Genomic DNA, 72,089 nt, shown 5'->3' on the forward strand with positions numbered 1-72,089 from the left:
CCGTGATGGTTATGAATTTGGGGTGAAGAAAAGTTGACCATTTAATATTTATTTTCCTAACTTTAAAATAATGACAATAATTACCGGTATAGTGATTTACACAGTGCCTTTCCATCTACACAACATGATGTTTAAGGAATTGTATAGATGTGTTTTCAAATGCCTTTTGAATCGGTCAAGTGAGTAATTAATGTTTTGTAGGATTGGAGGGAGTTTGTGCTAAAGATATAGGGTAAGTGATTGACAAGAATTGAAGCCGAGCTTTTTCTCGTTTTGGGAGTGACACAAATAAATGTAGGAAGGAGCAGATGTTGAACTGAGAGAGTATGTTGTTCTTATATGGTGAAAGAGTGAAGAGACAGAAGTAAATGCGGATGATAGTTTGAACAAGTATCAATTCATTAGGGCCATCTGCACCATCCCGAGTTTTCAAATTAGCGCGCTATTTCTGATCCGGCAAATTATCCCGATCTGAACAATCTCGAGATTATTTGTAATGGAGATACAATTACCGCGCTAGTTCGTAGGATTAATCTCGAGATTGCAATCCAAAGCGCGCTATTTTACGAATTATCGCGCTAATTTGCAGGTGCAGACGCACTCGGGATTATTTATTCACAGCGTCAAACAAACCCTGGCTTCATGATCAAATGGAATAGTACGCAATAGCTTGAATCACTAACTCCTACTGCCAGTGTATTGTGTGATAACCCGAGCTTAATTTCAATTTTGTGCAGTACAAAATGAAGCTATTTCGCAATCCTATATGAACAAATGGAATATTGCAAATAACCTGAAACAATGTGTAATGACAAGTCCTTACTAGGCCAATTAATTATGGAATTCATTGGCCACATGTGGGAGTTAAATAAGTAGTGTTTTAGGTTACTGACCAACATTGCGCAATATTACATTATTGCATATTATTGAAAACACCTTCAAAGACTAAACATATACTTGTTTGTTTTCATTAGTATAGCTTTATTGCATTTATACAGGTTCAATGTATGTTGTACACAATACATGTACACTCGATACTATCACCATAATGTAATATGAAAACACTACAGTCTTTATGTAAATGTAAAATGATGCGTGGGCACTTAGTCTCTTCCATAATACATATATCCAAAATTGTCACAATCAGGTTATAACTTTAAGTACTTGTAGGTTTAAAATTCAAGTACCGTTTTAGTAATCAATAGTTACCGGTACTCTTGAAAAAAAGTCAGATACACAATGTCATCACTTAGTGTCCCCATCGTTTACACAATTCTACATATAAACCAAGTTGCTGATTCTTTCATGTACATACAATAAACGTGTTGATTTGCAACATACCAAATAAAGAAAATCTGTGAAATTATTGTCATGAATTTAAAAGAAAGGGCATTAATCTGATGATGTAGCATTCAATAAATACAAAATTTCTATAATATGTATGCATTTGTAGGATAAATCATTTATATACACAAGTACAGTATACATATTCTTGAACTTTGAACAACATTCATTGCATGTTTCCTTAAAAATGTTTGTGCACAAGAGCAACAATCAAATCTCGATTCATGATTGAGTATGCTCTTGACAACTCTGGACTGTAAATAATACTTGTTGGTCTGCTTTAGTCTACTCTGGAAAAAAGGGGGAGGGGAAGAATTTTCTAAAGCTCTTCTCCACCTTGGGTTTCTACTATACAATCTATTTCAGGTGTTATTACAGCAGTATTAGTCTAAAATGGTCTATACTGTCATCTGTTCTTACTTGATGGACATGAACGGACTGCTGCTGAAGATGAGAGCACCTGAAATATGAGCAGTGTAATCATACCATGTAATATCTGATTTTCACATAAAACGTTGATTAACAAGCCTTCAGGTTATAACATGGGCATCTAGATTTTTGAAGAAAAAAGGGCAAGTCAAGATAAAATTCTGAGTTCTATATCTTCCACAAAAAATAAAACCTGCAAACCATATAAATGAAATGCATATATATATATATGTATACGAAATTACTTTCCAATGATATCAATATTATAAATGATTTGATTGGTCTGTAAAATATTCAAATCAAGTTCATACACTTTTCAAGTATTGGCAAAATTAGATTTCAAATTAATCTACACAAGGAAACTGAAACAGTTTTAACATAAGCAAATTAAGATTTAAAAAGATCAATATAGTTTTCAAACACCTATATTGACTCAGAGTTTCAATCTTCTAAAATACGTCCTAAGGATATCACAATAATAACACTTTTTAGTGGTTCAAACTATAACTAAACTTTAATGTCATACATATTCAAGTTTAAAACAGAATCAAAATTTAAAACTCAGCAAAAGTTTTCATAATGTGTAAGTATGATGATTGACAATAAATCTGATTACCACTGTGTCTTCAAACATGGACCTACAGGTCCATGCTTCAAATGAGTATTATATACTTAAAAGACTAAAAAATGGTACAATACTGGAGTTTGTCATGCAGTGATGTAGAAAGATGATTTGTGCTAACTTGGAATTTGTGCTGACATAATTTGATTTGTCTGCAGTTACTGGCACCTTGCAACATAAAAATTTTGTTTGCCTGAGAAGCAACCTTTTTAAAGGATGCCTTATGACTTTGTACACATTATTGCTGCTGAGTTTTGTTGCTCGATGTTTGAATGATTCTTTCGTGTAAACATTTGAACCAATAACTAAATACAACGCCCTGACCAATGGAGAGAATATCCACATTCTGATAATGCACTTTACCCCATTTTTATACAGAAGGGGTTATTCTCGTTTGAGCCACATACATATTAAAAGCATTTAATGCTGGTTGAAGTACACTCATATAAAAAATCAATTTGACTATGAGCATCACTGAAAAATCACATTAAATATAAGAAAGTTCTTCTTGTAAGAATATATTAATCCTCCTCCCGACCTTTCAATTGCTGATTATTGACATGATTGGGTACATATACTGTCTACAGAAAATGAATAAATACATGAGACTCTAATATCATAGTTCCATAATTTCAATCTAAATCAAGAAGGATGATCATTGTTTTTATTTCAGAAATACAGACACTTCAGAAGATTAGAAGATTTTTATATTACATAAATTTTACATTTTGACATGATTTTAAGTCTTTGGTCTTACCAGTATATCCTGATTTTTTAATGCCAAAAATACATGATGGAAATAAATAATAATATATTATTATTGATATAATAGCACCTTATAACTTCAATGGCAATGAAAAAGGTGAGGTACATGTTCCTTTCCCCAATTAAGAATGCATGAATCAACGAGGAGTTCGCATTTCTTTCTGTTTAAAAACATAACAAAAAGTTAACTTAAGTTAACTATAAAACAGTTGAACCTAAAAAAAATAACCTAATCCTAAAACAAAACAGAAATCTATATGCATATATACATGTACATGATGTAACAAAGTCACCAATAAAATGAGTTTTGGGCTTAACATAATTGAATCATAATGTAAGTGAATAACAAGTAAAAACATTTGGACTTTAGAGTCACACATAAATTTCTAGTTTTATGTCTTCATATGACACATTAGGCAGATCATACAGGACATGCAATAATTGGAAGGGGGTTGCCACACCTAACAATGTGTGACAGGTCTTGTAGTCAATGAGATCATACAATAATTTCTATAATACACTCGTCAATCACATCTTGTGCAACTCAAATCATTTATGAAACAGACCTATGGAATAATAATTATTATGGAAATAATGATGGATCTAGAAACAAAGATGTAATGCATCTTAATTTTCCACAGCTAATAGAAAGGTTAAGTCGCTAAAAAAAAACCATACAGACATAAAAGTTATTTTCCTGAGGGAATCAAAAAAATAAGTACAAATGGAAAAATCTTGCTCCATAGTCAAAATCTATCTAGGGTCTGACAAAGAAAGGTGTGTATGTCCCTGGCTCTGCTTCTGGAAACTGAAAAGAAAAGAACAAGGTGAAATATTAATGAAGGGACAAAAGGAGAGAGGGTCTCTGTATTTAGAATTGCCTGGATAAAAAGGGGGAGGCCTCAAAAACTATATTAAGTGTTTTGCTTTTTTGTTTTCATAATGATTTTCAAAAATATGTCACAGAATTTGAAAAATTACTTTTTTTCATAAATGCTTATTTGTAAGGGTAGCTTATCAATTTCTAGTATAGTCAATATGAGCTTTTCCAGACTAAGATTGCTCAATCTAGAAATAAGTTATACTCAGAGAGTTGAGCTTCAACATAGCACCTTTTTAAACAATTCATAGCCAGACAAGCGAAAATTCAATGAAAATTTATGTTACGATACAAACCTGATTCCCAAGGAAAAAATGCTACACTTTTTCTTTCAATTCAAGATCTGGCACTGAAAATATTTGTAAGAATTCAATGAAGAATTGTTTTCACTAAATACCACCCTCACCAATTTTGTAAACTGGTCAACACAGGCTAATCTAATCCGTTCTGCTACTGCTGGACTGTTAAGGGTGAAGTTTCCAAGGCCTTCATCAGATCTTGCTGCCAAGATGGCGTCCTTGATGGCAAAAAAGACGGACGAACCAAGGAATAGAGGAGGCTCACCGACGGCCTGATTGAGAGAAAAGAGACATTTTAAAGAATTATTATTTCATCATCATCATTGACATCGACATCATCATCAACACCATCCTCATCATTATCGTCATCATTGTCATAATGATCATCGTCATCATCATTTATCCTCATCCTCCTCATCATCATCAAAATGGAAAAAAGGAGAGTGGATATACACACTGAAAAAAATTTCAATGGAGACCCTAAATTATTATTATTATTATTTATTCGGCAAATAATATTCAAAAATACATTTCAATGTAAACAATATAAAATAAGAAATATCAACCAGTGAAACGCCAGGGACAGAAAAAGTTAACTTAAGGACGTTCCACAGTTAAAGTGAAATCCATGTCATTTTCACCAAACTTTGCACATAGATACTTTAGAACCTTAATATTCGAAATATGCAAAATATAACATAGGTCCATGTGCTTGATTTTCTGCTATAGAGCTTTAAAGTTCACCCAAATTGATGTTCTTAAGAATTGCGCATTCAAAAGAATTTGGCATTTTTAGACCACCCAAGATTACTACAATGAGTTTAAATCAACAAAGTACAAGTGCTGGACAGGGAGCCGCGGTACTTCGAGAGAGGTGTGAAAGAGGCCATCTACATCCGGGCGTTCAGACCTTCTCTCAACAGAGACGGGGGGCGATACAAGCTTCCGAATGTCTACGACCCGATCATCGATCATTACGTCACTAAGGTCAAATCGGGTCACATCGCTGACGAAGGTTGCAGTTAGCAGCCGAAAATTTCGAGGTAACTCTTCGTTATTTTCTGTTTTTTGTGTTGTGAACCAAAGTTCAACAAAATCGTTATCTTTTACCAACACAGATGAACTTTCATAATCGAGTTTAAACCTCTATTACTCAGTCAAAATACATGAAAAAGTCATCAAATTTCGCAAGAGAGTTAATGATTGTATCATTAGAATGGAGAATCTATTCATAGTGCTATTTGTTTGCAATTTTAAGTTTAACAGCACTGTCAGTTCTTAAAAATGGCGTAAAATATAACAAAATCTAAATCTAAAATATGTAACATTTCAGTAACAAACTACAAACGTACAATAAATGCTGCACTTTATTCAAAATCCATGTCATTTTCACCAAAATTTGCAGAGTTGTAGAGGAAGGTGTACCTAAGAGGATCAAACATTAAAAAATAGGGGTTCATGTGCTTGTTTTTAAACTATCAGCATTTTTATTAGAGCAAATGTGCTTTTTAAAACACCAAAAATGTGCCGAGTGCTTAGTATCTATGTGAAGAAAAAATCAAAACCACTCTACCATTTATTCAAACTCGGGGTAATTTTCGTGATTCTTGGCAGCACTGCAGAGTAAAGTATTTTGAAATTGTAGAGAATATATTTTTGAACGGTCCATGGAATAATTCATTTTTTTAGCTTCATGAAATAACGCATCGGATCTGCAGTTAAAGTGCAGAAGATGAGAAAAATCAGCTCATACCCGCAGCTAATTAATCACCTGTTCATCCATTGTGACGTCAGCGCGCAGAGTGTAAACTATGCGCAGATCATAATGCGCACAAACATAACTGTGGAACGTCCTTAATTACTGTGGCATGAAGCCTCCTGTCCCAATTCCAATGGTTGATTTACAATATATATTAATAACTAAACAATAATAAAATACTCATAATTATAAAGGGGTGTAGCATGTGATTAATAAAATATATAAATAAATTTAGTTACTTGTAATTGAAAATGATTGGAAATTACGGGGAAAGAGAATTAAGAAAGCTGAATGAAGGTGACAAAAAGAAAGGAAAGGAGAGAGTGGGAGAGAGAGAGAGAGAGAGGGGGGTGGGAAAGGAAAAGAAAAAGTGACACAGGCAAAGGAATTGTGAACGCACCCAAAATGGTACAATAATACTAAAAATAAAACTTAACTTCTAAGGAATTTCTAAGGGATTAAACACTACTTAACAACTCGCTTAAATCGGGCGCTGGCGGAGGTAACGCCCAAGCGCTACAAGCCATTACTACAGGAAAACTTTCTTATCAACATAAAAGATGTTCTGTTCAGAACCAAAGGTAAGTAGTGGTGTAGGGGGCTACCATGTTTGCAGAGTATACACTTTCTCTTACCTCCCACTTACAACATACAGCAAAGAAGTTTCATCGTTTGTTACATATGGTTATGTTGTACATGTAAAGGCAAGAGAGTGAAGATTGTGCAAACATTGTGTGAAAAATGCTGAGAGTGGTCGCAGATTTAAAGAAAAAAAAAAAGCTGAAAATAAGCCCAAATTGCACAAGCTCCTTCACTTTTGTACACAGGAAATTCACAAAAAAACTGAAATTAGATTTAATGCTGAACTCTTACATCCCTGTATTCAAGATTCTGAGGACTGAAGTTATCACATAAAGATATTTTCTCAAAAGCGGATTGTCAAACTTACCTTTGAAGAGCAGATGGTGTTGTGATTTGCAGCATTCTTCAGGAGTGACACATTGAACTCTGGAGGAACATCACCAAACCCTGGTATCTTATAGAAACCTGGTCCCCTGGTAAGCAGGTGACCCTTAGGACTCCATCGATGGTCTTCAAGGGTGAACAAACCATACCCCTGGGTGAAGGCGCCTTCAATCTAAGGTAATGAAGAGAAAGAAAAACATATTGGATGATTTCAAATGCAGTCTTGACGTTGGAGTTATTGTTAATGTAAGTATTGGTACTGAGAGTCTGGGGTTGTCAAAGTTGACCTCAACACCTAATGTGGCTTTCAAATAGTGATACCAATTACATTAGTTAATATTCATTGGAAACGATTGACATCAATCCAAGTACCAGCTTCCTTTCATGTTTAGCAATGAACCAGAAGAGAGACATTGTGTTATTCAAATTGCATATTGATATTTTGTGTTGAGAGCCTAAATCAGGTTGCAGAGAATTTTCCTGGTATTTCATCACAATTTTCCGCACATTTTTTCAGAGACTGCTACACCATTTAAAAAAAAATCAGATTTGTACATTGAAGAGCTTTTCTCTTCCGATAAAAAATGCTTATCAAATTTGGCACAAAAATTATTCCCTTGTTTGTAAAACACTTTATGACAAATCACATTAGATACTAAACACCAAGATAATTCCATCCCGGCATCAGACTCGCTTAAAGTTCTGTGATGAAGCATATTGAGTGAGCTCACATTGATGGTGTTGGTATTGAGTGTGAATCAGGTTACCGGTTACAAACCTAGCTCCAAGACCAAACATGGCTTTACAAAACGGTTTACAATAATTAACCATATCATCCCTAAACCGGACACATGAGATAATCCCAAGGAGGGAGTTGATGATCAATATTATGGATGTTACATTTATTTCTCAAATGTGGAAAAAATGGATTTTCCTACAGGAATTTGTAAATTTACAGAGTAAATTCAGAAACATCAATCACTGCATACCTGACCGATATCAATGGCGGGATTGATGCTGTTTCCGACATCCATGACGATGTCAGTCCTGAGTGTGGTATGATCTCCAGTCAGGCAGTCGATCTCCACCTCGGACACACCCACGCCCCAAGAGAAGTAATGAAATAACTTGCCCTCGTTCTTCTCCCAGTCGTACGTAAGATCGGGAGTCCTTATAAGGAGAAATCAGAGAATGGTTTGTAACAAGACACAGAAAGACAAAGGGCAATTTACAGTATGTGATCTTTACTTTTTAACAATTCATATGAAGACAGACATATTCAGCAAGAGAACAGAGACATACCGGTATATATAAAAATCTTCAAAGTTTTAAATGACTGCAAGTGATTCATCTGGTAAATAAATACTATTAATAGAAAAGCACCAAATGAGATTGACAATATCAAAATATTTATTTCAAAAAAATCGCAAGAAATTAACATAATCTACATAAAAAAAATTAACAAAAAATTGTAGTATATTTTCACTATTTATGACTAGATGATTAAAAAGATAAGTGTATTCTTACTTGTAGAAACCTGTAGTTGAGAGACTCACTCTGTCCCTGTATGCCGCATCAACCTGTAGCAACAAAAAGAACCACTGCATTATTTCATGAAAATTAATTTGACAAAAACAAAATACACAATAGACAAGGGAGACTCCCTACTGGATAATGCTTATTGTGTCCAATACAAAAACACAAACTGTTTCTGTTGTATTAATGTTTTCAATATTAACAGCTTTTTCATTCAACATAGATAATTATTTCGATGCAAAGTCCAAAAATGTGCAATTATGCAGCTAAGCAAGAATTTTAGATACAACAGTTTACTTTCTGTAAAAACTGTAATCACCCATAACTAAATTATTGCCTTTTTCTATAACACGGTTTAATACTTTTGAAAACAATTTAAAAAAAGAAGATGGCTTATATCCATTTGCAATGAAGGATGCATGAAGGAACTATATTCTGATATTTCTTTAAATTCTGTTTCACTCGAAAGAAGCCTGACCCCTGCCCCCCAAAAAAAAATTATAATAAATAAATAGATAGATAGATTGAATGAATAAATAAATAAATATAGAAACATAAAAGAATATATTAACACAACTTACCCAATCATCCCAATTTCCTTTAGGACTAGCATGCATGTAAGGCTCTAACCTCTGCTTGAGTGTCTGACAAGCAGCCTAAGGTATAAACAATGAGAGAAAAAAAAAGAATATGTGAGCTTATTCTGTCACCAAAAAGGGTATGATTAGCAAATGTAAGGCAGAAAATATTGTGTTGCTATGTATATACACAACTGGAAACTAAAGAGCTCAGAGTAGTAATAGAGTGATAGAAACAGACTATAAACACCGTCAAACTATGACAGTTTCAAACAAAAAAGGAGGAAATTTGATTCCTAATCACATTCAATAGGCTTTCCCGAAGACCTTTTTAATTTGTGAAGAAACATTCAAATTGTGAATTTAGAAGAGAACTTGAACAATTATATTTTTGCTCTTGGATTTTACATTTGTTCATGAAGTTGAGGATTATTGAAATACAGCATCAAAATCAAGACTTATCTTTAATAGCTACTGGTTAAATCAGAGGTAAAGAATCACCTAGAGGATTGAGGATGCACTTTGTCAGATCTTTTGATTTTGAGCATGTACACATAAAACATCAGAAAAAAAACTTTGAACTTAATTTTCACCATTCCCAGTGATGCCCATGTGTCATACCTGAATACAATGAACTTAATTATTACACTCTCTAAATTAGCACTGCAATGATTACAGTAACTTATCAATCATTATCCAGAATTCAAATGAGATATTTTTTATTCAATTTTCTATTATTATCCATTCATTTTTCTATGATGATTCATTTTTGGTTCATGTATATGAAAGATTTTTCATTTTTGTAAAAAAAATGAAATTACACTCTCTAAACTGTCATTGCAGTAAAAAAATGATAGTCAAATTAATCATTATTTAAAAATGCAAATTGGTAATTTATAAAAATCAAATCTTGCAAGTAGGATTCCTTGTGTATACCAATGATCCTTTTGCATTTTAACTATATAAAAAGAACATAGGAACAACTCGCAAATTTAAGGAGTGCAAGTCAATTTTTTTTTAAACTTTAGAAAAGTTCAGCAACTCCAATAGATATACCTCAATGGCCTTGCCGTTGAGATCCGAGCCAGTGCTGGCAGCAGTGGGTGATGTGTTTGGTACTTTACTGGTGTTAGTCTCTGACAGGTGAATTTTACTCTCTGGTATTCCTAGAGTTCTTGAAGCAACCTGTATCATCTTTGTATGAAGCCCCTGTCCCATCTCAATACCACCGTGGGTTACCAGGACTGAACCGTCTGTGTAGATGTGCACAAGGGCACCAGCCTACCACACAAATATTGCCAATAATATCATTTTTATTGTTATTAATACAAATATGTACTGATGCACAAACAACACATAAGGGGCCTGTTGCATAAAAGAAAACTCTGGCATATTTTTTTTCAGAATATTTTCGATATTTTAAGAGTCAATGGCATAATTTTGTTTGCCAGAATTTTTATGGTAAACGTTTTATGCAACTGGCTCAAGGTGCTCATAAAACTCTTGTAAGCATGTCTGGGCCCTGTAGCAAAAACACAATGTGATATAACTCATTTAGTTGCATCATAAATACACCTAACAAAAAAACAAGGCAAAAGCGATTTTGTGTCTCGCCTACTTATGAAAATAACCAGAAATATCATAATTTGCGAGGGCACCCAACGGAATTGTATCGAGACTTCATTGTGCAATGACTGGGATGGAATAACACTTGTCATAAGAGTCTTGCATGTAAACTTTAATGTTGACCTCAAAATAAACTTTGACCATACCATGTGACCTCCCAACACAATAGCATGCAGGTCCCCTAAGTACATCTACCATCCAAGTTTGGTTGAAAAGTGATTTACGGTTGCAGGTGGGCGAGACAAAAAACAATCTAACGGGCATGTCCAGTCAAGCAAGTAAATATCTTTCATTGACATATTAAAAGGGAATGTAATTTAGATCACAACATCAAGAATAGTCCTACATTACTAACCTGGTTCAAGAAACGAGCGGTGAATGATAAACCAAACTTGGTAGGTGTAACGGCAAGACCTCGCTTCTTCCATCTGTTCTCACTGGCAAATATAAAGAAAATATCAAATATATGAGTATACATATGCTAAAATCATTTGATATTTTAAAAAGAATTTGTTTTTTTTACATTGTAAGAATATATTAAGTTGACAAATAAGGCAGACATTATAAAAGAAGAATAATGAACTAAATGAGTGAAAAGATGGAAAGCGCTTCCACAGTAGAAATCTATTTTTTCTAGAGAAATAGACCTTCTGACCACCACATATCCATTTCTTGTGTCATTACCTGTTAAAGATATCCACATTCTTTCTCCTGGTGTGATAGTTGCTCTTCTCAAGGCACTGTTCCCAGCATCGTCTTAGGTGACATCCATTCAACACCTGACTACATGGAGTCACATCACCCTCAGAATAGAAATTCAACTCTCTCACCTGACAAGAAAATAACCAGTTACAAACCAATCATTAACACACAAGAATTCAGTATTCATTCACCAATGGAAATCATGTTAGAGTGACCTCACGTGTCAAAGATCTTTCTTCAGTAAGGATTAATTTTCATTTACCTCCAGAGCAAGCCAACTTGCAAAGTTGAAACAACAATTCTGATTGGTTACTGGTCAGTCTTATTCACAAAGTGTGCAAGTAAAAAAGACTATGATTGGTCTTTGTGATCGGTCATTGCAAGTTTTGTGACTGATCAATTTTTGTGTCATAGAGCCAAGATTTTTCTAGGAAATGCTTGAAAAACTAATAATGGCAAGAATAAGAAGTCAAACTATATTGACTATTCAATTCTTCCCTTTATGACAATGTACATCAGTAATATATGTGTGGACTATGTACACTGAGCTGCTTTCTATGTAAATACTAAATCTTCATTCATGATGTAAAAATTGAATAAAATAAGTACGACTTCAGCTTGAAATTTTTTTTTCACTGTTATTACTGTCTTTCAAAATCTAATATAATGATTCTTAACAAAATGTATGTACATGTATTACATCAATATGACAAACAAAATAATGAATCTTCACTGAAAATATCAGGAATCATCATGTTATTAAACTCATTGATACTATATTACCTTGTCTTGTGAAAGCCCTAACTTGATTGCAATGTCCGTCATGAAGGATTCACAGATGATCATTGCCTGAGGCCCTCCAAAGCCTCTGAATGCAGTGTTGGATGGAAGATTTGTGCGGCAGAGACGGCCATAGACTCGCGAGACGGGGAAGCGGTAGACATTATCAATATGCGTCACTGCTCGTTCCAGTACCTGTAGGTTCAAAGAATGAAATAAGGTATGAAGAACATTCCAGTCGTCATCAGGGTCCCATTGCGTACAAACTTACTAATATGATAACTTTCCCATTTTTTGGTAACTGCCATTGAAATCTTAAATTTGATTTGCTGTGGAGCCCTGTTACCATCGTACTTACCATTCATGGCTAAGTTATCATATCATAAGAAGCAATGGGGGTATAGGATTCTCACAGGCATGACATCATTGGTGTCTGTATAGATCTATGTTGGGTAATCATTTAGGAACTCGTAGTGAGTGAGTTTCCTAGCCACACAGGCATGGCCATGGAAACCTTCGGTGTAAAATCTTCATTGGTTAAAAATGTTTCATTAAAAAAATCAAACTTTGGTAACATTTCAGCATTGCTATATTCCTGAAAATGTAATCATTGTACGGTTCATAGAATCATTTATCCGTGCACTTCAAAATACCTTATGCATTAAATATAAATACATTGTCAAAATGTACTAATCACAAGGGAGAAAGAGGCCCTGGGGGGGGGGGGTAATATCCAGAGCCTCTTGGAATAAAACATCTTATTCTCACAATCCTATAGTACAGTTGACTCAAGCCACACAGTTTTGAGAACTTACTCATGTGAATATTTACAGTTGTACAACGCCTACTTAGCTTGTTGTACGCGAGCAAATGGGAGGCTGAATGTCAAACATTCGTACCGTTGCACACACGACGTACCATCCAAAATGTACCGTCCAAATTGTACCGTTGCACGGCTTTAGGAGGTGACGTCACAATACGATTCAATTCATTGCGCTCAGTAAAAATGCAGGCTAAATGCGCAATGCTGCCCGAGGTGTTCGCTTGTGGGATTTTGCTTTTCGCTTTCCATATTTTTGCTACCTTTTCATAGATTACTGCAGGAAAAACTCTTTGTTTTTTCATAAATTCGCTAAACTCCGAGGCGTTGTACAACACAAATAGCGAATATTCTTATTCGTGTAATGGTGCGAGATTTCGCATTCGGTGAAAGAAAGAAACACTCTATTCAACTCGGCTTACGCCTCGTTGAATAGAGCATCTTTCTTTCACCTCATGCGAAATCTCGCACCATCGCACTCATGCCTATTCGCTATTTGTATACTGGTGCATGATGGAAGCATGGTGGTCACAACAGCTTGCTCTAGCCTTTGACAAAGGTGATTAAATCTCCCTTCCCATGACAGAAGGAAGCAACTCTGATTTTTTTTTCTTCCAAATTGACCTTTTTCTTGATTTGTGACATTTTCTCTATGCTCTACATTATGCTAAAGGAATAGCCCCCAATTTCTGAAATACTGTATAGACATTTCAAAAGGAAGTAACTCTATATTTCCATATAAAATGGCAAATTTTCATCATTTACAAAGAATCTCATTCCACAGATTCGCTTTCTTTTGTCAGTGGACAGCAGAAATAAACCAAATGCATCTTCCCCTACATCAAGGATGTGAGAATAATACTGGAAAAAAACAGTCTGAAAAAAAAATAAAAAAATATATATATATATATATATATATATATATAAAAATCCCTTGAGAATACTTACTGCAGCAGAGAGGTCATAACTGTATCCAGCATTGCCATACAAGTCAATGTCCAATGCAGTGAGTTTTCCCTCGTTGGTGAAACCGACCTTGTAACGACCTAGGAAGGGATTCCTACCCCCTGTGGATATCATATCCTCATCTCTGTCCAACATGTATCTCACTGGTCGATTCAGTCTACAATAAAAAGCATGATGAAAGTAAAAATTAACCTGAATAGGTGTGTAGCAAGAAAGTTTTATTTCCCAAAAGATAAATTTGCAACTGATACATCAGAATCATCTATACAAAATTATACTTATGCTGTAAGGAGCAGACCAGTATTCCAAATTTATAATCAATTCCAAAACTTGTAATCTTTTAAGTGACCCTTCAATGAAATACAACAACTAGCAAAGGTCGCAGTATCTTCGCCTCAATCAGTTGTATAGCAACTGGTAATCTACAAGGGGTATCAGAACCCGGGAAAGCTCAATACGGTGTTAACAATGTGGGAAATAGTTGAAGTTTCATTTGTAATTCTAAGATAAACTTTACAAAGATTACATTATTTTTGCAATACCCTAAAATAGTGTGTATGCCATTCCTTCTAGGGCTGTCATGAAAAACATAAGAAAAGGGATAGCCAGTCAGGAGGAGGGTTAGGCATTGATACCTTTTTTTTTTAAAGTGCCCCCATTAATCTCAGAGCCAACTGTGGGGAGGGCAAAAAATAGAAAATGGCAGTCTTACTTGTTGGCAGCCAGAGCACATATTGCAGCCAGCATCGAGCTTCTACTTTCCTTTCCTCCGAACCCACCTCCAATACGCTTGGTACGACAGACGATACGATTGAATGGAACACCTAGAGCTATGGATGTGATTTTCTGTAATAAAAAAACAAACAAAAGTGTGATCTTTGTATGTTCAGGAGGATTCTCATCAATCTGAATTCAACAAGAGTACTTTGACAAGCAACATTAAATCTGATTCAGTCAAATCAATTTCATGGTAAAGACATCCAATATCCTCACTAAAAAAAAAAAAAAAATATAGTTCATAAATTAATTCCAGATACTATTACAGGTTCAAAACAATTACTTTGAAAAAAAGTATAAATTTTATATTCAAACAAATTTTATAATATAATTTGCCTGATTGAATATTTTGATAGCAAAAAAGACAATTTTATTGCAATAAACTATATACCCGTGATATGAATAGTAAGAACTAATTCTGTAGCAGTGAGCGATGTATTCCATGAATAAATGGAAAACAAACAGTCACATTAAATATCACTAAACTAACCTGAGCTTCTGTGGGATGTTGTGTTGATACAAATATCTCAATCTCCCCATCCTCCCCTTTAGGAATAGCAAAGGCACACTGCGTCTCAAGGTAGAAATGCTCTTGACCTCCGACCTTCATCTCACCCTCGATCACATGATCAGACTTCTCTAGGGCCTCCTCAACATCACCATTCTTGAAGCCTTTGGTGACGGGGAAGAATGATTGCCTGGCGATGGCATCCTGTAAGAAGAAATCAAAATAAGTATTTACTGAAGAGACGCAAAAGACAGTTTAGTGTACAATCTAGTATTGGCTCTTCATCAGAACAGGGGCAATTTATTCAAAATAAAAGAAATTCACTATTCAGTTGCACTTATTGTAGTTACTAAGGCAAATACCATGGTAACAATGCTCAATCTGAAATAACTACATGTATAAGGAGATCAGGGAAGTAATATTGAATGTTAAAGTTCTATTTGGAATAATATAATAAAAAAGTTATATGAAACAGGACCCTATAAATTCTTGCTAGTGTGAATAAAACACAAGTTATAATTTGATACAGTGTTGTTTTTTTTGTTAAGGCAGAGCTTTATCACCATTTCATATATTAAATAATACCATCCTCTGAAAATAATAATTGTATAAAAGTATTTGCATTTTGGACACATTTTCAATTTCATACAGTTTGTCAGCCACCATAGAGCATGCCTGGCTATGACCAATGCAATAATTGCTTTCAATTTGATTGGTCAACAAGCATTGGATGAAAGGCATGAGCATAAAATTTTCTTTTCCAGCAGCTACATGTCCAATTGACATGTACACTAAAAATTTTGCAAAGTGTGTCAGTGGTTTTTCTCTGAACACGCCTTTGGTGTATAAACAGAAATCTAGGACTCACCTCGATAGTAATGATAGATTCCAACTCCTCGTATTCTATCTGTACTAATCTTGCACCCCTCTGTGCCAAGGCCTGTGTCTCTGCAATGATAGCTCCTATTGGCTGTCCTACATGGTGAACCTTAAAATAAAACAATCATATAATTAGTAAGAGCATATTGATGATCTCGTGTGTAAAATCATACAGTCACTGCTAACTATTTGAGCGGAGGGCCTACTGGTAACTTTTCGAAATTTGAATGAATAATAAACTTGTTGAGTATTTGCACTTGTGGCATGCAATCATTTAAGCCAGATTAAAAATCAAGGAAATGTAAGTTTCAAAATCAAACATTTACCAAGATGTCTATGACTAAAATGCACCATTCTTGGAATGGTTTAGTGGTTCTTTGTGTACAGTTCTGCATTCTATGAGGGAAATACATCTTGCATTCCCAGTCAATTATGTATGTGTCCATAGGTTGATGCACATGATAATCAACCCATGTAAATATGCACTCCTAAATAAGATTTTTTTACAGATTTTTTTCAGCTCACCTCTGTTGTTGCTAATAGTTCTTCATCATGGAAGACAGACCCAACATGATTACTCCCTATCACATCCTTATAACTCAGAAAATCATGCACGCCCTCTAGTGACAACGCCTTGGATGGATCAATAGATCTGGTTTATGTGAGGAAAAAAAAGTGGATTCATATTAGCTGGCAAGATTTCATTTCATTCAATGTTTCTGCAACTTTTCAAATACAAAATAAAAAATAATATACATAGTACATAACAAAATATCTAACAATAAAAAATACAAATAAGGTTGTATTTTGTTTAACATAACTGCGTGGAAACCCCAGAAAACAATTACAAATTACATGTAATTATATCATCTTAATGTAAGAGTGCCAGTGCAGAATGGAGGGGAAGTAGGGTGCTGAAGAGGGAGTAATTTAGGACATCTTTTTTCTGAGTGAGTAGCTTTTATTTGATAGCCCAGTAGCTTGAAACTTGTTGTTTAAGATTCATGGCTAATATGAACATTACTGGTATAACAGAAACTGCTGACAGAACTTTATCATCAACAAATGCAAGATAAGTAAGTCATTAACCTATCATCACTTCACAGCTATTTCATTCTACAATATTCAAATGATTGCTATATCTTTACATACATGCAACAAGAAGTGAAGTTTTAAAGTTAACTTCTTGTTGCATGTGCATGTATGTGATCCACTTGAATGAGATTATATGGTCCCGTTGTGCATTATCTCTTATAGATATAATGCACAATTGTAACGTGTAATCTCATAGAAAGACTGACTATCCACTACATCTCCTCAGCATAATATGAGAACTGCTCTTATGTATGACATATACTTCACATTATAAAAAATTAAAGTGAAATTATGTGAAAGACCTTACAGGACCCAGTTGTATGAAACTTAGTACTATAACTTTGCCCTGACTACCAACTTTCATGGAAATCTTGATTTTTGATTGGCTGTTGATCCCCTTTTCCATGGTAGAGCCATTGATGACAAAGATATATTAATTTTAACTTTTGTAAAATGGGATCCTGAACAATGATTACTCACATGATTTTTGCATGTGCTTTCTGACTCATCACAAAGGCCAAATACAGCTCACCTGAAACAAATAAAGCAAAGTTATGTTGAAAAATAACAATCAAGTTAGAAGAATGAAGAGAACATAAAGGGTAAATTACATTAATCACACAACAGGATGCGCTTGGGGTGCATTACCCAATACTTGACTTGACTTTTCACAAAGAACATGAGATATTTTGACAAAAGATGGTGCAAAAGGATTACTTAATTGTTTGATCGATTGAAGTAAGCCACTTTTTGCAATACTTTTTTTTCTTTCTCACCTGCTATGCTAGGCATATCATCAATATAGACTGCTTCACCAGTGGTCTGTTTGTAAGCTGATTTATGGACAAGTGGACGACCAACAGGATCTTGACTGGGTTGTCCCGGGGCAACCTCCTGTCAAGTAAACAGTAATGTACATGGCAGCATATTTCATATTTGGCAAATGTGATTGAAAATGATTAAGAAACAAGGTTTTTTTTTCTTCTTTTTAAAATGAATAAATATAAAGGGTCAAGCGATTCAATATTAACTCTCAACACTCAGCACTTATATCTTAGAGCTATATCAATTTTTTAAAACAAAGAGCCAGAGCCACATCTTTCATGCAGGAATCCTGCAAGTGGCTGTTCATCACTAATCCTCACATTTCATCATTAACAATAGAGAATGTGGAATGTCACTGTGAAAGACGCATGAATACCGCTTTTTATAAGTGGTATCCTGCTTAAAGACAAACCACCGCCTAATAGTAAGGTGCCTAAAACTTACAAGAGTCATATCTTAATATTTCACAGAAGTGATGAATCATACAGACTAAGAGGATGCAACAATTATGAAATAAGTTACTGCAGTGTCTATTAATACTGTCAGATCATGCTATACTTCAAATGAATCAAGTCAATCAAATTAGACACAAGTTCTTGATTGAAAGCAGTATCATACCTGATAGAACTGAGTAGCATTGACAGCTTGCTGGTGGTGAACTGAAGTAGCTGATTTAAAGTTGGATGGAATGCATTCACTGGCGACTGATTGCTATACAAATAAATGAAAGGAAATCTTTACAATTTACATTCTCAATAAGCATATACAAATTTTATAATGTGAAATAATATTCTGCATTTTGCATGCTGCCATGAATTTGGATCAGGGCCCATTAACACAAAACTTAGCATTTGATTGTAGGTCTAAAAACATTTATATATTACTTTCAAAAACTGTATGATTAATCACTAAACTTTGTGTTACTGGGCCCTGGAAACATTTGCCATGTTGCTCAATTCTGGCTTTTCCTATTTAAACCCAACTGTATAAAAAATGAGGGCAATGTTCTTCATGTGAAGCAAACAGAAAGCAATGAGTTCATGCAATATTCAACTCAAGCTAAGTCAACATTAGGATATTAAATACCAGTACTCTTGGTACAGAGCTGCTAACCTGAACAAAAACATTTCAGTATTTTAAAAGCTGAAAATCACAATCTTAGTAAGGAAATCAGTATATTCAAAGAAATATCATAGGACAACACATAAAACTGAAACTTAAGAAATCAGTAATTTGCATAAAACCATCATTATTCTTCTAATTTTGCACTACTAAATACTTAATATCAGTACTAATTGGCAGTTCTATTATTATTGTAAAAAAACATTTTCCTGTACACCTCTAAAGTTCCAATAAAAGTACACACCTGATTGGTTGAAATCTGATCTAATACCATGAGATAAAACTTGAAGAAGAAGCTGATGGTCAGTGATTTCCTGTAAGACTCCATTCCCCCTGGAGCACCGGCAGGAAGGGGTAGATCTTCAGCAAGGCATGAAAAGGTAGCATCAAGCATAGATTCATCCCACTTCCTACAATGAAGAAGATGAATATTGATTTACTCTATGCAATACAATCTCTTCTTGTATTAATGCACCCTTGTGCTCATTACATGTTTGATTATTCATCTAGATCGTTCCTTACCTGAATTGCTAATTGGCACAATCCCAATCTGCCTGATTTTTTTTTACTCATCCCATATGATCCGATTTCATCCGCAACCGATTTAATAATCTATAAATCAATATGTTCATATTGTGACCATTTGTCCAACATCTACTTTAGATACACACATTTTGTATTGTTCAACCACAACCAAAAGCTATCCATGATTTTTGCCAGCATGCAGAGTTTTAATATGATGCATGTTAGTCTTGTAAACCAATGCATCATAGACTTGGTCCACTACCAACATTGCAACTTTCTTATCATTGCTGCATTATGTATCATTGCTGTATTATGATTATCCCGACATAATTCACAGAGTTTGTTCAAATGAATTTGTGATCAAACTGAGAATTCTATCTTTCTGCCAATCATGGCTCATCCTAAATATGAAACCCTTTAGCATTGATAATAATGATCTATTCATAATAAACTACCGGTACTCACTTTCCCATTAGTTTCTGCATTGTCTTCAGAGCTAGTACAGTTGTAGCAGCCATTCCTCCGTATGCTAGACTCACATCTTGGATTATGTTAGTTCCTTCTTCAAACACAACTCTCATACCAGCATTCACAATAGCAATGTCATCCTCACGGCGGGGTGATTGCTTGTAAGCAAAGAAGTATTCATTCTATAGGCAAACAAGGAGGGAGAAGTGACATAAGAATCCAAGTTATTTTTTCATCTTTTCATCATTATCTTCAGAAGCAGCAAGATCATCATTATCACCATCAATACAAATACCAACACACCATCCCTCTTGAACTTCACTATTGTTTCCTTTATCATGAACATTATTATCATCATTATTCCTCATCTTGAGCACCACCAATTCCAATCCTATTTCATTGTTACCTTTGCAATCATTATAGATATCACCATCTGCTTTATCTATGTTGATATCACCATCATCATCACCACCACCACCATCATCATCATCACTGTGACTACCATGAAGACTGATTTATTACCTGTTTTGTAAATGGGATGGTTATCGACTTAAGCACTTCATCAGGTTTGATGATGTTTCTCCTATATCCAGTAAAGAAGTTTTCATCCATAACAACATGTCTTGAACCTGGCAAAAAGAAATTCCGATTATTCTATGACTGAAAGAACACAATAAATATGTTCACTTGACTTTGTCATAGTGATCAATCAGTTTCCTCTAATAACCCAATTACATTTTGTTTATCTATGTCTTGCATAATTAATAAAGAACAGATACTAAAAGAACTAAAATCTTGAATGATCATTTACAGAATTTTGAAATTTAAACAGAACGATTCACTCCGTTGCTTAACTACAGCTAGCCTTCCACCTTACATCATCATTATAAACAATTATCTACTTGAACACAAGACATCATAGATATCACAGTAATGACATCGAATCTATTTATTGTAAATCAAGCCTTTCATACCATTATCACACACATTGGAGACAACAGGAAAAGATATGATATCACCATGCTTACCTTCAGATTGTGATACCAATTCCAGGGTACACCTAGCAGCCATGAATATAGGGTTTAAGTCTGAGATAGGACTACCAGTCACAATGTTGCCCCCTACAGCCTGTGATGACAATTTGTTGGATAAATACAGAATGTAAATACAGCATGTCACAGACCAAGGTTCAAATAGAAGTCTATTTTACACAACTGTGAACCAATACTAATACAACTTTGGCTCATTATCATTTCTAATACTAAATAAACTATATATCACTGAAAAATATGAGAAAGGATGGTTTCCAAGATAAAAAAAAAATTAAGTACATAAAACATCAATGAGAAAAATGGAATCATTAAAAAAAAATAGAAATTAAGATTGTTATATCATAATAGCTATTATGGGATAGCCTTGTGATACATTTTATTTTGAATATTCTGGGCATTTTTTTTTTTTGTGATTCAGATTTGGTAATGAAAATAGAACATATCACTACAAAGAGAAGGTTTTTTTTTTATTGATATTCAAATGGCATTGCATGGAAATAACCAATTTGAAACAACTCAATACTCACAGCCACATTTCTTATCTGTGGACCAGCAAACCACCTCAACATTTCAACAATAGCTTCAAATATTCTGTTCGTGTGACCTAAGAAAGGAAAATAAAAATGTTGATAATATTGGCTTTCAATTTTGAAACAAAAACTGAACCTGATTTCTTAATCTATTAAATATCTAATCATGTATTTTTTTTTTCAAACTCAAGAATATCATTCCATAGCATCATATGTATGTTCATGATATATATTATCAAACATGATATGTCACACTGTCAAAAACAGTGTAAGAGCCAAAACAATGAAAAAATATATATAAATGCTAGAAGATGCATCTTCTTGATTACAGAACTGCAAACTCAATCTTTCATTGTCATTTACACTAAACGGAAAGTTGAGAAGGGAAACTAAATATGAGTCAAGAGTTTCATAACTCATTACCCATAAGTATCTTGCATTTCTATAGGAGTTATACATTTATGAATTCTATGAATGTTCAAGAGATTTGTAAAATTATACTAACTGGTCTGTAAACTTTTAGAAACACTTCTTGAGAATGACAACAATTCAATTCAAAATGGTTTATTCAGGTACAAACAAATTGGTGGACACACATTTGATCATTAAGAGATATAACATGAACTTGCAATAAATTGAAAGCCAAATAAAGTTCCAAAATGCAATACTAGTCTTGCAAGAAATTGCAAATTCACATTTGATTCATTATTCCACAAAGGACAAATGATTTCCAATCGTCGAAATTCATCTACCAACTGAAAATTTGCAATCAAGTGCAACAACTTTCTTGCAACAAATATTTTTCCTATGTTCTTTAAATTTTGGAAACATACATATTACCTTACTACTGTGCATTTAAACTTACCAGGGTGGTCCTTGATATAGTCTTTAAAGAATTCATCCATGCATGTTAAACTAACCGATGACCCTATGACTACACCATCAGCACTGACCTCTATCTTAGTCAGGTCAGGGATTTGGGTGACAGATACCAAGGCCGGGTAAAGCTGATTCTTGAATTTTACTTCTACACCTGTAAATAAAAAAAGACATGAAGAATTATAGGGCTGAGCTTGATTTATTATGAATAAACAATATTCTACCTCTAGATGTAACCGAAAGGAAAAGGCGCTATACCTAATGACCTTTAGATTGGATTGAATTGGATATTACTTCCAAGCAACTAAATGATTGATAGTCTCTTTTTTCAGAACTATTTTTCTCTTTGTAAATCTCTTTGTAATGCGAGGTGAGCTAACCAAAATAAGGTATGGAGGAATTCAAAATACATATATAATTATATTACATTGAAGTATTTAAAATTAAAAAAAACTCTCCTCCCCATAATTTAGCACTTGACTGCATAACTCAAGGCTGGAACCTTTCTGATTGACAAACCTCCGTGAAATATTACTCACATTCATCATACAGCTATATGGTCGAGTAGCACAATCTTCATTTCTACAATAACAATACAGCCATATGGACTCTGTGTGGTTTTCAAACCAATTTCATTTATAACCCACATAGCACAATGAATTTTATTAGATTTTATCTGCATTGTATTTATATGCGCCAATAAGGTAATTTAAATGTAAATGCAGAAATAAATCTGTAAAATTGTAATCTGTGAAGAATGTCGCTTTGATGGAATACTCGGCTCTACAATGCTAATTTTTTTCAATGTTTTTTTTAATAGACTTACACAACCCTGACCTCTCTTTATAGATTGATATGAATTGATCTATATTCTTAATACAACAGGATTCATTCTTAATAACCATCCTCAGGAATCAAGAATGCAGAAACTTAGAAATTGACATTTTAAAACAGTATAGTCCTTTGGCTAACAGTACAAAATAATGAATATACTGTATTATATCAAACATTGAATTTCTTTTGATAAGCTCGTTACAGAAAATGAGTAATGACTTTATTTCATAAATGACAATACCGATTGATAACATAAAAAAGGAAATCATGAACTGAAAAGACTTAAACATTACCAATTTCTGAATTTCCACCGATGAGCTTGGAATGAGGATATTTGACCTTGAGATCAAGAAGTTCATCAAAGGTCACAGGCTGGAACCATGTGACACGCTCCCCTCGGAAACACACTGTCTGTGCAGGTTCATTTGCACTAAGCTGTTCAAATTGAAAGAGAAATTGATTAAAAAACATCAGTATGATTATTTTTTGCAATAAATGAAAACTGTGAAGGTGGGTATGGATTAGTTAGAATCTTATCAGGCAGAGTACCACATATTAAGAATGTCAATTTCATCAAAATATTCTATCCAAATATTTCTTTTCCTGGTTAACAGAACAGCCTTACTCCCTGTGGATCGCAAAGAGCTAATGGGAGACAAATGTAAATAGCTCTCATAAAAACAAGGCCTAACAGCTATAATTCATAAAAAGATAATCATTCAACCGCTGCTACTTGTACGACGTATCTTAATTTGATCAAAATTAATGTCACTATTTATTACATAGAGATAAAATGTACAATAGGATATATGAGTATAATCTATCATTTATCAAATCTTACCAATAGATCTGGTGGGAAGATGAGGTCTTGAGAAGGATCATACTTTGAGAAGTCTTTTGGGTCAAACAAAAGTCCTGACACCTACGTTGAAAAAAAAAACGGCAAAAAAACACATATAATGGAATGTAGAATATTAGATATTATATCCCTTACTTAGGATTGTTGTATTGAGAGTGTACACAAGGAGAAAAAGAATAGTTTTACTACGAAAAACGTTTGCCGTGAAATAGTTCATTTTCCTTGCTGACGTCACGCATAGTACTATGTGATGTTCCTTTGATGCGAATAGTTTTAGCCAGATCCTCGAGTGTCATTGTATATTAGTATACTAGTATTCTGTCCCTTGAGTAGTCAGTTAAAATGAGGTACTATTAAATTGTGATATGGACTTATTAGTAAGTTTTCTCTCCAAGGCCAAAGCAAGCAATGATTCAATTATCCTGACAAACTGTACAACATGTATTGTAAGAGAGAAAAACTCATGAAGCAGACTTTATAATTCAAATGTATCTTGAAGATTCAATTCAACCCATTAAGAAAGATCCTGAGGAGTTAAACATAGTAGTATTAGCTGAACAACATTTCAATTAAAATAATACACAAACATCTCTCCCCCACCCCCCCCCCTCTCTCTCTCTCTCGATCTCTACACATGTTTTGAGCTTGATAACTATTATTTTTGTATCACATGCATTTTTTTTATAGTAATTACCCTAATGGAATAATACATTTGTGTGTATTTCATATAGACCATTGCTAAATGTTCTCATTCTGTGAACACTTTGTCTTAGATATCCTCACTGTTATGAATGAGAGGTGATCACCAATTAAGCTTTCGATCAACAACTGATGCCTGTTTAAGCCTTAATTTGCCAAAACTGACTTAATCCACTGCAAGAAAAATTGTATTACCTCTTTATTATCAGGAACACTGTTGTTTTGTGATGGACCATTCTGACAACCTCCTCCACAGCACCCATCCTGAGAAGAAAGAAAGAAATACCTTTTCAACTATTTCTCCTTCTAAGAATATATTATTAGTGATTTTTTTTACACTCACAAACTTCTAAACCAAACCATGGACCGAACGCTAATCCTCAATCTAATTCTTACCCAAAATCAATCCTAACCCTTAAATTATGTAACTCCTGTACCTTTCTTTGCAGGGGTATGAGAGATTAGCTCTTTACCGGTAGTTGATTTCAGCTTTTTTCAGGATAATTTCAGCTTATTTCATCATTCCTGTGTACAAAATTATGTGAGTTCTTTCAATTTCAGCTATTTTTTTACACTCTTCAGCCTTTTTTTTAGCTCTTTTTTTTAGTGACCACTCACACCCCAGTCTGTGTATTATCAGACAGGGTGGTTGGAGGGGTAAATCCTTGTTGACATATTGATAGTTTGCCCCCTCTCCCCCCCCCCCTTCAATGAGCTGCCTACTCGTAGCTTTCTTGCACTTTCACAGCCTCTCCTGTACAGAACATCTTTTTAAAAATAGATCCTTGAGTAACTGAAAGACTTCTTTCTGTTCTATTCTACAGCTGTGCTTTACATGATATATCAATGTACTTGCTGCTATTGACAAAAAAAGTTGAACAAATAACTCAACATCTACCGTAAGGTTTTACGGTATATAAATTATGCACAGATGTGAGTGCATCTGTAGGTTTTGTGAGCATAAGATAAGTATGGAACTGTCATGTTAAACCCATGAAGCTCAGCCGAGTGGGTTTAGACTAGTTTCCATAGTCCTACTGATGCATGAACCTGTGTATCATTTGTTTTATAGAATGGTGGAATTTTGGGGCGAATAAGTAATTATCGGAAGCACAATTGCAAAGAAATTGATTCAAATGACAGTAGACTCTTACCTTCTTTGTAAATGTCTTGTAAGCTTGCAGAATAGGTCTGTAACCCGTACAACGACACAGATTCCCCTCGAATGCTCCATGAATGTCATCCATGGTAGGCTGTGGTTTGTTTCTAAGGAGGGCATACATGGACATCACGATGCCAGGAGTACAGAAGCCGCACTGTGACCCATGAGCCTTTGCAATACGTTCCTGTTTGGACCATGTATGAAAAAGTCTCTTCAAAGCCTTCAAATATCAGTCTCAGCAATTTCTTTTTGTTAGCATTTGTCATATCATTTTTTTAGTCAGTGGGAAAATACATGCCATTCAGACCGATATGATATTGTATTAAGTGGTGGATGGGAATTTGGAGAGGTGAAAATTATGACCATTACCACCACTTTAAAGGTCAAGTCCATCTCAGAAAAATGTTGATTTGATTAAGTAGAGAAAAATCAAACTAGCATAATGCTGAAAGTTTTATCGAAATCGAATGTAAAATAAGAAAGTTATGACTCTTTAAAGTTTTGCTTATTTCTCACAAAACAGTGATACGCACAACTCAGTGACATACAAGTGAGTGAGTCGATGAAGTCCCTCACTCACTATTTCTTTTGTGTTTCATTGTTTGAATTATATGGTGGGGGTACCTAAAGCTACGCACTTTGTTTACAAACGATAAAAACTATGCCAATTTTAATATTCTAACAAATCATCTTTCACAAATTTGTGTTAAATATTGTAAAGATTCATAACCAAAAAGAAAATATCACAAAACTCACTAATACGAAAATCCAACCGTGTTTTCCGAACACCTCTTGATTTCGCCGCCCGATTAGAAGGGGTCCTAAAGCTACACACTCAATTTATCATGCAAAAAAAAAGTATTTCCTGTGCCTAAACTTCTAAATAATGTTCATATTCTTATAGGAAAATATGAAATCAAAGTGAATATAACTCCAAAATTCCAAACAGTTGCTGGTTTTCTCTGTATTTAGCGATTTATTGCAGCCTCTGTAGAAAAAAATGAATAGGAATCGTTCGTCACACTGCAGTCACTAGCTCCACACAGAGTGCGCATTTTGCAATTGAAATTGCATGCGCATTGGAGTGGTGCGTAGCTTTAGGACCCGCGTAGCTTTAGGGCCCCCTACCATACAATATTTCATTTTTTACAGGTTTGGACCAACTTGACTGAGCCATATAGTATTAAACAATGCCAGTTCAACATGTTCAGGGAGGGATTAATCATTGTTTCACTTGAAAATGAGAAAATTAGCATATTTCATATATCATATAATAAAATACATTAAAAAAAGTGAGTGGATGACGTCATAAGTCTCCTCATTTGCATACCGACCAAGATGTGCATACAAAAGTGTGTGAAATTAAGCAAAACTTTAAAATGTAATAATTTTCTTATTTTACATCCGATTTTGATGAAATTTTCAGTGTTATGCTTGTTGCATTTTTCTTTTTATATTCAAATCAACTTTTTGTTGGGGTGGACTTGTCATTTAATGACAACAATGCATACTGTAGGGAATATGAGAATGCTTGGAATACATTATCAAAACCATGCACCATATTGATAGATTGCTTTTAATATACAGTTAGTATCTAGTACCATAATATATACTATGCAATATGTTACCATAGTTAATATAGAACTCTGGATAATAGGCATGAATCATTCAGAAACAGATTTTATTATGGTCTGAATGGATCAGACTAACATATTCTTAAACTGCAGAAATATTCTCTCTCGTATCTCCACATTATAAAGGAAATGACTTTGAGTTTGATTGAAAATGCAGACATTGAAAACCCAATTCCCTACCCCCCCCCAAAAAAAAAAAAAATATATATATATATGTATCAAAGTGAGGTGCCAATGATCAGAACTCTGTCCATTTCCATTATTTGATGTTCATTCAACAGCTACGGATGACACTAAGCACTACCATTGAAAAGGATTCATATTCATATTCAAACAAATGAACCAACCAACCAAAACCTTAGTTCTTTATCCTTGATTACGTTTACACATGAAAGCACATGACTGCATGGTTATAATTTGATATTACAGTTTTACTTTGAAAATAATAGCAGGGGAATGTTATGTGGACTTGCATGAGAAAGAATTATCAGCCATGTCTTCAATCTACACAGTAGTATTGATATGTTTCAAACACACACAGATACAGACCTGTGGTACATCAGATGGTCTCAATAATCATAACCAGTGTCAACACTTGGGCCTCTGGGTAAACAACTTGATTAAACTACACTGCTGCTTATGGTCACACTCATGTAAACAGTAACTTCACAAATTCTTTATCCAATATAAGTGTAAAATTGTGTCCAAAGTCCAAGGTGGAACTCATAAGGATCCCTTTCACTTCCCTCAATTCTTTCAGTTTTAAACCCATCATTTCTTTTACTTCAACTCGCCATCTTAAACGTTATGGCCTTCCCTGCTTTCTTTTTCTCTCAATCATTCCTACAATTATATTCTACTAAAGACTATTGTCTCTTCATATTATGTGGCAGTAATATTGCAGTATGAGAAAATCAACATGTGTCAGCAATGATCTTGGTTTATTCACAAAGTCAAGAATGTATTCACTGGATTTATTTGCGGTTCAGATTTTGAAGATCCTTCTCAAGCATTACATTTCAAATCTACTTTCCTTCTATCGTCTTGTTTTCAATACAGGAAATTATTATTATTTTTTGCAAATTACCTTTTATAAAGAGGCTGGCACGCCTGGATGATCGAGCCAGTGTATGCTGATGTACATATGGCAAGCTATATTATTTTTTTTACATCAACAATTAAATTCTTAATATAAAAGCATAGTGTTTTATATGATTAAAGTCCAGGGGCATGTTTCATAAGAGTTAAACCCTGTTACACCGGATTTCCTAAGTAGTCTCAGGGTGCCCCGAGACCAGTCTCAGGCAGGTTTCTCATCCGTTGTAAACCTACCCAAGACCCCTCGTGATGTGTTCCGAGACCGGTCTCGGGGTGCCCCGAGACGCACCCCGAGCGAGACTGGATTTGGATTCGGTGTAAACGCAAACCTGCCCAAAACTGGTCTGAGATGCGCTACACGTGGAACGATTATCCAAACAATAAACACAGCGCGGGCTTGGCGCCCTGCCAAACCTATCTCGGACAGCTTTGGTAAGTCAGTATAAACGCACAGAAAGCTATCTTGGGCGGCGCCCCGAGACTCGTTATGATTCTGGTGTAATAGGGGGTCAAAAATTTAGGTCAACTTTTGGAAACCAGTCTCGGGGTGACCCGAGACTGGTCTCGGGTAGGAAATCCAGTGTAACAGGGTCTTACACTACCATGGTAACTTTTCCATTATCATAGTAATCTTGATTGTGATCGATTGCGGAGCCTTGTTACCACAATGATAAAGTTACAATATATGTAACTCTTGATGAAACCGGCCCCCAGTGGCTATTTCACAACTTACACAGGATATTTTGGACTCTCCTGGGGCTAATTGCCCCAAGTGGCAATGTGTTCTTTTTTCGGCATTGGTCAGTCCATTTCTTCCTTACCTGCACAGGATGTAGTTTTGTCTTGGTGCTTCCGATACCTTCTACTGTCGTCACTGCTGCACCATGGACAGAGCATACAGGAGCTAGACAGGCATTGACTGCATGGTGACTGATTGGTCAAAGTTCCAGTCAAGAATAACAACTACTCATGACCCCGCATTTGTTCCTGTGACAATTGCATATTTTTAGGATATAAGAAAAGGGTCAGGACTTTCATTAGGAATTCACCAGTAAATACTTTAGGGAGGTTTAAACTTCCAAGAATGACAAAAAAAGATTCTACCGAATGTTACACCACTGCTACACTGCACCAATCCTAGCACAAATACACTTATCCTCAATTCCATCACCCGGTAATTTGTGGAAAAAAAATCACATGTAGCAAATGCTGTGGAAGCAAATGTATGCATGTTGGTGTACAAAGCCTAAAACTGGTACATGTAAAATAGATTTGCAAATCAATTTTCTTTCAGTTATGTTTAGACGACTCAATAGTAAAGTTGATAAATGCTACATGATTGCAATCACATGGATGATGTTCTCTTAACATTGATTAAGTTTACTGTAGCATAATTCAGATCATGCTTGCAATTGCAATTTTTTTTTTTTTTTTGGGGGGGGGAGGACAAACAATTTTATAAGCACAGTAGCGTGCATGTGTACAGCTTTGTTGACCCGGAACGTTCTGGTGTTACTGGATGATTTTAATACTGCTGTGAAAAGTGTCTGAAACAAAGTGATTTACAATTAAATGGTGAGATACAGAAAACATATAAAAAAATTTAATGAATTTTCTAGAATACTGAAAATATTGAATGAAGAGGATGACACCTAGCATTCCATAAAAAAACTAAAATTCATGAAGTTTGGAATTTAGCCAGAGTCACCCTATAACATTACAAAATGCTATTTTTTGTATGAAAAAGGATACACAATTTTGCTGGTATTTCTGTTGTATGATGACACCATAACAGTGCAGGCTCCACAACCTCCTTCAGCGCATCCTAGCTTGGTTCCTGTCAAACCCACTGTCACCATAGTTACCAAGAGTTAAGGTCAACAGTTCACAAATCATAGTGAATCAAGTATCAATAATCAATAATTACTGCTAGTTTCCAAATCTATTTACATTATGAGGGCACCTGACCTAAACAGAAGTCGGATTCATATTATGGCAGGAAATCCATTCGGTATCTTTTAACCATGGTTTTTTTTTTCACCTGCTCCATTATTTTGTCTAATGATGAAACTGAAATTGAAGGATTGGTGAGAAAATAAGAATTCCTGCAAGACAGAAGGCTCAGACTAATGTGCCTCAGGACAAACTGCATCATTTTGTACAAGGATCATCCGGTTACCATAGGCAACGGCTGAAATGCTCTTTATTCATTAACAACTCACCCACCCCTCTTAAAAGGATCTTTGAAATAAATGAAAAATATCTAAAATTTACAAAAATTCTGCAACAAAACATTTTTTGCCAATGCTAATAATCTGGCATTGTTGTACAAGCCACAAGGCCAGATTCCTATGATGGGGCTTTCAGTTATGATATCTGCGGCTAGCCCAACAAAGATCTATAACATCCCTGGGCTATTGAAACAAAGAGTCTTGGAATTCAAAAACTTTTTGGGCAACCCAGGAAAAGCTGTATTTCAAAAGCATAGCAATGGTAATAATATCCAAGACATTTGGAAGTTCATGGAAGGCATTATGACATAATGTGATAAGCGCTATACAAGAACTGCGTTACTATTATGGTGGCAACCTGATATTGTTGAAAACAGTCTCCTGATCCCAGTAAATAACCTTTTCAAAGTTAAAGAAGGTTGCTACTTTATACACATATACATCTAGGTCATAACTATAAAATCAAGCAATTTCTGAGCTGTCCTTGTAGTCTTTAAATTTTGAGATACAAGGTTTGAACAGTCAAGTGATAATAAGCTTTTCTTGAATTTAGAAATTGTATAAAAATGCTTTGTCAGCTCTTGAAAAACTCCATCTCTAAACAACACACATACATTGGATGTAACTGTGGCAGGGAAAAAGCTCTATAAAACTACACATCCCACTTTACAATTCAGCTTGCAACATTAATTCTAAATTGCACTGGAATATTTTCAAGTATATTCTTCCCTAAAGGATACATTTCTTTCGCAGGTAAACTAGGAGTGTCATTTCTGGATCAGGGTTTTTCTCAATGACCTGGAGAAAGTTTAATGAGAAAAACATGTTGATCACATTTTAATTATAATTGTAAATAATTGTACATGTATACAATCACTTCAGCCTCAAAATTTTGAGCACAATTAGTCCTAGAACCCCTTAAAACGCCAATTTACACATGCAAAAAAAAGTGTTGCTTATAATAACACATCTTGATAAAAAGAATACCTTGCTTAGGCTATGTGTAAAAAAAATATTCAGAATCAGATATTTTCTTCCCCAAAACAAAGCAATCATGCGTAAAGAGCCATGGTCTCCAATTTTTATTCATCAGTAACATCAAGACCTTACAGTATATGTGCAAATACATTTTCATTTAAAAGAAAATTAATGGAAAGAGGTTCAAACAAAAGGCAATAAATAAGAAACTGAAATGGGAGAAAATTCTACTTGTTTTTTGTTCATAAAACAGGTCAAAGCAATCTCATAATCTGAAATTTTCTGATACATGAAGTTGTATTAATGAAGATTTATATTCTCACCTCTCAAATAATATTCTGTTTCAATTCCATTGATAATATATTGATCAAGCAAATGTAGCAATCATATGAATAACATCATCAAGTAGTGAGAGTTAGAAGTTTAGAACAAACCTTTTTGCCATTGCAGAAAAACAGAAGTACAGAACCTCCATTCTCTGTGGTCTCCATTCTATAAAAGTACTCTCTTAAAGTTCAAGATCTGGATTTCCTGAAAATAGGGCATTTGTAAATAAGCATCAGATTACCATTTTCATATCTAAATCCATCGAGAAGATTCCCTTCCCCATTTTTTGCAAGGAAGGTTTATAAACAAAAATCCAATGCATGTATTCTACATTCATGAACATGTGATCTGTCACAAGGGGAAATTTTGTTTGGTTGTAATTCTAATTGATTTGATTGGCCCATATGGCCTTTTATTTGCATCCAAGATAAATTCATACATTTAACATGATAAATCAATATTTGAAAAATATTATAAAGAGGCAAGGGATAAAAAAAAGCAAAATACAATTTCAGAGATAACAATTACAACAAATGAAAAGCACAACATACATGTACCGGATGCAGGGATCAGCAAAGAACAGGATGGAATTAGATGTTACAATTACAGCAAGACAATTTAGAATAAATCCCCTAACTTTTTAGCCTTTGATTCCTCATTTCAGTGATGGATCCAGGGGGGCACATCAGGCCTGTGCCCCCATTTTTAGAGCCATAGTCAATATTTTTAATGTAAATATGCCATTTTTACTCAAGTGTGCACCCATCCCCCCTTGAAAGTAGCAGCATGATGGGAATATGCCGTTCAAACGAAAGTGAGGACCTTTTTATTTCTTTTTGCTTGCTCAATTACGAAATAACATTACCGGTTTAAATTTGGTGAAAACTTTTTTTTCTTGTGAAATTTTCCTCGAGAAAATGTACCCCCCCCTTTCGGAAAATCCTAGGTCTCCGCTGCCTCATATACATTATGTACTGTGCACATCAAATATACAAGATTATTGCAAGAGATTATTCTTTGCAATCTAGTCTGCCATTACTATCACACAATACACCCAATAATCTCAGTATATTGCATGGTGGGTATGTGCCGTTCTGGCAGCATTGATTCACTACAATGAGCTGTAATTTTGGTGAAAAGCGGCCGCAGAGCGCTGTCTGACTATCGCCTCTGCACAAGCGCACCCGGCGCCTGTGCCGCCGGGCTAGCTGCATGCACGTATGCCTGTTCCATAGGGATGCATACGCACTCACACGCAGGCAACCCATTCCAAGGACCCCGTTTTCACAAACAATAAGCCCGCTCCACAGCCCCCGTTTTTTGTCTCGCCCGCAGCACATACCAACCACTTTTTTGGTCGAGTACCCCCCCCCCCCCCCGGGGTCTTACAGACAGCAGAATCCTGACATCGAGGCAGTAGCCAGACCCTCAAAAAAGGGGAAAAAGGCCTTGTTTGTTCACTCGATTTCAAAATTGCAAACAAAACTGGCCGATCAATATACCAATGGAGCATATGCGCAAACTAGACTCGGTCAGGATTCTGCTGTCCGTTAGAGTATGATTTATTTTTATTCTTCTTTAATTTTGGGTGTTTTTGGTACCCCAACCTCGAAGGTATCCATGTTATTACAGGGGCCGCGGAAGTGGGGGAGCTGGGGGGCTTCAGCCCCCCCCCCCCACTTTTTTCCAAAACCATGTACAAAAACATAAAAATTACCATATGATTGTGATTTTTTGCAAGGTCAGCCCCCCCCCCCTTCTTTGAAATCCGTTCCACGGCCCCTGTATTACCCGAGGCAGCCTACTGTATGCCTGGTTACCATCTGGGTTACTCACATCATACATGTAGACCAAAACTAAAACTGAATTAGCCTTGAGGACTCCATGATGATGTTTTTTTTAATATTTTGACGTATACTTCTTCATCATGGAGCCTTGACACTCTTTCCATAGACGCTGCAGCGACACCTACGCACCCGGATGGATTTCCCTAGAAAATAGACCTGACCCTTTATTATTTATAATCACGTATTAAATTTTAATACGTGATTATAAATAATTAGTATATTTTACTAATTATTTATAATCACGTATTAAATTTTAGTATTTGTAAAATATTAATTTTTATCTAAAAATTGTTATTCAAAACGGCATCGCTAATCGGATGTACGTCATAACGAAGCGGTTCAAGGGTCAGGTATTTGCTTTGTTGACAAAAGGATCGAGGGATCTACACGAGATCGGTCTGGTAAGAAACGTCTAATTTTTACCAATTTATAGTGAAATTATTTTTATCCCTTTATACGCATGATTAGGCGCATGAAGATTCATAGATAAATAAAATTCACCCCTACAAACCGATTTCACCTTTTAACTCACGCACACATATTGCGAGGTTAGTATTAGCTAAGTATACTAACCTCGCACCATGAACCGCGTTTGGCAGTTGATTTCCAACTGGTGGGTCGCACGTGCTGCGATCCCACTTCTGATGTCCACAACACACGACTTCTATTGCTTGATTTTTCTGTGCGCGGCGGTATGTAATGAACCCTGGCTTGAGTGCTTTAACTATGGATTTCCTAGGGAAATCCATCCGGGTGTGTAGGTATCGCTGCAGCGTCTATGGAAAGAGTGTCAAGGCTCCATGATGAAGAAGTATATATATGTCAAAATATTTAAAAAAAACATCATCATGGAGTCCTCAAGGCTAAACTGAATAGCTTCAGGTTCAGTCTCTGTATTTTGGTTGTTCCACTGTCAGCTGAACTAGCCAGGCGGCTTCTTGAGACTCTAAGCCTACGTTAGTAAATGATTTTTTCCTCTCAAGAAGCCGCCTGGCTAAGCTGAACTACGTCTACGTTGGCCTCTCTCATCAATACATATGATAGGAAAATGTCAGAAATTGTTAAGTAAATCCCCAGACCCCAGAAACGGCGGTTATTCCTGTTGGCCCTGTTTTCTCACATCATCATTGGCACGTCATCATGTCATGATCATATTTCTTGAATTTGGTCTTACCCGTTTGGTTTCAATATGCGTAGGCGTAGCTTGCCTTGATTGAGTCTAAGTCTAAGAATTCAGTTCAGTTTTCCTCTACAAGCAGTTGATTTTTTTTATTCGAATGAGAAAGGGCAGGTTGGTTGGTTGAACTTCGTCAGGTTGGTTGCCTTCCACAATTCAACAACAAACAGCTTTTATGTAATGCATGCACTTCTCGTGCAGTGTGCCCATGCATGACATAGGCCTACCGTATGCATGTACAATACACACATCATTGATTCACTGACAACACACGTAACGGAGCTAACGCTCTAGATAGTCTTATTTTCAATTATGTTTTATCAACTAATATGCAATAAAACTTAATTATTGAAAAATTTGAAGTTTTTGAAGGAATAATAGATAACTTAATACTTAAATTATATTTTTCACAAGCAATTATTGAAATATTATTTCTTCAAACGTTTCTTATTCAACTTTAGTTACTACAAAGGGCTTTTACGCACAGACTAATCAAAATAGGGGTGTGTCAAAGGTGTGTCCTCGGCATAGAGATCTCTATGGTCCACGGTCACTCAAGAAATGTCCATTGAGAAGGCAGCAGTTGGCATGTATCGCCTTTTCTCTCTCGGCCTTCTGAGCTGCTGACTGCAAATTCATTATCTAAACTTTCATTTCCATTCATTTGTCAGAACTTTCATGACTTTAAAATTAAAATAAATAAAAACTCTAAACTTTCTTTAATAAAAATGATTGAAAATTTGAGGTGCCATAATAGGCCTACATAGGCCTATTCTAAGTTTACGGTCAATTGGGAGCTATTGTATTTACCTTTCAAATTAATTCCTTTCATTTAAAAATAAAGTGTGAGAGAAGACAGAATAAGTCATTTATTTATGTGACAGTAGCGTACGCAGGGTTTTTGTGGTAAGGCCGGGTGGAATATCGGTTTGTAGCTATATACCCTGGGCAGTGGCGTAGCTACGGGGGGGGGGCGTGGGGGGGGGGGGCACGTGCCCCCCCCCTGAGATTTGGTGTGCCCCCCCCCCCGGTGCCCCCCTGAAAAAAATTGGCAGAGCAAAAAAAAGGGAGAAAGAAGAAAAGAAAAAAGGAAAAGAAGAAGAAAGACAGAAGAAAAAAGAAGAGGAAAATAAGAGGATGAAGATGAGTGAATGAAATAATGTGAGGGGAACAAATCTTTCATATCTTACTATATACAATTTTTGCTTGCGCTTCGCGCCAGAATTGCCTGTTCGATGAGATTCATATCTTGCTCAATAGGCTGATATGGAGCAAGTTTTGAAGTCAATATACAAAACATATTTTAGCTCGGACATCAAGCTTTCATTATTTTTTTTCATTTACAAATTTAAGTCTCTGTAAGATGTCCGTTTTATGGTCTACATATCAGCATTTTAAGCTCACGATGCGTGGTCACATTGTTTGATGTGCCAAGTTCATATTGTCTACGTGTATTCCATAATGTTCCATTAAACAAATGTATTCAGAATGCCCAGATTCTAGGTCTAAATCTAAAACATGCGTGATAGCCTGCATGATCTTAAATTATCCAGTTTCACATCAGAATATCAATAATTGTCTGCTCACGCTTCATGATCGCATTATTAATAATACCCAATTAACTATATCCTATTCATGATTTACAAAATATGAATAGAGTGTCCCGCTTTTAGGTCTAAAATCTCAATTTTCTTCCTCTCGCGCTTCGCGCTCGCATCAATTGTTTAGTTACATACCTATCCCATTCATTAATACAAAAAGTGCTTTAATGACCATTTTTTAGGTCGGAATGTCAAAAAAATTTAGACCTAGAACGCGTTGATACACGTTTTGAACTGATCGGAAAGGTAGGCCTACCTGCTAAAGACTGCTTGCAGTTAGCCATGAAGTCGTTACATATATCAACAATCAAATAATGCGAGCGCGAAGCACGAGCTGAAAAAAATTGACATTTCTACATAAAGAATGGAAAACTTTAATCAATTTTTGTAAGCATGAACGGGATAGCTATATAACTAAAGAATTGATGCGAGCGCGAAGCGCGAGCGGAAAAATTATAGTTTTAGACCTAGAACGGGACACTCTATTCATGTTTTGTAAATCATGAAAAGGATGAGTAAGAGGGGATCTTCCTACATTAATAATGCGAGCGCAAAGCGCGACTAGAAAATGATTGTATACGTTTTGAACTGATCGAAATGTGCCTTTTAAGGACTGCTTGCAGTTAGCCATGAAGACGTTACATATTTCAACAATCAAATAATGCGAGCGCGAAGCGCGGGCGGAAAAATTTGAGATTTAGACCTAGAACGGGACACTCTATTCATGTTTTGTAAATCATGAAAGGAATGAGAAAGGGGGGATCTTCCTACATTAATAATTCGAGCACAAAAGGCGAGCAGAAAATGTTTGATATTGTGATCTGAAACTGGATAACTGAATGAACATGCGCGCGCGTGTTTCGGATTTAGACCTAGAATCTAGGCATTCTAAATACATCTTTTATCATGAAAATAAAAGCGAGCGCGAAGCGTGAGCTTAAAGTATTTAATATTCCGATCTGAAAAGGGAGGTAATTTTAGCTTTATATTTTAAACACTTTGTAGGAAAATTGTAAAGTGGATATAAATCGCACTTGGTAAAGAGCTGATATTTTTCATTATTACTTTGAGTTTGAGACATAGGACCGTGACATCCTCAGGACATGTTATCATATGAATATGACGACTTTGTATCTTCCTATTCATCTTGCTTGCTAAGCGCGAGATTAAACAAAAGGGACAATTTATTTATTAAATTGATATCTTATTTATTAATACATAATGAGGGCGCGGAGTCTGATGATATTATGGCCTGAACGCTGTACATTTCAAGCACTTTTTTATTATGAATAGGATGCATCAGTAATCAGTTGATATATTTTTAACCATTAATGCGAGCGTAAATCGCGAGCCGAAATTTTTGATAGACTGTCATGGAAAGGGGATTTTTAAGTAATTTGTTATATAATCAATATTGAGACATTCATAAAAAGCCAATCAAAATGCAAGCATGGCAGCGCTAGCTGATACGTTTTGACAATCAGACCTGAAAAGAGATATTTTGAAAACATTATGGAATACATGAAAATAATAGGTACCTGATAAATACAAATTCGCGAGCGCGCAGCGCGAGCGGAAAATTTTAATATTCAGACCATAAAACTGACATTTTTACAGAGCACTTTTTAAAAATCAATTTGTAAATCACACAAATTAATGAAAGTTCGATTTCCGAGAAGAAACATGTTTTGTATATTAACTTTCAAACTTGATATTTAAGCTCCATGTTGAACAAGATATGTGAATCACTTAACAGGCAATGCGGGCGCAAAGCGCGAGCGAAATTTTTATATAGTGACATGAAATTTTTGTTTTCCAAGTCTTCCTCTCATCTTATCTTATTCACTCGTCTTCCTCCTCTTCTTTTTTCTCTTTTCGTTTTCTTCCTTTTTTCTTTCTTTCCCTTTTTTTCTTTTTTTGCTCCGCCAATAGTAGGGGCCCAGGCCCCTCGGGCCCCCACCTGGATCCGCCTATGAAAATACATGGGTGCAATCGTTTAAAAACATGAATTTCTTTTCATTATAACCTTGGTTTTTATTAGTTTTGTTTAACTAGGAAGGCATTTTTTTTCAAGCAATCTGCTTATGATGAAAATCTTGCAAATTGTGCATATTATAACAATGTGGTAGTAGATCATTTTAGTTTGGAATTATATTTTTAGTACAGTAGTTCTGATTCATGCAAAAAAAAAGTATATATAGGCCTAATCAGTTTTTTATGTTCGCTATGTCATGAAAAATGTATTTTATGCATGGTATTATTGTGGAAGAAAACAGTAAATCCAATCAAATAAAAATTTATCGTCTTCAAACATGACTTTATTTCATTTCTTTCATCATTAATTTTATTTCCTTTCTTTAAGAGATCCGGGTTGCAACACTGATTTTTAAAGCATTGTTTCACTAGATTCAAAACAATATTCACTTTCTTCAGATCATGATGATAATCACAATTATCATTTAAACTTCCATGCATATCAAATAGTAACGACAATAGCGGTATAATAATTTTACTGCGTAACGTGGTATTCACTTCCACAGGTTGAGTTTGAAATCCCAGATGTCCGACGACTTAAGGGGCAGCATGAAGATCAGTGGCGCAACTACGGGGGCATGGGGGGGCCCTTTCCCCACCAATCGGCTGGCAAAAAAGGCCCGGGAAAAAAGGCAGAAAGAAAGAAATACATAGTGGGGGAAGAAGAATTATATCATATTATATTATATCATATATATCATAATATATTACATTACATAAGAATTTTTTTTCTTCATGACATTATGAAACAATTTGCTTCGGGCCTATTTGTTCATCACTCCTGGTGCTCGCATTATCTGTTTAATGAGATATATAATCCTGTTGTATACATCACAAGTCATTTTCAAGTAAATATACATCAAATATATTTTCTCGCACTTTGAGTTATTATTGAGTGACATAATATGCTTCTTTTTCATGACTACTGAAAGTGATTCCCCCTTTAAAGGTCTGAATATAAAACATTTCCAGTCCGTGCTTATGGTGTGATACGTCTGATCTTCATGAATTCCTAAAAACAGTCCTAAAAATTTCTTTTTTTTCTGGTCTGAATATCGCGCTCGCATCATTTGGTTAGTAAAATACGTATGGCCTTATAGAATTCCTACAAAAAGTCTTAGAATACACCTCTTCAGGTCTAAATTTTAAAAAATTTCAGCTCGCGCTTCGCACTCGCAATATTTGATTAGTGAGATATGTATCATGTACGTGATTACAATGTCTAAAAAAAGTGCTTCATGATTGTGTTAAGGTGTAATTCTAACAAAATCAGCAAGCAACTGAGCGCCTTGGCTCTCGCATTATATGACTATGGTAAGATATGTATGCTCTCCGCCATGAATTCTTAAGTCCTCAAAATGTCCCTAGTTGGGGTCAATATATACAATTTTTTTTAGCTAGCGCTTCGCACTTGCATTGTTTGTTTTGTGAGATAGGTATGCGTATCATGATTAAAAAGTTTGCTTATAATGTAATTTTTAAGGTCTGTACAATATCACAAATTTTCAGCTCGCGCTTCACGCTCGCATTAGTTGATCAGTGAGATACATATCCGTTTAATGGAACAGTCCTTTAATTGTCTCTAATAGGTCAGTATACCTGGCAATTGAGCGCGCTTCGCGCGCCCACTAAGTGACTCAAAAATTTTGCAGGTGCCCCCCAATGCCGTGACCCACGGTACGCCACTGATGAAGATATGCCGCTGCATTATGGTGCTTTTAGACAGACAACCAGCTATATTAACTTGTATGCATGTATAGTTCAGATCTGCAAAGTATTTTTTACCCTTTAAGTTCTGTTATCTGCTCTGATGAGCTTTGAGCATCTACGATGGAAAATGGGCTTTACAAATGTTTTATTACTTTATATTATGCATGCACCTGATGTTGGTACTACTTTAACACAAAGAAAGGGAAGGAAATAAGTAGGAAGAGGGAAGAGGGGAGAGGGGCAACAAGGAAAGCGAGTGCATAGGGAATAAAAAAGGATAAAAATTCATCTAGGCCTACATGAAACTAATCGGGAGCAAAAACATAAAGAAATGGGCTCAAATCTTAGGCCTTAATTACAGGGGACTGAGTCATACTTATATAATGACCCCTTAAAGCAGAGAGTCAATCGCCAATCTTGATAAAGCTGATTGTTCACAACATTGCATACATTGAGTCACAGCCGGCCCGTGCCCCCCCCCCCCCCTTGAGAGGCACAATTAAAAATTTTAATGTAAATATGCTGTTAAAACACAAGTGTGCCCCCCCCCCCTTTGAAAGTAAGGACCTTTTTTTTATTTGCTTGTCAAATTTTTTCGTGGACGAAATGTACTTGATTTTTGGTTGAAAACCTTGGTGGAAAATCATGGATCCGCCCCTGCATTGAATAGTTTATTCCTTGATTACCTGACAACGAAATTAACCATGTCGTCGGATTGTCAATCCAAAATTTTGTCAAATCAAGAACTCAATTACCAAACTCTGTCTCGCCGTGCTGCCCTCTACAGCCCGAAAGAAGGATTTGAAAGTCTATTAATAAGAAACAAAGAAAAATACAAAACAAAATAATAAGAAGGACGAGAAATATTAGAAGAGAGGGGGAATATGTTTAGAAAGATATTAATAAAAAAATATATACACAGAAGTTGATAATAAAAACAGTACACCATCCAATTTTGTCCTTACAATGTACAATTAATTATCACATACGTTATTTACAATTATGTAATTTCATATTTGAATTGTTAATTTTGACGAAAATTTTAGGAAATTCTATATTTAGTAGCCGTTAGGTTAGCTGGTGTGCCGTTTTCTACGAACAATCATTTAGCACGCGCGATATTTAATTTGTATTAAAGTGTTATTCCACGAAGATGTTTAATTTTGTAGGACCTACTAATATAATAGGTGGATGGGTGACTAATCTATATTAATATGTCATAATCGACTCACTGGCGTAAATCCCGGGGGGGATGGGGGGGATATATCCCCCCCACTTTTCGAGGAGGGGGGGATGGCCTGTACAAACATCCCCCCCCCCCCACTTTTTACGAAAGAAATTTAAAAAAAAATCACAAGAGATAATTGTTTTATTGGTGAAAATTCTTCCTAAAATACCGCTTAACAAATAAAACAATATTATTGAATCATAAAATGCAAATAAAGAGCCAGTTCACCATTTCCAAACGAAATACTTATGTCCTTATTATAACATTGAAGAGAAATCCCCGTTTCTTCCAATTCATCAACGTTGGGGTCTTTGAGAAGGGATTAAGATGGAATGTCAATTTTTTTTCAATGTAATCTCTAATAAAACAATTAAACCATCATGGGGTAAAAAGATAATAATATTGGAGGGGTATTTGCCATATGGACATACAGTGGCGTAACTACGGGGGGGGGGAGGGGGGCACATGCTCCCCCCCCCCCCATCGGCTGACCAAAACAAAAACGGGGAAATGGGGAAAAATAGAAAAGAGGGAGAAAGGAAGAGAAACGTAGTGGGAAAGAAGAAAATATTATTCATTATAATGTTGTATTATAATTATGTTATGTTACATTACATAATAAATATTTTTATCATAACTTCATGAAACATAATTTGCCCAGGGCCTACGTCTTCATAGTTCCTGGTGCTCGCATTGTCTGTTCAACGAGATATATAATCCTGTTGTACTAAAACATCCCGTTTTCAAGTCAATATAAACTAAATATATTTCCTAGCACTTGAGTTATCATTGTTTTATGTAGTGACATGAGCTTCTTTTACATGATTAAAAAGGTGATTGCCCAATGTTAAGGTCTTCGTATATATAAAAACATTTCCTTCCGTGATTACGTTCGCATTAGTGGATTGGTGAGATATGTCTGCTCTTCATGAATTCTTAAAATCAGTCCTTGAAATGTCCCTTCTTCTGATCTGAATATCAAAAAAGTTCAGCTCGCGCTTCGCGCTCGCATCATTTGGTTAATGAAATACGTATGGTCCTAGTTAATTCCTACAAAGAAACCTTAGAATGCCCCACTTCAGGTCTTAATTATCTAAATTATCTAAATTTTCAGCTCGCGCTTCACGCTCGCAATATTTGATTAGTGAGATGCGTATGATAATCATGATTGCAACGAGTACAAAAAGTGTTTCATGTGTTCAGATGTAATTCTAATAAAATCAGCAAGCGCTTGGCACTTGCATTAGATGACTATGGTGAGATATGCATACTCTTAATGGATTCCTAAAATATATTCCTTAAAATCTCGCTGTTTGGGGTCAAAATATACGAAAATTTCAGCTCGCGCTTCGCGCTCGCATTGTTTAGCGAGACAGGTACCTATCATGATTACACAAATTTGATTATAATGTCCCTTCTTAGGTGTGAATATAAAAAATTTAGCTCGCGCTTCGCGCTCGCATTATTTGATCAGTGAGATACATATCCGTTCAATGACATTGTCCTTAAAATGTCTCTATTAGGTCAGAATAACTAGCAACCGAGCGCGCTTCGCGCGCTCACTCAGTGATTCGAAAATTTTGCTGGTGCCCCCACAATGCCGTGACCCACGGTATGCCACTGTGGACATATCAATTACAATTCCTTGCATATCTAAAAACATGATAACAAAACAAAAAAAGCCAAAATATTTCAGTCATCCCCCCCACCCCTCAACACGGATTTACGCCAGTGATTAATCGTCATCAATGGTTTGACGTCGTATGGATCACTTTCCTTTGCCGACGACGTCCTACTTACGAAAGCGACTGGCGCGTATATAATCTGGAGAGATTGAAGAGCGCCATCATAATAACTCAACAACAACAACACTCGTGAACCCACGCCATTGAACTCCACTCATCCGCTTTCCCACCTTCGTCTTTCTCATTATCCTCCCCCCCCCCAAGCGCGGTTGGATATTAAAAGTTTTTTTGGGGCTGGAGCTGGGGGGGGGGGCTTCAAAAAATTTCGACGTTGGTTTATTCAATACAATGAAAGTGGCCTATAGTGGATAGCCTTATACTGCTCAAGCAGCTAGTCTCCCCCTTACAAAAAACATATATTTCTAATAGTATGCGAGGGAGCGTAGCGACCGTGCTAAATAAAAGCACATTTACAAAATGCTTGAGAATTTTTCATCTATATTATATACATTAGGGCCTGATGTTTGTTTTTTTTTATAGATGTAGATGAGGGCATTTAACGATAAGGGGGGGGGGGAGGACTAGTTATAAGGAAATGGGCTTGTGTTGTTACTCTATCCAGGCGTTTTCAAAAAGACTTTTAACGTAAAAAGTGAAACATGGACGGAGATGGGGTTTTAATGTCAATGAAACCCCCTTAAAAATATTACGAGGGAGAATGTGGTGACCAAGGAGAAATTTTTTAAAGGGAAATCTAGCATTTGGGGCACCTTATGAACTTTTAAATGTACATCTGCAACATCGTTAAATTACTGAATGGGATACTCAACATGCATGAAGGCAGCAAAAGAATACGACCCAAATGAATGATCATTGTGCCCTCTATAACACAAAGATTACACAATATAGTATTATAGAGAATATAGTCGAATCATTCTCCATGTTGCTTCTATCATGGGGCAGGGAGCAGGAGGTGATGGCCACGATAAATGATATAATAATAAAATATTGGGGATGCGGCAAACATATCGATTTGCCCTGCCCAATAATTTTGACAAAATGAAAAATTTAAGAATCCATTGGAAAATGTGTTTGAAAAAAAACATCTTAAAGCGCTATAAAACATTAAACTTGACATAAAAATACTATTAAACATGTAAAATTGTAAATTTATCGGTGTGCTTCACGTGCAAAATACTACATTGTAATTTGGGCCACAGAGCGCGCCGAAAATTTTGTCTTCACCCCCTCTCGCCATCCGAAACATCGATCGGCAATCCTGACTCTATTCCTATAATATGTTTTAAATAAGTTTAGCCTCAATCGGAGGGTATATACAGAGCCATTTTCTTTAAAAAATATTTTTTTAAATGACGAAAATTCGGAGTTTAGCCTCAATCGGAGGGTATATACAGAGCCATTTTCTTTAAAAAATATTTTTTTAAATGACGAAAATTCGGAGCGCTTTTGACAAAATCACGGACAGGTTCAGGGTTAAAACTTCAATTTTATGGCATTATAGCTTTGTTATATTCGTGGTGGATGAAGTATATAGGGTGGTTAATTTTGGGGGGGGGGGGAGTTGCAAGGCACATATTGTAGGAGATCATTCGAGTTTTATACTCGCATTAATGTATTTTGCATTTAGATGATATTTTGCGAGATAGCGTTTAGCGACCGAGCGAGAAAATTTTCGGATTTGAATAGTAAAAACTTTGATTTTAAAGCACTTTAAGGACATGAATGGAATACTACATTGATCAATACAAAAAATACGCAATTATAGGGCCTACATAATCTATTTTGGGGGTTTGTGCTAGGATTTTTTTTGGGGGGGGCTACGGTCCCCAAAGCCCCCCCCCCCCCCTCGCCTAAAACCGCGCCTGAATCCTCCTCGATATTATTCTCTTCTTCTTTTATCATCACTATCATCATCTTCTCTTCCTCCTTCTGCTTTTTCTCTTTCTTTTTTTTTTCTTCTTCTTCTTGTTCTTCTAATTCTTTTTCTTCTTTGTCTTTTTTCTTATCCTTCTTCTCCTTCCTCCTCCTCCTCCAAGCTCCTTCATCTTCATCTTCATCTTCTTCTTCTTAAAAATGATAATAATAATAATAATAATAGGCATTTATATAGCGCCATCTATCTAGAAATATTCTATTCCGAGGCGCGATGTTATTATCATTATTAGCACGGCTTTAGCTCGAGCTGCCTTTCAGCGCTCATGCATTCAAGGAATTAATCCTGCCGGGTACCCATTCACCTCACCTGGGTTGAGTGCAGCACAATGTGGATAAATTTCTTGCTGAAGGAAATTACGCCATGGCTGGGATTCGAACCCACGACCCTCTATTTCAAAGTCAGAAGACTAATCCACTGGGCCACAGCGCTCTTCTGCTTCTTCTCATTCTTTTTCTTGGAAGGTCTTCGCAACCACGGGCGATGATGGTTAAAATAAATACTTTTTGATGGGAAGAGGAGTTAACGATAAAAATCGCCATTCACGAGAACAGACTCCATCGTACTTTGTTCCATAATTCCATGATTCACTAGAGAATAATTTATACCCGATGCGTAAATTCGTAGGAAATGCGTTCAGCAATTTCAATCCGTTGCCCTCTGCTTCCCTCTCGTCATTTCCATTCAAACTTTATCAAGAGTTATTGGCAGCCATGCATTGTAAATGAAAGCCGATGCCCTATAGATCATTGTTCACTTTCTTTTTTTTTTTGTTCTTTTTTTTTATTCACTTGCCTTTCATTACTACGATAAAGTCAGTTTAGCAATTATCTAATCAAAATACTAATTACTAATTAGTGATAAGAATAATTATCTATAGCTTGCAGGTATATGGCCTCCTATATTAACCTCCGCGTATACATTGCATGTGACTTTTTAATTTGTGATATTGCATTCTGAGCCATGCTTGTCATATGAAGATCTCATTATAGATTTTTTTTTTAATCTAGGATAAAATTGCGATCTGGATTTTCAGGCATGTCGACTTATTAAAAAAAAATATTTTCCTTGTAGAATTTTCGAAATGAATGTCGACCTATTCTATTTCCTTGGTGAACTGTTTTCGTCGACAAGAACCAATTTTGTACAAAGTGAACCCACTTTAATATACGTGCTTAAAATGAATGAATTGTAAAATTTGCGGAATCATGTACATTTCTAATTGAAAGTAATTACGAATTACTGTCTAAACTGCCGTCAATAATTGTGTTTCTAGTTATCCAACACATGAAAAGACATGAGATATATAAAAATAGATCATTACTGCAGTATCACGGTTACAATTCAATATTTCATCAAATAATGTACATACTGCATAGTGGGATCGTCGTTTGTGTCATCATATGACATTGCGATTATCATTTAGATTTCGGAAGTAAGAAAAAAAATCCAATCATTATTAAATGTTCATAAAACCCCCACCTCACTGGCGGATCCAGGGGGAGGGGAACCGGCCCGTGCCCCTCCCCCTTGGGCGGCACAATTAAAATTGTAATGTAAAAATGCCGTTTAAACAGACGGTGTGCCCCCCCCCCCTTTGAAAATGAAGGCCTTTTTTTTGCTTGTAAAATTTTTCCTCGGGAAAAATGTGCCCCCCCCTTTGAAAAATCCCTGCTCCAACTTTTAACATAAAACTGTATATTCTACAGCGGGGTAGGCCTATTCTCACGATAATACATTGAATAATACAAGATCAAAAGAGAGCTTCCATTTCATTTCATTTCAAAAAGCAGAAATGCGTGGGATTTGATTTTATTGAGAGGTTGAATTGGAAAATGATTGATGAGAAAATCGAGATGGGCTTCATACATCCATTCATAGCAGTGATGAGCAAAGGTATATACGAAAATCGCGAGAAACGCAAATCCCACGAAGCACAAGGGCCTAATACACACCCCACGTCATGCACATCCATCTCGAAAACACAATCGTCATACACGCATGATCAAACGCATCCCATCTCTTTTGTAAAGCGTGCTTTGGCAACCGCTAGGCGCTTGAGCTAGCTGCTGAATCGAGAATACACAATAAACTCCAACCCGCAGATCAGACAGTGACTACACTCATGCGTTCATTATCCAGTATATAATCGGCCCTATCCACCTTTAATCGCTGCGTGATGATTGATTTCTCAGGCTGAAATAATTTACAATTCTTTAACATTTCTATCTTTTGTCATGGATGTGAACGTTATATTAACGTGGTAAGAAGGAAGTGAGCATTTTACTAACAAAACAAAGAAAACGGATCCATTTTTTTTGTCCAGCTATCGACAACGTTAACGCTGAGGTTACAGGCCAACTGTCTGTTGGAATACTCATCTCATTTCGCGGCGCCACGGGCAAAGCGGAGCAAAGAGCCAAGTTAAGTGGGAAACCCCACTTTATTCCACTAAAAAATGCATTAACATGAGGTAATAATGAGGATAAATACCATGATTTTATCTAGCGATACAGAATCCTAACTTAGCCTGGATATGACACGCTGAAGACATCTTGTTTTTTGGAACTCATGGGTTGCTCATCATCTACGGCTGATGTTAAACGAGGTGGGTACTCTAACGGGAAGCTACCCGAGCCAAGCGCTCCACCACCGACCGACCCTCGTCTACCTCTCACTGCCAGACAAAAGTTCAGTCTCGAAAAGTCTTGGAAAGCCGTTCAGAGGGACATGGAAGGGGTTGGAATGAACACATTATTGAGGTAACGATCTAGATAAGATGTGAACATACCGATAACGTGTAGGCTACATTTATTTTTGTTTGCTTCGTCAGGCCAGACCTTCAATAATATTAAATTTATCAATATATTCATTTGCCTTGTCACCCCTCTCATCGGCCTTTACTACTTTTGAGCTCTTTCTAATTTTCAAATTTTTTATATAGAAAAAGTCGAAATATAGACCTGTTTGTAAATGATTTGCTGATTTTATCCTGAACCCCGTGCTGATGGATGTGTATAGAAAAAAGTTTATATCAATTATCTCTGTCAATACACCGATCATTGCTTCTTTATAATTTATGTCAGCTGTGATTTCACATTTTAAAGAGATGTTATTGAATAATGCACGTATCGGTTCATTCACCCAGCATGTTATTTATATATTTGGTTGGTGCAAGTCGAATGAGAGGAAGATTAGGGAAAGAGGGTGAAAGTGGTTGGCCCATTTCATGCCCATACAAACCAACACAACAATATAAACAAAAACTTAAGTATCTATCAATGAAAATCTGAAAAATACTATAGAGATACATCAATACCCTGGCAAAAAAATGACGTAATTTAGAAAAAATAAGAATTATTATGCAAGGTTCTTGAGTACACCGCCATCATTAGGAAATAGGAGTTAAGTGCATGGTAAACTCTCTTCAGTATTATAATCATAATAACGGACTTTTAAGCTGTTGTTAAGAACTAAGCTTCTCATATATTCCAATATATACTATCAGTATCATTTTGAGAAGTTTGTTTAGGTTTGGCGATTTTTTTTTCAATTCAGAAGATTAATTTTGTTACAGTTGTTTCTACACTCTAAGAGATGAAGATACATCAAGGAATGCAAGGATGCAATCCTTTACGAAAATGCTATCAGCTGCAATCCTTTAGATGGTGCAACTTTGCATCCATTTGAGGAAAATATCAATGGAAGACTTGGAATGTTGCATCCTTAATTTGATGTAATTATTGATTTCAAATTTTATAGGACCAACTTCGTCGTTTTATGATATACATGTGATTTATAACGACATAGTTGTGATCCTCTATCACGAATACAAAAGGATATATTGCCTACAATAAAATACAAAAAATAATATTGAGTGAGTTTTCTTTCGGCTCTCTTATTTTGCATCCTGAAGAAAGGATGTGCATATAACTGTTGTGAAAATAAGCGGAAACAGCACATGTCATATCATTTTCCATTTACATCCGATTTCGATGAAATTTTTAGTGTTTTTGCTTGTCTCACTTTCTCTTCTTGCTCACATCAACTTATTGTTGGAGTGGCCTTGGCTTTTAAAGGTGTTTTTTAATGAAAAATGTTTTACTCATAATGAAGTGCATGCATTTTTCATGGTTACCATGACAGTCTCAATAAACATCGTAGTACCTCATCAATAAAAGATAGCCAGGGACAAGCTACACTGGTTAGATGATAACTGCCACATCCACAGAACCAAAATTACATTTTTTCACTCAATATTTACAGCCCTTGATAGTATCACTCAATTGAGTAAGTTACAAGCGAAATGAAAAGTATGTTATTTACATAACGACAATACTGATAACGAAAGACCCTGGTTTTTTTATTTCGGGTTTTAACTCGTGCAATTTTATATCATGGAAATCAATATTACGTCGTATAATATAGCTTCTAAACGATCTCTCAAAATTCAAATAATAAATCGGATTTAGTACACAAGGATGAGTACACAGATGAGTTTTCAATTTTAAAAAATCTATTCAGAAATGTATAAGCAAGTTTCTGTCTAAAGCAACAGCAAAATTGCTTTTTAAGATAATTTTAAAACGAAAGAATAACGAACATAGTCTTTAAGACAAGTTCATATCCAATTCCGTAACATAACCATGCAGTTTCTGTCAACTGAGCGCCTGATGTGTGATTGCTTTTGCCTTTTAAATTTTGATGTTGTTTTATTCTTAGCCCCGGAAAAGGACCATTTCATATAGTTGCTGCCCTTACATAATGCGTTCCCATAACTCTCAAGAACTATTTATAGGGATTAATAAGAAGGATTTTGTATTAAATCATGACTGACATATTTTTGTCGAGTGTATACTATTAAGGGCATGGTTTCTTGGAGGCAGGGGTTCGATTAAGGAGTTCATGAAAAAAGGGAACGGAAATTTCTCAAATTTTGTTAAAAATACACTCTTAAAAAATAATCACTTAAATAAGTTGGTCGACTTATTTTTAATTTCTGCAGAGATAAAGAAGAAAAAAATAGAATTTTTTCCCACAATAATCTGAAGCCATGCAAAATACAATTAACATTAGCAAATTATTTTAAAACAGGGGCACCTCCCAGAAAAGCTTGTGATAAAAGCCGAATTTTTTGGGGAAAGAAGTGGCACTTGTATCCGCCACGATTCGAAAATGACCAGGGGCTCACTAAACTATGGGATTCATACTAGTGAAATGCCTGATGGGGTTTTTATTTCATACTTGTTGTTTACACAATAAAGGCTTCATGGTTGCCATATTGGGTAGACTAACGTATCCAAGGTCAAAGAGAGAGCGATGATTAAGGGACACGCTTCAATCATTAATTAGTGAATATTATGCGAGATCATCAATTACTCAATATTGGTGGTATTTTAACCACGGTATATCTGCAGTGATGATAGAAATGATAAATACTTAAAAGAGTATTTTTTATATTTCTTTTGACCTATTAATATAAGTCTCAAAAGTTGGTATTGGATTAAGCAAAGTATTTTTGCAGTGATGAAATTACTGATATTTTTTTAAAGAGTATTTTGAATATCTCATCGTTTTTACCCCATCAGACAACCCTATATGATAGGCTTAAAGAGTATGATGAAAATTGAATAAAATGAGGATTGTTATGAAAATGATGGTTCCAATCAATATCCTTTGGATCAATTCCCAGCCATAGTGTGTTTTCCTTGAGCAAGAAATTTACCCACATTATTATCATTATTATAAATGTATTTAATTGAATAAAAAAAAAAGGCAACAACACTTAAGAACGATCGAAATAAAATAAGAGATAAGTTAGGACGAGACAAGACAGTCTAAGCATAATAATAAGCATAAGACAGTGTAGTCCCTTGAGTTTTCCGTGTCCTTTAAAATATCACATGACTGCAGGGGCAGCGCTAGGATATTTTGATGTGGCAAGACGCCATTTTTTCTAAATTGAATTACATTGGACACATAAAGTAACACGACCTATACCTCTCTTTTGTATGCTTTTCTTCTTTCTTTACCCCCTTTTTCGTCTTTTATCCACCTTAAAAAACCCTTTTCACTATTTGAGAAGTAGGGGATGATTGCCCCTCCCCTCCTGTAGCGCCGCACCAGTGTGACTGTTATAAGGCTTCATGATACATATTTTAGTTGTTTGAATAGTGAAGTGAAGTGCGAGTTAAATGGTTCTTGTCCTCTTCACTTGCGATGCATCAAAACCTCCTTCGAATTAAAGATCTTCAAGATATCATTTTCCCGCTCACTGCACAGCATGGTGACGAAACATTATCGTATGTGTTAATGTGGACGTTTAGTATGCAGGAGATAGCCAAACAAAATTAAGTCAATAGATTTGACTAAAGACAGCCTTTATGTTTTGCATAGTTCGAATTTATGAAGAGTCAACATTATTTTAGAAAGGAGAAATGACGTTTTTAACTAAATATTATTTTTACAGACAAAAACCCAAATGTTCTTCATATTTCGAATGTATTAGAAGGGGAATAAGAAGGGAAAATGTTTGGAACTGAATGTTATAGTTTTTAAATATCAAAATGATAATTGGACAGATCCTGGTTTCAGTTATGGCTTTTTCACCCAGCCTACTTTTATTGCATTAACAGTAACTGAATAGAGAAGATGTGCACCCATTTATATTACAGTCACGATATTGCAGCATGTTTGCTGTTATTCCAAGTCTCTTTACCTTACACAAAGTTCATACATTCATGTGCAATTTAACCAAAAAATAGAAATAGATTAAAATAATGATTGAAAAATAAGGAAATTATTACTTTGAAAAAAAATATATGTTGAGACAACCAGATCTCGTTATATATTGTGGATCATAATTATGTTTGAATTGAACGAGTACATACAGTGGGTAATTGTGTGTCTCCAGATTTGTTTTTCGTTATGTGCATATCTGTCTGAGTATACTCAAACACTGGACATGCTGGAGGTAAGTGGGAAGGAGGAACCATACATGTTTATGGATAGCATAACGCTAAAATGCTGTTTTGAATTTTAAACAATATTGTGATGATATTTACCCATAAAACATCATTTCTATCAAATTTGTTATTACATTCAAATCAATCTCCGTGTAGAGTGTGTCATAAGCAAGCAAAAATTATATCTGCCACACCCCCCCCCCCCCCTTCGTACATCTCAGCCGGCTTTCCAACATTGGACACAATGCTACCATACCTAAGCCGTGCATATTGGTTATGATCATCTATAATCAAACTTTCAACAATCTAATTCCATTCCGCTCTAGCACACTATCAGGGCATCGCGTATACACACAGGGAGGATGAAATCAGTTCCTATAGCGACTGGATGCATTATGGAGTACGATGGTTGATGTGTGAGCGAGCGAGCAATCATAGGAGAATGAAAGGGAGATAAAGGGAATAGATTAATAGATTGATATTCATGGTGAAGATTGACATACAATGTAACTGTGGTAACGGGATGACAAACAGTCTGATGGTTGAACCCCATTAGCAAAATTAGACCCACAAAAAGAGATAGATGCCGCCCATTGTAAAAGAAGCTAAACGCTTTAACACTGCCGGTTTTTTTTTTTTTTTATTGCTCGGGGTGTGAGATGGGATAATTTGTTTTACCCTTGATCTAAATAATTCATCGTTAATCAGTACTAATGGAAATAAACAGTGGATTTCAACATGAGTTGGGACCAATAACATTTAATCCTTTAATAACCTTTATATTGAAAAATGCCAGATTACAATGATAGCCTGTGTTTCAAAAGTACTTAGGATAGTCATTACTTGTTCTTTTTTATAAACAATGCTTATTTCTAAGATATTTATCTTAAAAAAAAACTTAATTGCATGTCTACATAGAATCATTTCAATGACAATCATTGTGGTGATCATCTGCCAAAGTCCTTCCCGTTCATTTCACCCCCCCTCTCCCTCTCTCCCTACCCCTCCCCTTCCTCTTCCTCCTATTCACATCTTTACTTAGAGCCTGGAAACTTCAACCTATTATCCACCCTAATTTTACTCACCCTCTTTCGGTCAATGCCTCAAGAGATCTCATTAAGAAACAAGAATCAAAATGTGTTTTTTTTTCAAGAGAGACTTGGGCGAATTACACATACTCACACCCTTTCACGCACCTACACGCACACAGATACAGCCCATACCTATATACACACAAACAAACGCACACAAAAATAGCACCTTCACCCGCGCGCGCGGACACGTACACACACACACACATTCCCATCCTCACCCACGCACCACGCACCCAACATGCTCATCCACACACACAAATACATTTAAATTGAGAGGTTTGGAAATTTCATTGCCCTAATGATCCCATGGTAGTGGAGATTGTGTATACACTATTAGCGAGAAAGCCAACATTTTGATAGGCTGTGTTGAAAGCACTGTCTTCAATTTTATGCATTAGTTCAATAGTAAAAGGCAATAATGATAATTGTCATGATATTATTATAACCACGATCGTCACCATCCCTATCCTATACCAGGTTCAATCAAAATACGTTGTAATGTAGTTACACTCTTAAAATGTTGGGCAGCATACTGTCCACACAACAATTGGTTAAAAGATGTATCCTACTCTGGGTAGTTTTCAACCAATACTGTGCAGTTTTAATCCAAATCACATTATTGCTCAAAACTACCCAGAATTGGATAAAGTTTTAACCAATATTGTTGTGTAGACAGTATGTTGCCCAACAGTTTTAAGAGTGTATAATTTATCCATGTGTCATTCTGTAATAATAATAAAATAAAAGCAATGTGACCACCAGTCAAAAGTATCCATTTTGTAAATAAGCCATTTGAGATTAATTCATTGCGAATAGGAATTTAAGTTGAATCGAAAGAAAGTTAAAAATCCATCAGATTTTAAGTAGTTTGTACTTTTCTACATCCAAGCAAATCTTGATTTTAATAAATAGAAAAATAGTCAAACAAGACAACTGTAATGACAAAAAATTTGATGGAAATTGGCTATGAAATGAGAAAGTTATGATATTTTAAAGATTCACCTATTTGCAAATACAGTGATATGCAAGCGAGAGAGACAATGATGTCGCACACTGACTCTCTATTTTGCATTGTATATTGTATGAAATATTATTGAAGTTGATGTTAGAATTAGTTTTGATTCCTCATGGAAATCCAATATTATCATCATGATTTATTGTGATTCGGTGGAGTTATATGTAGATATTGATTTTTTTTTCTTCATAAAATGCCCCCCAAATAGTGTGTGACTCTCTCATTTACATGCTGACCGGGATTTGCTAATAACTGTCTTATGTGAGAACAAACGGAAATCTAAATGCCCTGATTTTTTTATTTCACCAATTTTAATAGACGCAATGTTCAATATTATGCTGCTTGTCTAATTATCCCTAGTTTAGTCAACATATAACTTGACTGTTATATGGGTGTATTTGATGTTTGTTTGAAGGACCTGGACTAGCGACGTTTATTCATCTTTAGGCATGAAATACTCGGTTTAAATGCACTCGAAAACTAGAAAAGACACTTTATGCATAATGTCCTAAGATCTCTTAGTGTCCTTGATCTGTAACAAAATGTGGAAGGAGTGCTCCTATTAGAAGTAATGGCTTCCCGCATATATCAAGCTCCACAATGTGTGAAATGTGATTATTGTCGCCTCACGCTGTGGTGGGAAAAGCTGCATAGAATACTAGTCATTTATTGCCCACTTTATTTCCACATCTCATTTCTCACCATTATGTTTTTGTAATCAACCCCTTTCCGGCTTTTAAACCTCATGTTTTATTTGGTAAGACTAAATATATGTCATGTGTGTAGAAATGAAAAAAAATTGTGGGAATGGGAATTCTAAAACTTGAATTTTAAAGATGCTATTAAAAAATTATTTTGTCGGCATAGCAGGAAGAACACAATATAGATAAATTATATGGCCAATCTAGATATGGACATAAACATGTAATTTGATTGAATAGTGTGGCCATGTCATGTCGCTAAATGAACCTTCATCATTTTTTTCTCTCTCTCTCTCTCACATACACACCCCTCCACACACACAGCACATCAACATGCACATGTACAGTACCTTCTTTTACACATTTACACACACAACTTTTCTTACAGATTCTATCTGATACATATATAAAATGTTATATATTACAGATCTCTCTCTCTCTCTCTCTTACTCTATCCAAACTCAATCAGTCAAATACAACCCTAATTTTCTCTGATTAACTGTGTTTTTAGTGTCTAGTAGTACATGTAAGTCCTTGTAATCAATATTCGAGTTCTGCCAAGATCTAAATCATAAGTTGGTTGATATTGAACAAACTGAGTGGGGAAAAAATATAAGCTGAAAATGTGTAAATTAATTACAATCCATGTTAACTGTTATTTTGAACGGTGACAAATTCGAATCTTGCACAGCAGCCTAAGAAATTGGCGGTCTGGGAGTCTTGTCACCCTAAAATAACAAGAAATCTCAAGATATTGCCGCGAATGATTGTTATCTATAGTTTTCCTACTTGCTTCGAGTCTTTTTAATCATTATGCAGATTTCCTGCAAAGCGAATCTGATTTTACTTTTAATTCAATTGAAAGTCATTTGTAAATAAGAAAAAGCAATATTTTCGAGAAGGATGGGATGAGAAATGACAGACGCATCGGAAATGATACTCCAACTGATGACAATCGTGGCAATTAACGTCGTTTTATGGCGCCATTTTCTGTTTTAACCGCGTTCAGAGACACAGCTAATGTACGGGGGATATCCCGTCACTCTCATAAACCTACAAATAAAATGATAAATTATGCTGATAGATGGAGGTTGTGGTCGGGAAGACACGACGTCCGTCTCTCAATGCTCTGTTGACGTCAATGTTGTCAAAAAGGTGACAACGTTTCTGGAGGCTGAAAGCAACACCCATGATACCTTCATGGGGAGTGCTTCACGAACCATCCCGTCAGTGACTTCATCACTGACTAATTCGTTGTGAACCAATCGGATGCAGTGATTTCGGTAGCTTATAACAGTTGTGTGTGAAAAATCAGTATTTGTTTAATGAAAATGCTCTCCTGGTAGCCTGTGTAGATTCCCTGCATGCCTGAACAGGGTGACTGACATGGGAAATTATTCAGAGTCTTGTGAATATAATTACTCTTCTGCCGTTGGGCTAGAAGGTTTCCAGTTTCATCAATGATGCAGACACGCATATTTTCGTAGGCCAATGTGTTGAAACCATGCAAATATCTTACATAAGTCAAACATTCTATCATAGAAAAAAGGGAGAAATTATGAGAGTGATTGCGAAATACACTTGTGTTAGGGCCCGAAGTGTATACCTATTGATGAACATGAAAAAAGACGGACTAAAATTTGAATTTGACAATTAATTTAATAATCAAGGAATAAATGGGGATTGTTATTCAAAGAGCGTTTGTATATGCAGTATACAAACAAGGCAGGGGTTGTTACACTATCTATATTGGTTAACGTAATACCAGTGCATTTATTCATTATGAATTATGAAATTGACCGGAAAAGTGTTGTAATCCCTTCTGATTGAGTGGTACTGTATTCTGCATAGATAATATTCAGTGAATGATAGGACGACTCGTTTTATTATACACTCCACCGAGTCAATTACTATAGTAAAACCCCTGCTTTTACTACACACGAAGATAGAGATGGATCTCACGTTGAATTAGACTTGGTCTTTGCCCTTTCAATAAATTTCAATAATCCATGATTACAAATAGATGCATCTTGTTCTGTAAATCTGTAATTTGGTTTTCTTCCATCCTCGCTCACAAACACGCACACCCTCCCACATGAGTGACTTGTGTGTGTGTGCATGAGCTTGGGTAGGAGGGGGTGTATTTATATTTGTGTATCCGGAAGAATATATTGGTATGTATTATGGAAACAGTAAATTTAATGAGAAAAAAATAATTCTAAAAACATTTATATGAAGGAAAGGAAATAGATCCTTTTTATGACAGAGCTGCTTTCAACGAAATCTTAAGAACATATTTTTTAACATTGTAGTATAGGCTTTGAAGCAAATGTTGGGTATAATTTTGTACTCGTCTACATCAATTGTTTTTAATGAATCTATTTCTCTTCATTAGTATTTCGCCTAATGTAATTTTCTTTCATGTGTTAATTTTGCTTTGTGTCCCATTATAAATTACTGAAAATTAATCTACCAAAATGATTTCTTAATGAAATTATTTCAAAAAGATCAATTTTCTTGCAAACATTATTTCTCTGGGAATTATTGAATAATTCATAGTATTTTAAATAACAATGGTTATTTTATTGACGAATTTCATGTAAGAGCAACAAAATGCTGATAGTAACAATAATCTGCTCAGGTGTGAGTGTGAATGAGTTTTACAGACGTTTGTCAATCATTTATGATTGTTTATGTGTGACAGTTCACCATCCGAAAAAAAAGACCAGGGCTCGATCTTCGAACCACTATATCAATTCATATTTTCCCCAATAGCTTGGATGACAGGTTTTACGTCACAACGCTTTGCTTTGGTGTAGAATAATGACATTATATCCAGTCAGAATATTAGAAATTAGTGCTTCTGAAAATAAACACAAATCTGCATGTTCCATCCAGTAATCCATACAGTATTGCAAACCTAACATGGATAGAATTTTGAGGAGAGACTTGTATAGGTTTCGTCTGATTATTCGTTTCTTTGACCGAGTACCTGAGAAATATATTTGTGATATTAGTTGAATACTGTACATCATCTGTCTACACACACCATCATTCTTATTTATTGAAATGCAATCGATTAATTTCAATGAATTTTATTTGCATTTTATAAAATTATCAAAGCAGTAAACACTTTGGGAAAATGTATTGCTTGAAACCCGTCCATGTATACGTGCACATACAGTAAATACACTATTAATTCCATTTTATCCTATTATAGAAATAAGAATCTCAAATGAAATATATAGTACCAGAATCTGTTAGCATAGCTTAGTTGAACATTGAATAAATTTATCCTGATTCTATATCCGAGTCAATGAAAGCCCTGGGAAACATCTGAGTATAGAATTTGCTTGAAGTAAAACGAATGAGTGCAAATTCAAATTCAGGAGAATGACATACTTGCTGAATCATTTGCTGATGTAATCATGAACGATAAATAAATATGAATATAATAAATTTCTTTTTATTACCTCCCACCAAGAGCTTTGTCTTTTGGTAAAAAAATGGAAAGTAATTAACATAATTGAATAAGACATAGAGCCTTGCACTGTCTCTGGGAAGAGCAAGGATGGTGATATTTTCAAGAAGCGAGAAAAATCAAGTCGCGTGCAGACTATTGCAGGTTTTTTTTCAAGAAAAAGAAAGAGTTTTTTCACAGCGGAGTGTGATGCCGTTCGAAATTTGCAATGTAAGTGAAAATGAGATTTCCTGGGATTTACATATAATGAACCAGTCCTTCTCTTAACTGGTGCAAGCGAATCTTTTTCGACCGTATGCCCGACACGCAAAGGTCAATTACCTTCCTTATATCTTGCGGGGAGATGGTTTTTAGATCCCTCACTTGGAAAGGCGCCTTCGTAATTCCTTACTTGTCCTATTCATCAAAATCATCCATAGTTCAAAATTGAAAATTTTATTTTTATTGCTTCTTATTTCCTTCGTAGTAAATGCTCTTTCTCACATGCCCTTATTGAATTAATATTCTAGCTAATAATTGGTAAACTATAAATATAATATTGGTATTATTTAGAATTTTCATTATTTTGAAAATAAAGCAACCATTGCAATAGCGGATTAGTCAATGGCGCAGGTCTAAAATACATTTGTTCATATCAAGATTATCGTTATATCTGGCACTATCAACATCAGCAAACATGTTGGGCTTATATGTGGGCGAGCACGGATGTGTGTCTGTCGGATGTGGGCTTACAAAACCTCACGAATATATTTGAGATTCCACTCCTAACAGGGATGTGGTGTAGTAAATAAAAAATAGCATACAACCCCAGATCAACGATTACCCCGTCAGACGAAGGCATTGAACTCACTTGGCGCCAATTTATCTTATCGCAGTCGTCTGTTTCTTGCTGTATGGCCACTGATAATATACATATAAGGGGATTCCCTCCTTGAACCAATTTTCCGCCAAACTATGCTACTTTTCTTTCATTTTGGGAGTAATACTACACCATCAGATGCTTTACTCAGATTAGGTTGTATGATATATTCTGCTTTGTGACTAAAAGGTAAATCCGATGACGATAGGAAAATGATCGATGTAAAATGGTTTGTTTAGTTGAGTTCTTACCGTCAGATGCATGTGTAATTGATAACATATTGAATTAAAGCTATGCCGATTCTGTACTGAACTGACATATCTCTTAGAATCAAATATAATCTGTGACAGAGTATATCTAGATTTACACTCTTCTTCACAATTAAGAGAAACACATATGATTGTTTGAAAATGACGTAAAAGGAAAGACGAATATTAATGAAGAGAAAAACACATTTTGTCATTTTTTTTTCACCAAAATTACGACAATGATATGAATTTCCCCTAATTTCTACATAAATTTTTACATCTAATAAAATGCGTATTGAATATTTTACCAAACCAAATTGTGATAATAAACAAACCATTTCCCTGACTTTAACGTGCCGTTATGTTTGTTAGACTGTTGAGGAACGTTCGTTTAAAATAAAGTTATTGAAAATCTTCAGTACTTGAAGAATATCGAGTATGATTAAAGTGAATATAGTGAATAAGTTGAAATATGTTGAATTTGTTTGAAATTAAAATAACGACAAATAAACGCAACTGATATTATGACTGATCATTGATTAAGCAAAATTTTTGAATAAAAATTAACATGGATGAGTATAATCGGATATCATTTTCATATTCATTTGATATAAGAAATCAAGTTTTAATAATCTCCAATGATATACAATTATTTAATTACATGCTAATCATATTTCGTTTAAAAGAATGTAATATATTTTTTTTTAATCGTCGATTCATTCATGTTTGTAGGCGTATGAGCAAGTCTATAAAAGGTTCTGACGTGCACGATTACATATTATCATTGGATTGATCATTATTGTGATATATGAAATCATCAATTTAAACTCCAAAATTGTTTTACAATTTATTGAACAGTAACATTGCTTGTCTAATAAAACAATCATTCATAATAATGACCAAGGCATACAGCCATTAAACGTGAAAGCTGGACTTCTAAACTTGGAATCAAATATCAGATACTGAATGGTGATATGAAATGAAATTTGTTGTTCAAACCGTGCGTGGTGCATCTGCAGCACTCATTTATAACAGGACGTCAATTGTCAGTTGGCAATTTTGCAACGACAAACGAGATAATTAGATTGATTACATACTGCACATATTAAACTCGATCTTATCTCTCGGAGAGTCGATATGATGGCGTATCAGTTTTTTTTTTGCTGCTGCTGTTTTTCTATGTCCCCGATTCAATTATTAGGTGCTGGATACAGATACCTCGTTTAATAGCAATAAGCAAAGTCGTAAAAATAATTTCATAACGTATGCAATACCATGCATACAGTTCTGTTTCACTGGCAAGAGGTGGTTATTACATGCTACTTTGTCGGTACCAAAAACTAACACCAATATTTTAACTTAATTTGTGCAAGACAAAGTAATAACTTATGCAAAAAAATACTATTCAAATCAATAACTTATACAAAAAAAGTTGATGGAGCAAGTTTGAAACGGACATCTTTTACCGAATTCGGTGATAGGGCAATAATTTTGTTAATTGTTTATTATTATTTTTCGGGCGCACTATACATTCACCATAATATTTGACTGAAAATAGCATGTTGAGTAATTCATCTGCCAAATCATTGGATCTTTTCTAGTTATCGTACCTCCAATCATGGAGTATACCTCTATGCATGATCCAATCTAACAATATCCCGTGAAATACCTTTCAGTACTGTTGTTCAGCCGTGTGTCACACACAAACGCGCTCTGAAAATTAATTGATGTAAACAACGGCAATTCCAAAACGTGATAACGTCGAAACTTCGATCGATCAACTTCATCTGCAAATTGGCACAGTCGCCGAAAGAAAACAAGAGATGGAATTAGAAAGAGTTCAGTGGAAGGCATAAGTCGCGTGTGTAGCAATTCACTTTTACACGAGCTAGTTGACCTAGCTAACAGATTGATTTTGGTCCAGACGCGAGTTTGTAGTCGGAATAAACAATCAGGTACGAACAAGTATTCGGGATTCTAAAAGAGATTGAAATCCCTGGAAGGGGTAAAGGTGTGTTCTGTGCATCAGCAACTTGAATTCCAGAACGGAAATTAGATCTACCTGACAAGCCGTCAACGATTTGACCTTACTCAACAACATGGAATAATTTCTACGAGTAAAAAGTCGTTTCTAACTGCATGGCATTATCATTATTACGTACTTTATGGAACATGCACCCGTATTATTTTATTTTTCATTCATTTCATTTATTTCCATAGTCAAATTAAAAACAAACATAAACATCAAATCACAAACAAGAATATATATCACATAAACAAAATATTATTTAAAAAAATAATGGAAAAGAGAGAAAGCTATAGCACATGCAAAAACTTCATTGATTATAGTGGAAACACCAAAAGTCATGAGGGCTTATCGAGGGTATTCCCAAATAATAGGAGAACTGTTTTGATAAAGAGATGTCAAAGTCAAGGTAGAGAAAAGACAAGAGAAATAAAAATGAGATTGGATAGTACACAAGAAGAGAGATGGTCATGTAGCATGTTTCTCTAAAGTTTATAAATTTTCATTTTGCAGTATATAGTATTATATTTTGTTTTAAAGGATGACAAAGTAAGACATGATTGAAGTTCAAGTGGGATGCTGTTTCAGCATTTGGTATCCGTCATATCATGTAAATGGATTCATAAGTACCTTCGGTAACTTATCATTTACTCAATTGCCTCTATTACAACATCAACAAAAAAATTAATAACAGAGTAATTTACCAAATATATTTTAAGCGTGAACTATACCACGGATAAACTTAACCAAGTGTCAAATTTAAATCATCTCATCAATTCCTTTGTAAAGTTTAAATGCAGAATGTGATCAAATAACACACATTTTACCCACCTACATAATTTTATTGCTAATAAGAATCATTTGAGAATCTTCTTTGGGTGTTTTTTTTTTCATACTATAGTTGTATGAACTCGTTTTTTTCCTTTACTCTGTGTATATTTTGAATGGTTTATTCTATTCAGAAGTGTGTTGGTGTTGTTTCGATTGTGTTGTCAATCCCTCTTGTAATTAGTTATATATCTAGAAGGTTACCGTCAAGTCATCCTGCCTTGTATGGTCAGAAGGGTTGTACTCGACCCCATCATCAAATAGTATGTGGTGCATGTGATGAAAAGCCAATATTCCAATCATATCATCTTTATCGATGCTAGTCGGGAAATGAAAAGATGTCCAACCAAGCAAGATCGGGTATCACCTTCAGAATAGACCCATCTATGGAAGATCATGACGTGATCCCTACTATATACCGCTATACGTCATGTAGAGCCGAACATTTTATTGATTCACTAAGATTTCTATGTAATGTGATACACGTTCGCCCCCATCATAGAATATTTGCTGAAACTAATACTGACATTTTATTTCTAGAAGTCCCAATGTGAAATTGTCATTTTATGAATTGAGAACAAACTGCTCTTATCATTCGAGATACTAAGTACTTCAAATTACTATACTACAATTAACTACTACATGTACTACTCTATTACTGCTGCTGCTGCTGCTACAACTACTTCTTCTATTCCCACTACTACTACTACTACTACTACTACTACTACTACTACTACTAATACTACTACTACTACTACTACTACATGTACTACTACTACTACTACTACTACTACTACTACTACTACTACTACTACTACTACTACTACTACTACTACTACTACTACTACTACTACTACTACTACTACTACTACTTCTACTACTACTAGTATTAATACTTATAGTACAGGCACTACCACGACGACTACTAGAACTGCTACAGTACGAATTCTGCTCTTTTTTCCATTGCTACTACTAATGCTGCTGCTGCTTCAACAGCAGATACTACAACCACTATCCTACTTTCACTGGTATCACTGATTCTACTACTTGATATTCTACTCTGCAATTATTTAGAAGAGAGAAATACCATATAGAATAATAACAGTTCACAATTCATAGCATGTACACAACATTGACTTGTACAGTAATTTTCTTTTTAAGATCTTGGCTTTCAGAAAGTGAGTAGTAACAGAATAGCTTTGAAGCATAAGCAACCTCTTGAAAAGCTTTTAATCGTACGTGGTTGCGATCGAGTCAGACTGATTTTAAAGCACTGCACCTTTCTACCCTCCAAAATGCACAGCACTTCGAAAGACTCCATTGCAAACAAATTGCCATGTGCACTCAAAGAGCATATACCAAAGCTAAAGGCGATGCGAATTTTATTCCTTATGGAAATACATGTATATATGGGTAATTCACGAAGCATGTTTTATCATGTTTATTGTAAGTGAAATAATCTACTAAACATTAATCTATATAGCCTAAACGTGTACAGTTATTTTAGATGAATATAATTCATCATCAAGATTTAGACAACCCTTATGTAAATTTCCACATTTGAGCTATTGCAGCTCCTTGTTTTCATGACTGATATCATAATAATCATGATAATGGATTAGCTCCTAGTCTCCATGTATTCGGTGGTGATGTAAATCTACAAATGGGACAGGGTATTACCCCGGCCTGAGTGTCTTTTATTTTATTTTTTATGAATTGCTTTTAACTATATGCGTGAATGAATCTGTTGGTGCTTTAACTGAAATATCAAAAATAGTCTTATATTTTTTGCAAATGAGAGAAGACAGTATTGTTGAAATACCAGGTAAACCACAGATGAAAGTGTCCAATACCTCCACTAAATGTTAAGGAGAGATGCTCCATGTTGGTCATACACCTTCAAAGAATCGCTTCGAGAATATACAAACACACTATAAGCAGATGTGCGGTCGTGACGTCACAAAACGAAACGCCAAAATTCCCATTGGTTTTGATTGAAGTCCCATATAAAAATGGATTATATTGACCTGTTTTTATTGATCCACTAATAAAACATTTTAGAGCAAAAATTTGAATGGAACGGAATGATGTTAAGTTCTAATTAATTCAAAATTCTCAAAACTACGTTTTATGTATAGAAAATACGATTTGTCGAGATTTTTGTTGCGATGTAGTGAGTAGATTAGTACTTACTGCTACACTCAATTCGTTCATCAAGTAATTTAATGTTAATAATAATAATAATTATAACAATAATAATAATAATAATGTCTAATAATCCTCCAAAGATATGGAAAAGGTAACTAAATACTCATATTTTTTTAGATATTGCAATTCATTTTGACATATCAATTATAGTACATAATTATATTACACATAATTATAGTACATAATATAGTACACATAGCAGAGTTGAACAAAAAAGCCATCACATGGAATTAAAATAGTTTTTTTATAGAAAGAAAAAAAAAAAAAAAAAAATCTGACTGAATTAAATAGAAGAAAGTCCCATAAAAATAAGGGGCTATCTGATCCTCGTGTTGGGACGGCCCCCATATATAAGAGCATTGTTCTTATATTAATAAACCGTTTCCTAATGGAAATTTCTCTTTGAGTATTTAAGAAATGGCATTTTGCATGTTATTTTGTCAATCACATCCATTAGCATTATGAAATACAAGGAGCCCAGTCTGTAGTTGGGGGTTAAAACACACGTCCATACACCACCTGTAGCACAGGTCCATGCATTTTCCACCATCGACGAGCCACTCGTGTATCGCTCTGCCAATATTTGGTTCTCGCTGAGTCGTGATGGTCTCCTTCGCCAATCCAGACTGTGTTCGGCAAACAGACGTGTTATTTTATGCTCTAAAAGTTGGATTTTTAAATAGGTTGTGGATTTCAACCTTAGGGCTGAATATTATAAACGCAACCTTCATATTGACTATGTAGTGTACACTTCTCTCCCTCGTTGCGTGCTTAAGAGCGGAAATAGAGCAGTCACTTAAAGCATTAGGTTTTTTTTTCTCTCATTAATGCGAGTTTGAAAGGATGGAGAAATTGTGAAAGGGAAATGAGGTACAGGTTTAAGGCGATTCACTGAGCAAACATAAAAATAATTTGTGAAGAGTGGGAACATTTGTAAATAACGAAATAAAAATGTATATTAGTTAATATGTTAAGTCAGTTCGAAGTCAAAACATTTGCTCAGTTATGATTTTAAAACTTAATGTAACATATTTTTTTTGGTAGTGATTATTAAACTTATTAACGAAATCACAAACCTGCAATTAAATATAATATTCGTGTTAACTTTAGAACATTAAAAATTTTACTTTTTTATCACAACCCTCTAAATTTTGAGATTCCTGTCAAGGTACCATTGTCATATGTTTTGTACTGCATAATGCACTTATAGCTTCATCTGTTTTGCTACACACGATTTTGACGTACAAAGTTTAGCACTGTTCTCATACTTTGGTCGATACGGCTTCCATAATAACGGGGATGGAAACGAGAGCACACATTATTTATTTTTACCTATTAAATGACAGATTTTAATCAAAGGACTTTTTTTAATATGTTCTATATTGAAAGAAAAAGAGAGAGAACGGTGGATGGGAGAGGGAAAGGGAACGAGATGGAGAGAGAGGGGAGATGAAAAGGAGATGATTATCATAAAGAGACAATCATAGTATTTCGTTTCGTAACATGTGCGGGAATGAGATAATGCAGGATATTGAACTATAGTATGTGTGGGTAAAGTGTGTGTGAGTGTGTATATATGTGATGTGTATGTGTGTATAAGAGAGGGTGTGTGCGATGGGGAGGGTGTTAAAGTATAGGAAATACGAAAAAAAAATCAAAAAGCAATCTGAGTTAGGGAGTGTGATGCGGTGTGTGTTTGGGAGGGTGGGTGGGTGTGCGTGCGTGAGTGAGTGGGAGAAGGAGTGTAGCTAGGTCAGGTCGGCCTATGTGATCCGCAATTCGGTAAAACTTATCTGCGTTTTGTCCACTTGCTTTATTAGCATATCGCTTAGAGAGGAAAAACATTTAGATTATTGAACACGTTGAAGATGTTAAATTATGTTGGACACAATATTCATTGTGATATTAGGCAAGCTGTGGACACCGCTAAAGCTATTTGTACAAGGAGAACTGTTCTGCAAACTTCCATGCATTTATATTCAACAGTTTAAAATGAATATCCGTGAAATGTATACTGTAACCATGGTAACCTTTTGAGTTATTTGATAGATTTAATACTTATTCATAGACTAAAATTGAACTGTGGAAGTTCCAATATTTAACTTTTTCATTTTTTTGTACTAAATCAAATCAATGAATCTGCCAAATTTCGATAAACCAAAACGCTTATCACAATGCCTCTCATCTAATCCCCCATGCGCCGCCCGCCCAACACACACTCTTGCCTGTTATTCTACCAACCCCCCCCCCCCCCTCTCTCTCTCTCTCTCTCTTTCTTCGACCTTTAAATGTTTTGTTGCAATACAATCTGTCCTGCTGAATTTTTGGGTGTGATGAACGTAAGTGTATCTTGAGCAATCGAATTCACCTGCAAGTTTTCTGATGAAATTTCTAGAGTGAATTGTTTTTGTCCACTTGAACAAACCATGGGATATCATTTCCAAGGTCGGAAGAGAATTCAAGATTGAAAGATGTATACAGAACCAGAGGGAGAGAGAAGATGTGTGACGTGGGGTTGTTATTTAGCTAATTACTTTGAGACACGTATAACCCACACCCTTAATCAACACACACATATACGCACACACTCCCACATAATTACGTTATACTTCCCCAATACTAACTCGTCCTTTTCATCATTTTTTTTTGTCATTTCGAAACACAAAACTTGTACTTTATTGTGATTTTAAAAGTACATCAGATGCGGTGATTCGGAGAAAGTGGCAAACTTGCCTATTTTTCCTTCATCCATAAGACTATTAAAATCTAACAAAAACAAACCCCTAGAAGCACTCCAAAATCATTAACGAGGGACCTCTTCTCCTCTTATTGGCATTCAAATACTTGAAGTAACAATAATGGTTGCCTCTTAAAAAAGGCTTTTGAGTCCATCGAGTATGGCATACATGGCCACAGTAGATGCATAAAAAAAGCACAGGTACGATTAAGAGGATAAAAAGCAATTAACAGTTCACAGGTCGGAAAATAGCAATTACTTTTTGAGATGTCTGTTCTAGTCCTCAATACTTTATCAATTCCACTCGGCAAGAAAATAAAAAGCTGCTTTTTCAATAATAAATTTGATTACTTTTTCACCCACGGGTTACCGGATTTAATTTCATTTATGCTTGAACAATAAATGTATCGGTATCTTTGATTTAAAAAAAAAATCATTTTCAAGGAAAAGGGTACCAACGTAATGATGGAGATTCAAAAGTTTCCGCATTTTTCTATTAAGAAAATGTGATTTTTTTTGCCATCAAGCCAGACAGCGTTTGATACATGTAGTTAATTACCTCTAATTTACAAAGTACGCTTTGGCTTTTAGACTGATAGGAATAATAATAATTATAGATGGGATTTGTAATGCGCCAAATCCACTCTGCAGAGTGCCAAAGGCGCAGTCAAAGAAAGAAAGAGAAAAGTACAAATACAATGAAGGAACAATAAAGGAAACCAAAACCCAAGAAGAAAAGCAATCTTATTCGAAAGATTAAAATGCGAGGTGAAATCTAAAACTTGTTTTATCAAAATTGGTTATAGAATAAGCGAGTTATGGAAGTTTGAAAATTCTTGTTTAACTTTCTATGGGGATCCTCAAATTGGAAAACGTGCTTCAAAACGGTTGATTTTGTGGACAACTCTCCATTAGTTTTGTACACAAATTTTCAGATTTTCCACATTATCTTTCAAATTGCATCTTGCCTCCTTCTGAGCAACACATATCTCAAGGTCAGGAGGAGATCGGTTTAATCTGAAAATTTGGGTAAAAAACAAAACAAAATCAGCCATTTTGAAGCACGTTTGTCAATTTGAGGATCCCCATTGAAAGTACAACAAGACTTTTTAAACGTCCATAACTTGCTTATTTCATAACCGATTATGATGAAACTTGTTTTAAATTGTACATCTCATTTTACTTTTTCCAATAAAATTGCTTCTCTTCTTGGGTTTTTGGTTTTCTTTAAAGAGTAGGAAGCATTGAATAGACGCGTCTTAAGGTAACGTTTAAATGTGTCAAATGAAGAGCATTCACGGATAACCAGGGAAAGATCATTCCAGAAAACAGGGCCAGCCTGAGCAAAAGCGCGTACCCCCATGTCTTAATGGATTTGGGAACAACTAGGGAACCAGAGTTGGATGAATGTATTAAATTAACTTATCGTATTGTGGAGCAGAGCCGTTAATTGCATGGAATACTAGGATAAGGATTTTGAAGATGATGCGATCGTTGACCTTAAACCAATAAAGATGCATTTAGTCTTTTATACATCTGACATAGGTTACTGAAAGAAACTTATTATTGAAAACTGTGTATTTTTTTTTTATCGACCTGTCCCTCGTTTGGCTCCATACAAATCATATAAATAGCCATAAAATTCCAATGCATAAAGCATACGATTATTTAAATATTCTTTTTAAGGATTCATGTTCATTAAACTTTGTATCAAATTACATGGACGCATTATTGTTCTTGCATTGTTATAAAGAAACTGTTTGTTTGCACAGTATTCCTTTTCACAACAGCTGTTGTAATTGAAGAGGTAAATCGATAAATGGTTTTTGATATTTTCAAATTATGTTCAAACAGTCATAAATTTACATTTAGACCTAAAAATATATTATGCTTTTGCTCTGTTAGCTTGGTAGTATTCGCAACTAGTCACGTCCAATGTCATCTATATTGCGACTTGAGAGATGATGATCCTGCTCCTAAGAATAAGATATATCAAAAATGTCTTTTTTTAATGTGATGTGATATTTACCATTAAGGGGGAGGGGGTGTGTTGATGTAGCTGACAAATTAGATATACAATAATATTTGACATGCATGTATGTCGGGAAAGTCCCTCTCTTTAAATCATAAGTGTCACGACACGGTTTCCGTCTATATTCAAAGAAGTTACTGGACAGATTATTAAAACTTATGGAGTTTAGATTGAAGTGTCGCCGGGGAGTTTTCGATAAAGCAGAGAAAAAGATGATAAAGAGGGAGAGAGAGAAGCAGAAAGGTAGCACTGGAGTACTCTGAGCAAAAGGATGCGAATGCTTTTCGTAATGTTGCAGGTATCGATTTTGTTGAGCTACGAAATCAATTACGAACGGCTCCTGCATCTGCATACGAACGCTACTGTGTATCTCCCCGTCTTAATAACGTGACCTTATCGCCTATAACGAGATGCTTATGACTTTGTGGTTGACTGTATATACAATGATATTATTTGATAATACCTACCTTTTTTAAGTTCACCTAATGAAGGTTATCTTTCAATAGTTGCTTGCGCTCGTAATGAGGCATCATTCAATATATAAATAAATAGGATATTAAAGGTGACCAACCTATATTATGATGCTACGTGAATCTTGATTAAACTGATGCCACTGTTAGCTTTTAATCTGGGCATGCTTATACCAGGTCATTATATCAGAATGTTGTCAGTTAGACTAGAACTGCAATAGTCAGTCAAATGTGACTTTCCATCTTTGTGCCATTCACTAATACCTCATTTTCTCTATACATTACTAGTTACAACTTATCAACATGCATATCGGGCAATGTTACTGTTCGTTAATAAAGCAAAATGCAGATTAACATCGACATCATAATCATCCCGAATCAAATCCCATTATTAATGACCTTACAACTCATGCAAATTCATCATGTTCACTCGAACTCAGCAAAACAAGGCAGGCTAATTGTGACACAATATATACAATGTATTTAGAATCCATTATGACTTCAAAGTAAGAAAATTAATCCTCCAGTTTTTTATCTCAGCTATAGAGTAAATGTTTCTGAAAGCTGTATGTTTGCTCATATACTTATCTCTCTCTCAGTGTAGTCCAATTTTTCTTTCCAAGCAACGTACCCAACCTTAGTCCCTTAACTGACAGGTCGATAAGAACCTAATGAATTGATACATTAGCTTTTATTTCAACTGTTCTCTGCTTGCGTCACAGTGGTCACGATATGCAGAGAGTCAACAGTGATCCATTAAATGAGCATTGTTACCAGACATTCTGACATGTTCTAAAATTCAAAGAAGAAGTATCATTTTTTAAATATAATTAAGGTATCTTCCCTCTTGGGATTTGAGAGACATCATAATATATCAAATATTTGAATAATCATTTCAGTGATGATCAGACTACTCCGACTTAGGATGGAAAGAAATAAAGAGAATCATCACTAAAATGTACAACTGACAAGCTTTAATATTAATAATTACAATATTGTTATGAGCTGTTACATAACATTTATCTTAACGATCTCTCATGATGGAAGCGAGGCAGAACGTTATTCTTCCTTTTCATAATCTCTCCTTAATTCTTGCCCTGCAAGTATTACATTTCAGTTTTTAATGAACGGTTGATTAGCAGCCCGCTAAGATCTCACTTTCAATAATTATAGAAACTCTTTTTTTTTCTTTCGTCAGGTTATATAAAGAGGACCCCAGTATACAAGACCTCTTCCCGTCGTTTAAAGGGAAAACTGAACAACAGCTACGGAACGACATGGGTTTCGAAAATCAGGCTGTGATGATCCTCAACGTCTTCGACGAAGTGATCGAGCAGCTGAACAACCTAGATGCTGCAATATCCTTATTGAAGAAGACGGGCAAGAAACATTCGATGATAGATACAGATATGATGCTGGTAAGATTGAGATTACAGCAACAGAGAGAATAAATAATTATAAAAATGGTAACGAATTCAGTGATGAAGACGGTGATAATGGTGACAATGATGGTAACTATAATAATTAGGATAATAGATATTTAACACCAAACGTTAGGGGGTTGTTTCATTCTTCTCCCACTATTCACAGTTCGCCCTAACGTAGATTCCTTTCCCCTCTCTGTCACCTTGCCCA

At 35.2% G+C, this 72,089-nt stretch overlaps 1 protein-coding gene across 1 annotated transcript; it reads right to left on the minus strand.

The window, feature by feature from the left end:
- Positions 1-968: 968 nt before the first annotated feature.
- Positions 969-35,827, minus strand: LOC129264825 (xanthine dehydrogenase/oxidase-like). The gene is made up of 33 exons (XM_054902773.2): positions 35,576-35,827; positions 32,662-32,758; positions 31,990-32,047; positions 30,771-30,867; positions 29,840-29,948; positions 26,279-26,470; positions 25,320-25,388; positions 24,408-24,488; positions 23,860-24,001; positions 22,719-22,886; positions 21,851-21,927; positions 21,300-21,399; positions 20,794-20,900; positions 20,269-20,453; positions 19,523-19,688; positions 18,775-18,867; positions 18,108-18,225; positions 17,812-17,863; positions 16,762-16,888; positions 16,226-16,345; positions 15,340-15,561; positions 14,785-14,918; positions 14,055-14,229; positions 12,290-12,481; positions 11,489-11,634; positions 11,160-11,241; positions 10,235-10,459; positions 9,182-9,256; positions 8,592-8,644; positions 8,054-8,234; positions 7,048-7,236; positions 4,447-4,611; positions 969-3,968 (listed from the first exon to the last, which is right to left on the minus strand). Exons 2-33 carry the CDS (start codon positions 32,716-32,718, stop codon positions 3,918-3,920), a joined length of 4,008 nt encoding a protein of 1,335 aa, XP_054758748.2. The 5' UTR covers positions 32,719-32,758; positions 35,576-35,827; the 3' UTR covers positions 969-3,917.
- Between the last annotated feature and the right edge of the window lie 36,262 nt (positions 35,828-72,089).

Source organism: Lytechinus pictus, chromosome 7 (assembly GCF_037042905.1).
Source record: "Lytechinus pictus isolate F3 Inbred chromosome 7, Lp3.0, whole genome shotgun sequence".
Taxonomy (NCBI): Eukaryota; Metazoa; Echinodermata; class Echinoidea; order Temnopleuroida; family Toxopneustidae; genus Lytechinus; species Lytechinus pictus.

Bases quoted from the DNA above. Each gene is read 5' to 3' on its own strand.
- LOC129264825 (XM_054902773.2), bottom strand. From the start codon at position 32,718: ATGGAGACCACAGAGAATGGAGGTTCTGTACTTCTGTTTTTCTGCAAT. The intron at 21,400-21,850 runs GTGAGTATTGAG...TTGTCATCACAG, and splicing joins CACAGATAAGAAATGTGGCT to GCTGTAGGGGGCAACATTGT. The intron at 12,482-14,054 runs GTAAGTATTCTC...TTGAACCTACAG, and splicing joins GTTATGACCTCTCTGCTGCA to GTACTGGAACGAGCAGTGAC.